This window comes from Papio anubis, chromosome 2 (assembly GCF_008728515.1).
Source record: "Papio anubis isolate 15944 chromosome 2, Panubis1.0, whole genome shotgun sequence".
Lineage (NCBI taxonomy): Eukaryota > Metazoa > Chordata > Mammalia > Primates > Cercopithecidae > Papio > Papio anubis.
The window spans coordinates 12,870,428-12,942,516 of NC_044977.1; the positions used below are offsets into that span (position 1 = coordinate 12,870,428).

The following is a 72,089-nucleotide window of genomic DNA, read 5'->3' on the forward strand; positions in this document are numbered from 1 at the left end:
TGTCCCTCTTCTTATTGAAAGAGGGACCTTAAATCCCATAGGTTTTGTTATATTTCATTCTCATTTTAATTTGATTGAAGATAATATTTAGTGTCCTTATTAATTTCCTCAACGACTCAGTGGTCATTCAGGAGAATATTGTTTAATTTCCAAGTATTCATATAGTTTCCAAAATTTATCTTCTTATTGTTTTCTAGTTTTATTTCATTGAGTCAGAGATGTTCATATTATTTCAATTTTTTGAATAATTTAAGACTTGTTTTGTGACCTAATATACAGTGTTTCCTTGAGAATAATTAATGTACTGAGGAAAAAAATGTGTATTCTGCAGTCATCGAACAAAATAAATGTTTTATAAATACTTATTAGGGACATTTGGTATACAGTGCATGTGAAGTCCAATGTTCATTTGTCGAACTTCTGTTTGCAAGATCTGCCTGATGCTGAAAGCAGGGTGTTGAAGTCTCCAGCTATTATTATATCAGGACTTATCTCCTTTATTTTCAGTCTGTGTGTGTCTGTGTAGGTGAAGTTTGTTTCTTGTAGGCAACAGATTATTAGGTCTATTTTTTTTATTCTTTTAGTCACTCTATGTATTTTGGTTGGAGTGTTTTGTCCATTACAGTCAATATTATTATTGATAAGTAAGGACTTACACCCGCCATTTTGTTATTTGTTTTCTGGTTGTTTGTGGTCTTCTCTTCCGATTTTATTTTCTTTTTGTTTTCCTTTTAGTGAAAGTAATTTTCTCTGGTGATGTGATTTAATAATTTGCTTCTTATTTTTTTGTGTATGCATTGTATATCTTTTGATTTGCATTTACCATAAGGCATGCAAATAATATCTTACAACCCATTATTTTAAGCTGATAACAGTTTGATACATTTTAATAAACAAATGTTTGGAAAAACTAGTAAAACCTCTATACCTTAACTTCCTTTTTCTCTTTTTAACTTTTTGTTGTTTATACCTTTTGTACTATCTATGTCTTGAAAAATTGTAGCTGTTATTTTTGATTGGTTCATCATTTAGACTTTCTAATTAAGAAAGAGTAGTTTACACACCACAGTTACAGTATTATAGTATTCTACAGTTTTCTGTGTATTTGCTATTACCAATGAGTTTTGTATCTTCAAATGATTTTTTATTGTATATTAATATTTTTTTTTCTGATTGAACTACTCCCTTCAGTATTTCTTGTAGGACAGGACTAGGGTTGATAGAATTTCTATGCTTTTGTTTATTTGGGAAAGTCTGTTTCCTGTTCATATTGGAAGAATATATTCACTAGACATACTATTCTGTGCTAAAAGTTTTTCCTTCAGCACTTTAAATTTGTCATGTCACTCTCTCCTGGCCTGTAAAGTTTCTACTGAAATGTTTGATGTCAGATGTATTAGAGATTCATACTACATTATTTGTTTCATCTCTCTTGATGCTCTTCAGGTCCTTTCTTTAGCCTTGACCTTTAAGAGTTTGATTATCAAGTGCCTTGAACTAGGCTTCTCTGGGTAAAAGTTGTTTGCTGTTCATATTAGTCTGTTATCGCACTGCTATAAAGTTATAGCCTGAAATTGCTTAATTTATAAAGGAAAGAGTTTTAATTGATTCACAGTTCCACATGGCTGGGAAGACCTCAAGAAACTTACAATCATGGCAGAAATTGAAGAAGAAACAAAGCAGCAGGAGAGAGCACATGCAGGAGAAACTGTCACTTTTAAACTATCAGATCTTGTGAGAACTTACTTGCTTTCATAAGAAGAGGATGAGAGAAACCTCCCACATGATCCAGCCACATCCCACCAGGTCCCCCCTGACTCGTGGGATTTACAATTTGAGAAGAGATTTGGGTGGGGACACAGAGCCAAACCATATTATTCCACCCCCGGCCCCTCCCAAATCTCATTTCTTTTTTACATATCAAAACAAATCGTGACTTCCAACAGTCCCCCAAGGTCTTAACTCATTCCAGCATTTACTTAAAAGTTCAAGTCCAAAGTATCATCTGAGACAAGGCAAGTCCCTTCCACCTATGAGCCTGTAAAATCAAAAACAAGTCAGTTGTTTCTAAGATACAATGGGGTACAGGCATTGGGTAAATATTTTCATTTCAAATGGGAGAAATTGGCCAACGCAAATTTCATGCAAGTATGAAATGCAGTAGGGCACTCATTAAATCTTAAGACTGCAAAATAATCTCATTTGACTCCATGTCTTACAATCAGGGCACACTAATGCAAGGGATAGGCTCCCAGGCCTTGGGCGGCTCCACTCCTGTGGTTCTGCAGAGTACCGCCCTAACTGCTGTTTTAGCGAACTGGTGTTCAGTGCCTGCAGCTTTTCCAGGTGCACAGGGCAAGCTGTCAGTCAACCTATCATTCTGGGGTCTGGGGGATGGTGGCCCTTTTCTTATAGCTCCACTAGGCAGTGCCCCAGTGGAGACTCTGTGTGCTCATCTCACCCCCACATTTCCTCTCTGCATTGCCCTAGTAGGGACTCTCCACAATGGCTCCACCCCTGTGGCAGACTTATTTCTGGACATCCAGCAATTCCATACATCCTCTGAAATCTAGACAAAGGTTCCCAAAACTCAACTCTTGTCTCCTGAATACCTGCAAGCCCTTCACCATGTTTAAGCTACCAAGTCTTGGAGCTTGCACCCTCTGAAGCAACAGCCCAAGCAGCAACTTGGTCCCCTTTAACAACAGTTAAAGCTGGAGCACCTGGGATACAAGACACAAGTCCCAAATTTGCACAGAGCAGCGGAGCCCTAGAGAAGCCCATGAAATCATTTTTCCCTCTAGGCCTCCAGGCCTGTGACGGGAGGAGTTTCCTTGAAAATCTCTAAAATGCCCAGAGATATTTTTCCCATTGTCTTGGGGATTAATATTTGGCTCCTCATTACTTATGCAAATCACTGAAGCCAACTTGAATTTCTCCTTAGAAAATGGGTTTTTTGGCCGGGCGCGGTGGCTCACGCCTGTAATCCCAGCACTTTGGGAGGCCGAGGCGGGCGGATCACAAGGTCAGGAGATCGAGACCACGGGGTTTCACCGTCTCTACTAAAAATACAAAAAAATTAGCCGGGCGCGGTTGTGGGCGCCTGTAGTCCCAGCTACTCGGGAGGCTGAGGCAGGAGAATGGCGTGAACCCGGGAGGCGGAGCTTGCAGTGAGCCGAGATCGCGCCACTGCACTCCAGCCTGGGCGACAGAGCGAGACTCCGTCTCAAAAAAAAAAAAAAAAAAAAAAAGAAAATGGGTTTTTCTCTTCTACCACATGGTCAGCCTGCAAATTTTCCAGACTTTTATGCTGTGCTTCCCCCTTAAACATAAATTCTAATTTCAAGCCATCTCTTTGTGAATGCATATAACTGTACACTTTCAGGAAAAGCAAGGTCACCTCTTTCCTGAATGCTTTCTGATTAGAAATGTCTTCTGCCAGATACCTTAAATAATTTCTCTCAAGTTCCAACTTCCACAGATCTGCATGGCAGGGGCAAATTGCTGCTAGTCTCTTTGCTAAAACATAGCAAGATTGACCTCTGCTCCAGTTCCCAATAAGTTCCTCATCTCCATCTGAGACCACCTCAGCCTGGATTTCATTGTCCATATCACTATCAGTATTTTGTTCAAAATCATTCAACAAGTCTCTGGAAAGTTTCAAACATTCCCACATCTTCCTGTCTTTTTTGAGCCCTCTAAACTGTTCCAACCTCTGCCCATTACACAGTTCCAATGTCGCTTCCACATTTTCAAGTAATCTTTATAGCCGTACCCAACTCCTGGCACCAATTCTCTTTATTAGTCCATTTTCATACTGCTATAAAGGTATAACCTGAGACTGAGTAATTTATAAAGGAAAGAGGTTCAATTGACTCACAGTTCTGCATGGCTGAGAAGGCTTCACAAAACTTATAATTATGGCAGAAGGTGAAGGAAAAGCAAGTACCTTCTTCACAAGGTGGCAGGAGAGAGAGAGTGTGTGTAGGAGAAACTGCCACTTTTAAACCGTCAGATCTCATAAGAACTCCCTCACTATCACAAGAACAGCTTGGGGGAAACTGTACCCATGATTTAGCCATCTTCAAACAGGTCCCTCCCTGGATAGGTGGGGATTACAATTTGAGATGAGATTTGGGTGGGGCCACAGAGCCAAACCATATCAGTGTTCTATAACCTTCTTGAACTAAGATACTGATTTATTTCTTTTGGGTTGGGATGTTCTCTGATCGCATGCCTTTGAATTATTTCTTCCTCTACCTCTTCTTTAAGGCCAGAAACTCTTAAAGGTGCCCTTTTTAGACTATTTTCTACATTCTGTAGGTGTGCTTCTTCTTTTTTTTTTTTATCTTTTATCTTTTGTCTCCTTTGACTGTGTATTTTCAAATAGTCTGTCTTCTAGTTCACTAATTCTTTCTTCTTCTCACTAATCTATTCTGCTACTCAAAGACTCTGATGCGGGTTTTCCATGTGCCAGTTGCATTTTTCAGCTCCAGAATTTCTGCTTGAATCTCTTAAGTTATTTTAATTCCTTTGTTATATTTATCTGATATAGTTTTGGATTCCTTCTCTGTATTTTTCTTGAATTTCTTTGAGTTTCCTCAACATAGCTATTTTAAATTGTCTGATGGAAAGGTCACATACCTTTGTTTCTCCACGATGGTCCCTCTGTCCCTAATTTCGTTCATGTGGCAAGGTCATGTTTTTTGGATGATCTTGATATTTTGGATGTTTGTTTCTGGGCATTGACGAGTTGTGTATTTATTGCACTCTTCAAAGTCTGGGCTTACTTGCACCTGTCCTTTTTGAGAAGGCTTTTCAGATCTTCAAAAGAACTTGGGTGTTGTGATCTAAACTTTTTCTGCATTAGATGGTACCCCAAGGCCAGTAACACTGTGATTCATGCAGACTAGAAGTACTGTCTTGGTGGTCTTAAATAAGATCTGAGAGAATTCTCTAGATTACCAGAAAGAGACTCTCGTTTTCTTTCCTTATTTTCTTCCAGAGCCTCTCTGTTTGTTCTGAGCCATCTGGAGCTGGGTATAGAGTGACACAAGACCCCAGAGGCCACCTGCACTAGGACTGCACTGGGTCAGATCTGAAGCTAGCACAGCACTGAGTCTCATCCAAGATATGCTGTAATCACTCTCTGGCTAATGTTTATGTTTGATCAAAGCCTTGTGGCTCTACAACCAGCAGGTGTCAAAGCCATCTAGGCCTCTATCTTTCCCTTCAGGATGGTGAATTCCACCAGGTGCAAGTGGGTCCAGAGTTGCTGTTCAGAAGCCAGGGGCTAGAGTCAAACACCTTAAACATCTACCTAGTGTTCTATTGTGCTTCAGCTGAGCTGGCTCTCAAACCATGATATGCAGTGCTTCCCACTCCTCCTTTCCCTTTCCTATGGCAGGAGGCCTCACTCCATGGCCACTGGCACCTCAGGCCCATCACTGAGGTAGTACTGCCACATTACTGCTTATGTTGCCTTAATGCTCAAGCACTTTTCAATCAGCTTGTGGTGAATGCTGCAAGGCCTAACACTCACCCTTCAGGGCAGTGGGCTTCTCTCTGACCAAGGGAAGGTCCAGAAATGCCATCCAAGAGCCAAGGCCTGTAGTCGGGTACCCCAAGAGCCTGTGTTCTACCGCACTGTGGCCAAACTGGTATCTAAGATGCAAGACAAACTTCTCTTTACTTTTCTCTTTTGTTTTCTCAATCAGAGGGAGCCTTTCCCCATAGCCACTGTAGCTGGTAATGTGTCAAGTCCCACTTGAGGCCAGCAAGTCTCAGAATCTCACCCATGGCACACAACATACTACCTGGTTATCCAGAGCACAAGGGCTCTTCAGTTAGCAGATGATGAATCATTCCAGGCCTCTGTTCTTCCCTTTAAGGCAACAATTTCTTTCTGGTTCAAGGTGTGTCTAGAAATATCATCTGGAAACTAGGAAATGGAATGGGTCCTCACGACTCTGACTGGTGTCCTATCCTGTTGTGACTGAGCTGGTATCCAAAGATAGAAGACAAAGTCCTCCTTATGCTTCCCTCTACTCTTTTCAAGTAGAAGGAAAGGGGTTATTTTTGGAGCCACAAGTTGTGCAGCCTGGAGTTGGGGGAGGTATGGTTCCAGCATTCCTCTACCCACCATGCCTGGTGTCTCAGTAGGTTGTATGCCCTCCATGTACCCTGACTCTGAGCCCAGTTCAGCCTTAGGACTTACCTAAGAGTTGCAGCTCTTGTGACCTAGACTGTCTATGAAGTTTAAGGCCCCAGAGCACTTTAGTTCATGGTGGTAATGCTTGCGGGAACTCAAGTTTCAACTGCTAGGATGGGAGACTGCTTTCTATCTAGGTCTGCTTTAAATCTTTCCTCTATAGGCAGGTGTCAGTTGAGTTTGTTCCAGTTTCGCTTTCTGCTATTACAGGAAGGCACTGAGTTCAACACAATGCCTCATGAGTTCAGTGTTCTCCCTCTCCTGAGTTCAGATTCTCTCTGCACCCTGCTGCCACTGCCGGGGGATGAGGGACGAGTTGTGTCAGAAGCTCGACACTGTTTTCCCTAACTCTTCAGTGCTTCTTTGAGTAATATATAGTTAAAACCAGGTACTGCGAGTGCTCACTTGATTTTTACTTCTTGTGAACTAAAAATCTTATGAGTCTTTTGCTTTTTGGGGGGTAGATACTTGTTAAATTGATGGCCTTGCCTATGGGATGATTGGTGGAGCCTTCTATTCTGGCATCTTGCTCAGCCTCCTCTTTGTACATGTGATTAAGTAACTGATAAATACTCTTTCTAACACTGAGCTTGATTAAGGAAAGAACCATGTTTAACTGATAGAACATTTTCTCAAATGTTCAAATGAGCTTGTAAAAAATAAAACGCATTCATCTCTTGTTATAATCTGTGCAAACAGTCATTAGTTTTACAGGACAGTGGTGAAATAAAGCAGAGACGGAGAAAGACAGTTGTATACATCAGATTATTAAAAATCAACACAAAATGATTTTCCTTTTAGAAATATGCTACTTAGTAGTCTTTCATTTGTAATCTAGATTTGTTTGCTTCTGGAAGGAGGACACTATAAAAGGCAAACCTCATGAATATCACAATAAACAGAAGGTATGGAAAGTAAAGATTGGCCAACTGAGAATGTTAATAATGCAGCGATGTGCTCAGAAATGGAAATTGGCGTAAGTCTGGGCAGATATAAATACTATTTCTAAAAGTGGCACAACTATAAAACTCCCAAATGAAGGGGTTTATTACTCTTAAAAATGGGAAGAGAGTCTGCCTCCTCTTTTGTTATTTCTCCTATATTTGATTATCCCTTTGGAAGTGGGTGAGTAGAGTTGATATAGTAAGGGCAGGAGTATGGACGTTATATTTGAAGTAGAAAGAAATTTTCTGAGTAGAAATTTACACAACATTTTCATGAGAGCATTATCAATTGGATACACAATAAAAATATATCAGGCATAGTAGTAAGAAGCAATATTTTATTTTGGCCTGTGCTTCATCACACAAGAGAAAAATGATTGAAGAAAAACCTTACATGTCATCATGTATTCCAAAATGAAAACAAAGTGAATCTTGTGTTTCTTGTTTCTTCTTTTATGATTTAAATAATTAATAAGATACATAGCAATATGGGCCACTGCTTGTAATAATGTTATACTCAATGTGAACTGAAAGTATATAAATGATTATTATAAATGTATATATTCATATATACTGTGTCTATGTACCTATATGTCATTTATCTGAATGATATTTGACCATACTTCTTACAGTCAATCAGTTCAAATATTTTGCCTTTATTTAAATAAAATTAATGTATTACCTAATTATGACAAGAAGGTATTTTAAATTGAGATATAATTCATGTATTTTAAACATTCAGTTCAATAAATTTAAAGAAATGTATAGTTCCACATAACACTATCCCAGTCAAGCTATATAAAATTTTTTTTTTTTTTTTCTTTTTTTTTTTTTTTTTGAGTCTCGCTCTGTCGCCCAGGCTGGAGTGCAGTGGCCGGATCTCCGCTCACTGCAAGCTCCGCCTCCCAGGTTTACGCCATTCTCCTGCCTCGGCCTCCCGAGTAGCTGGGACTACAGGCGCCCGCCACCTCGCCCGGCTAGTTTTTTGTATTTTTTAGTAGAGACGGGGTTTCACCGTGCTAGCCAGGATGGTCTCGATCTCCTGACCTCGTGATCCACCCGTCTCGGCCTCCCAAAGTGCTGGGATTACAGGCTTGAGCCACCGCGCCCGGCTATAAAATTTTTTTAGCCTGAAAATTTCTCTACTTCCCTTCTTCAGTAAATTCCCCACCCTAATCTTACATGTGACTGTTTTCATTTCCATTATTATAAATTTATTTGACTGTTTTAAAACTTTCTATTAAGAATATAGTATTCATAATTTTGTGTCTGTTTTCTATTGTTCAGCACAATATTTTGAGATTTATTTGTGATATTGTATGAGCAGGAAGTTGTTCCATTTTATTGCTGAGTATCACTGAATATTATATGAACTTATTATTGGAAAGAATTTGAACAATATTTTCTTGCAGAGTATTTTTTCCTAACTGAACTTAACAGAAAATGAGGAGACCTGAGTTCTCGTCTCTATTTTATCATTCATCAGAATTTGAGTGTGTCTCTTCATCAAGCTAGAATTTCATCTTCATCTTTCTAATTAAAGAGTGGTTTTACATAATCATGGAACCTATTTTAACTCAAATATTCTAGGTCTAGTTTATGGTTGTCTCTCAGTTAAATATTTATTTCATTAAGAACTATCTCTAGATTACTAGCAAATTCATTCATCTTATGTCAATGAGGGGCATCTTCAACACAATTCTCAATTTCTAAGACAACAAAATTGCACTTTTTTGTCTTCCTTAGGTTAGCTTTTCTTTTCTTTTTCAGTTTTTATTTAAAGTTCAGGAGCACATGTGCAGGTTTATAATACAGGTAAACTCATGTCATGGTGAGTTTGTTGTACAGATTGTTTTGTCATCCAGGTGTTATGCCTAGTACCCATTAGTTATTTGTCCTGATCTTTGCACTCCTCCCACGCTCACTGTCCAGGAGGCCCTGCTGTCTGTCGTTCCCTTCTTTGTGTCCATATAGTCTCATTATTTAGTTGCCACTTGTAAGTGACAACATGTGGTATTTGATTTTCTACTGCTGAATTAGTTTGCTGAGGATAATGGTTTCCAGCTCCATCCATGTCCCTGCAAAGGACATGATCTCATGACATTTTATGGCTGTATAGTATTCCATGGTGTACGTTTTCTTTATCCGGTTTATCACCGATGGGCATTCCATGTCTTTGCTTTTGTGAATAGTGCTGCAATGAACATATGAGTGCATGGGTCTTTATGGTAGAATGATTTGCATTTCTTTGGGTATATACTCAGTAGTGAGATTGCTGGGTTGAATGGTAGTTCTGGTTTTAGGCATTTGAAGAATCACCACACCGTTTTCCACAATGGTTGAACTACCCATTCCCCAAGAGTGTATAAATGTTCCTTTTTCTCCACAACCTCACCAGTATCTGTTATTTTTTGACTTTTTAGTAATAGCTTTTACCCTGTGAACTATTTGTAGAGTTTTAAATAGAGATAAAAATTGATCAAATATTTTGAGTTAGAAGAAAGTTTTGGACTGAATGTGCACGTTAGAAATCTTTGGTTGACATATGAGGAAGAAAGCTTTGTATGTTGATGAATTGCCTGAGCAGAGTGTTAGAAATCAAAAGAGGTATCAATTCTGACTTCAGAATCTCTCAAAATAACCATTTCCACATGTAAATGTATTATAGATATTTATAGATATATCTCAGTACCTCCTCTTAAATATTAACACCCTGTGACTGAATTATCATAATCGGGCTAGTGGGGATTACTTCCTAGGTTTTATTTGAAAAAAAGAAAAGCTCTATTTCTGTTGAGGTTGAATGAAGGTAGGACGATAAAAATCTGGAACTATGTCCCAGGTTACATTACCTGGAAAACAGACTTTGAGCAGAAATTTGTGTTTAGAAAGTTTACTGGGAAGTACTCAAAATCTTCAATTAAAAGGGGGAAAAAGAATGAGAATCAGGCAGAGGGAGGGTTGGGTTCAGATAAGTCACAAAGCCCTCAGTCGATCCTCCGGAGCTCTGGAACTTGATGGCGCCACAGAAATCACCCCTGGAAGGGTAGGGAGGCAGGGATTTTCTTGGATACTGTTTGCCCCCAAGGAAAGAATTTGTCCTTGGGAAGGTGGATCTTCTCAGGTGGGCACAACTCCTAGAAAGAGACACAGCTGGCCCGGCGCGGTGGCTCAAGCCTGTAATCCCAGCACTTTGGGAGGCCGAGACGGGTGGATCACCAGGTCAGGAGATCGAGACCATCCTGGCTAACCTGGTGAAACCCCGTCTCTACTAAAAAATACAAAAAACTAGCCGGGCGAGGTGGCGGCGCCTGTAGTCCCAGCTACTCAGGAGGCTGAGGCAGGAGAATGGCGGGAACCCGGGAGGCGGAGCTTGCAGTGAGCTGAGATCCGGCCACTGCACTCCAGCCTGGGCGATTACTGGGGATATACCCAAAGGATTATAAATTATGCTGCAAGAAAGAGACACAGCTACCAAGAGGAAAAATAATATTTCAAGCCTAAAAGGAGAATCTAATGCAACAGATTATGAAGCTTGTCTAGCTAAGTATCACAGAAAAATATACATCAGAGAGATTAAAAAGTGAGTGCTAGACATGGTTTTGGGGGCTCTGAATCCTGCTATTTCTGAGTTATTACCTCATGAGTTTTTCATATTATAAGTTATAAAGATCTCCCATTTACTTCTTTCATTGTGATTTTTCAATGAGTTTTGCTGTCAGCAATTAATACATTGATTTAAAATTATTATTCACTCTGTTGAAGGATACAGAAGAAAACCAAGCTGATGAAGAAAAATATCAGGAAGCTTGTCTTCTGAAATCTTCTGAGAAAGATACGAGAAATTATAAGCATAATGGCTACAGCAAGATTGTAAAACTGAGGACTGTCTTTCACAGGTGAGCATTGTTAGAGTCTTACTCTTAATGAGGGAATTAGGATGGACAATAAACTTTCTAAGAATAGGATGAATTTAGGATGAGGCTTTCATTTGACCTTAATGGCAAAATTTTCCCGTGTGTTGACTAAAAAATGCTGCTTCTTCAGGTCTGGAAAAAAACACTCAAATGATTTAGACATCCAAGCATTACTTTAAAAAAAAAATCTTTCTTTGAAAATAGTACATCTCAGAAAGAAGGATGGGAACTCAATATTTGGAACTCTGTCTCCACTCTGTGCATGCTTTGTCAGCAAAATGAGTTTAGATCTTAACTTAGTTATTTTTAATTGCTAATAAATATCCAAAACAAGGGAGCTACATTGGCAAATATGATATTTCCTCTACTATGCCTTTGAAAAAAACACAATGAAAGTAAAAATATGGCCTCATTGCCAGAAATAATGTAAAGAAGTAAATTTCCCTTACAAATGCTCCTCAGTGATGCTTGGCAAAACCATTATGTAACGTCAAATTCTTACTTCAGAGGTAATATTTCAGTTCAATTATTTTTGCATCCAATTGATATTACCTATTTCAGAAACCCATTAAAACCAAAAAAAAGGGAAACATTTGGGACCTGGATAAAGAAGTCGATTATTGTCAGGAAGTATCATTTGCATTATTCTTTACAGCACTGTTTACACTTAGGCTGATCAGTAGTGACCCTCACTTTGGCGTGATGCAAATGTCGGCAGTATTGAAGAGAAGAAGAAAACAGCTAAATATATTAAAGAGAACAATATGGATTGTGCTACTTTAGCATGCTCAGATCTGAGGGGTTGTCAAGCTTGCAACTAGGTAGTGTGCCTAATTTTGAATTTAGTTAATCAATTTAGGCTTTTGTCCTAAGCATGACATTGGGTAGAGTTGGGGAGCTGCATGTTTTAAAGGTAAAGTTCAAGTTTGCTTTCCCAGTCAGGTAACTCAGCTAGGTAAATATCAGGTGAAAAACAAAAACAGAGAAAAGAAAAGAAAAGAAAGAAAAGAGAAAAGAACAGAAAAGAGGTACATTAACAAAATAACAGTTACATAGCAGATACTGTGGGCAAGAAATTGAGCTAAGGGCTTTAGAAATAAAGAGCAATAATTCAACTCATTTCATGCTTATAACAGTTCTATGAGATGAATGTCATTATTATCACCAAACGAAAATGAGATATTTCTGGCACAGAGCAGGCTATGTACCAGGAAGAGCCAGGGTTCAAACCTAATGCAATCTGTATTGAACCCCACACAGAGTTTAGGATTCTAACCACTACATTTTTGAAAGGTAAGTTTAGTTCTCTTAAATAAAAACGTAAATATTATGTTCCCATTTCTATCTCACTTCCCAACCCAAAGTAGGCATTAATCTAGTTATATTATAGTTATATTTTTATAGTTAGATATAGAAAGACTATAGTTGTATTCCAACTTATCAACTAATTCATAAAATTACACATAGAATATCTTCTCTGTAGTGGCTTTTCTCATTTTAGAGCTCAGAAATTTAGAAAATATTTTTTCACATCTGTTGAATATATAAGATACAATTATTTCTATAAATATATATTTTGGTTGAATATAGAGTTCTTAATAGAGAGGGTAAAATGACTCTTATAAATTCATTGGAAAAGAAAAGTAATTCAATATCCAGAAAAAATGGACTATTTAGAATATGAAATAATTTGTTTATAATAAGTATAATTTAAACTCTGAAAAAAGTATTTTCCATCAGATAGACATAAGTTTTGCCATAGAGCAAGAGTCTTAGCCAGATGATGTATTTGAAGAGCATATGATGTTCCTATTGCATTCATATAGTCATTTTGCCCTTTTCTTAAGATGTTCTAATTATTTGAGAAATTCCAGTTTCTTATTTTGTCATTGAGTTCCTTTTTCCTCAAAGTTTTTGGTGAGAAGCAGTCTGAAATTACAGCTAATGCAAGGACCCACGCTGGGCATAACCACCTTCCTGCTGCTAAGAGTGGATCACAGGGTCACCAGTAGAGACCTTGGTTTGTCTCACTCTGCAAAGGTTTTCTTCTACCAAGTTTAATGTCTCAAACCATCTGCTAATAGCAATGTGGTACATATGTAGAGTCCTTTATATTTATTATACTTTCAAGATATGTTTCTTTGTTTGCATCCAACTTTGAAACATAGTCACTAATTCCAAGTCAAAGCACTGTTATTTTACTAATTACATCTTTACATGTTATATTTCATTTTAAGTAATTCCTTAATTTTAATGTATAACTTTATGAAACTTTGCATTTAGATCAATATATCATTTTGAAGTCAAAAATGTTTCCCCATTTGTAAAATAACTATTGGCCTTGTTCTCTTCTCAGTCTCTCTTTTTATGTCTTTTTGTCATAAAGACTTATTGTTTTTATTCTGATCAATTACTATTTTTTTCAATTAATGCTTCTTATAAAGCTCAGTGACAATATACATGTCACATGTGCTCTCCTTCTCTTAAATACATAAAATCACAGTGCCAGAAAAGCATTATCCAAGTTAGTCAACAGATTTGGTAAAAACCGGCAATAAACAATTCTAGAACTGTTTTTAAACTCACCTCCACCCACCCTCAACCAGAAAAATCCAAATTTCTCTTATATGTTAATAGTGTATAGAGAACAGATTGATCCTGCCCCCAGCCCCACCTCCACCTCTGCCTCCCACCAATATCCATGCTAGGAAAGCGTGGGAACTCCACATCTAGAAGTTCAAGCCCAGAGATAATCATCTCATCACTTGGCTAGTGGGAGCTCTTTCTGTCTCTCTCAATCACTTTCTCAGTGGCTCTACAAGCTTATTTTTGAAGAAGTAGCTTAAGCCTTTGACGTAAATTTCCCAGTATGAAGAGCATTGCCTGAAACTTATACAAGTAGAGAAAAAGTAAATTCAAAGTGTCTAAAATACTTTTTAGTGTAATGTTCTACAGGAATGTGACTCAATAAGGCATTCAGCAGTGACTAATTTTGCAGATCTTGAGGACTCCTGTTGCATTTTGGTTTAACTTGTCAATATCTGAAATATTAGAAAATAGCTTGCCTGAAGCAACTAGCAAACTCTGGACTGAAAGAGCAATTGCAGATAAAATTTAACTTTTAACACTATTCCAGAGTTTAACTGTCATTTACATGATTGCTTAGAGTGACATTCCTGAACAGTGAGCTCTCAGGATAATTAAAATTTAATTTTCTTTAGGGATAGAATACAGGAGATTATGTTCAGCTTATTAGAGCTGACCCTTTATTCCTAGACAATTTTCCAGTTTAATTTGGCTTAGGGAGTACATAATGTATGTGGCCCTGGTTATTATGTAGTCCTGTACTTTTGTTCTAACAGATGCTGCTTTAAATGCCCAAATTAAAAGTTCTAAATTCCTTCACTATTACAGAAAGTAGCATCCTGCATGGGAAATAAAGGGAAAGAAAAAAATCAAGTGAGAATAGACTGTATTTTTAGACAAAAATAAAAATGTTCAGAAAAAAATAGCAATTATAAAATCATAAAATATTTGTAATTTTACCTTTAGATCTTATATTGGATTTTGTTTCTATTTTTATTTCTGGAACACAGAGCAATGCCTTAATTAACAAAAGTCTTTTAAAGTTTTAGAAAAATCATATTGCTATTGTAAAAACATGTTGTCTGAAACTATAATATTCAGTATCGTATAACTGGCCACGTATGACTACCTAAATTTTAAAGATTAATGAATTAAAATTAAATAAAACTTAGAATTCAGTTTTTAGTTGCATTGGTTACATTTTAAGTGCTTAATAGCCGTGGTTATCATATTGAACAGCACAGAAGAGAACATTTCCATCATCTATTGATTGGACAGCGCTGGCCTCGAATAATACTTCTGGTAAACCTCGTCGTTTCTCTTACATATGTTGGTGCTTTCTCCTTAAGTGTAGTTGCTTACTACTAGGTCTGCTGCTGCTTACTACTGGTTCTACTGTTTGCGGGCCTGAAAGTGACACCTTACCTTGTATATTTAGTTGATCCAGTGAGAATGTTGCAAAATGAACAGCAAGCCTGATGTCAAGACATCTGAAATTTCCTGATCACCACTGAAGAAAATGCCTAAAATCAGGGTAAGACTGAGGAGCAGAGGGTTTTTCTGGTGGGTTGAGGGTCTATTATGAAGACTGGAGCACTTGGAAGAAAATGAGTAAAAAGGCATATTCTATGCAGTCAAAGGATAAAGTTCTACCGAGGCACATCCTTGGCAAAATTCGAGAGTCCTTTGCAAAGCTGTGGTGATTGAATTGTGTAAGGTGGAGAGGGAGCTCCCTAGATCCCCTGCCTCATCTGTGCTTCCAAATCTTCTGGATGTTCCAACATTTGAAATAAAGAGGCTTTGACTGTCTAATGATTTGGGGATGTAGAGACTAAGAAAGTTAGAATATAATAGTGCAGGGAAAAATCGATTTGGGCCTTTCTTCTCCTTAGGAGAACAAAAACTAGAGATAATAGGTACAATTATGAGACTATTTTACAATATTCAGGGAACTCCCAGTCCTTTTGTAGTGCTATATTTTCACAGAATGGAAAAAATCTTGTGGAATATATTTTCTATTGTCTTTTCAGCAAATTTTAGAGATTTTTTTTCAAGTTTAAAATGAATTAAATTAAAAAAATTTTTTTTTCAAAAAAGAAAAATACATTAAGATGAATAAAGTTTAAAAATCATAATACTGAACATTCATATTCATATTTTTTCTCTATTTTTCTTCTTTTGAATAGGACTCTCAAATTAAAAATGTGACAATGTAAAACTGTAGCATCAGTGTCTAAGTCACCTCCTGAAAGGCGATAGGCCTGGAGATAGCAATAATAGGTATTTACCATTCCTTAACACTGCCACGTTTTAGCAGAGTGTTTCATATATGGTCAGAGGATGAGAAATAGGGAAAGCGTCCAGTTTTTGATATGGGGAAAAAAGAGGGAACTAAAAAAGCTCTGAAAACTTCTAGGGAGCCTGTTTATCAGAAGAAAAGCACCAGGAGCCAGGAACATTAATTTCTGATATGAAGTCTTTTACTGACTAGCTGTGTGAGTTAGGATAAATTTCTCTGCATGTTGGGAGTTGTTTTCTCAAATGCAAAATGAACAGTTTAGAACAGTAGTTTCCTAAGGTTCTCTGACTGTTGCATTCCTAAAAGTAAAATGAACAAGGGGAAAATCCTAGCTAGTAAAACACATAAGACTTTCACTGTAGAATGCCACAGCATTTCAACTTAGCCAAACAGTATTTTATGTTGTGTTGATACAGGCATGAAACTTTGGAAAAGTTCCATCAATGTAGACTGATTAAATATATTAAAGCTATGAGTATGTAATAAACCTTGTTTGTCCAGAAAAAAAGGGAACAATTTATATCATGTGGCACAGAAGTCTGTCTCTGGCAAGATAATAAAATTCTCTGTTTCTGCTATCTAACAAAAAAAGGGGACTGAGAATTTAAGTAAATAAAGTTGAAATTAAGCAAATGCCTGTCCAGAGGCAGAAGGAGATTAAGGGCTCTTTTTCATCAATATTTAATTTACTAAGACACTCTTTAGTTAAGTAACTTTCTTATACCACTTGACAGCTTGGTTCACCCTACAGTGAGCCAAGGCGATTCCTAAAATAACCACACTTATGCTACAGCATCTCATCAAGGTTTTGCCAACATGTTTTGTGTGACGTGGGAAAAGATATAGCCCTCTGTGCAAATCGTGAACCTAAATAAAGACGAAAACGTTCTTGACTTCAAAGTTCAAGCTGTGTGCATGACTCAGCCTGGTAGTGTCACAGCTTGTCAGCACTGCAACTTTTTCATTACATGTATTTCTTTGGGCTCTGTTTTAGGAAGATATTCAATTTAAGCCAAAGAAAGTTAGAGTCCCTTCTAATCATAAAACCGAACATTGAAAATAGCCTTCAGACCCAGAATTGCAAACATCGAGACACAACACAATTATCTGTCTTCCTTACTCTGACTGTTAGACTCAGATGCCTCCAAAGAAAATGGAAATGATATGGTCCTGGAGGGAAAACAAAGCAAAGTAAATCATTTCGCTTTCCAAGTTTTCAGGACTATCCTAATTTGTATACACTTTGCATTTCTCTTGTACAGGCTGTTGTTAACCTACCTTGATATCTTACATACTTGATGAGCTGACTGAACCTGACGCCTCTTCTCCTTGATCCTGAGACTATTTCTTATCCTCAGGAGCATCTCATTTATTTTACCAAGGAAAAGTTAAATTTAGCAAAAGGACCCTTTCACAGTTGAGAGTTCTTGCTGATCTGAGAGCCTGTCAAGGTGATTCTATGCCAACTTGGACCTGTGTGCAGTGGAAGCTTCCAGTCTTGCCAAATGTTGTGCTTATTTTGTGACAAGGATGAAAGTCACAGTTGGATTTAAAAGGAGGCCATCTAACTTATTTTATTCTTGTCTCAAGTCTCTGAATCTGTGTCTCCATGACTGAAAGCTTTGTAAATAAACAGGTGTCCACTTGTCCCAATGTGAATTAAAGTTTCATGGAGCCAGAGGGAGAGCTGATTTATTTAAAAAACGAAAAGTTATTGTAATACTTTTTTTTGGGTATGTGGAAGTAATAGTTACTCTATAATTTGTTCTGTACATATATTAACACCCATACTCGTAATGTTTTCATGGGATTTAGAGTAGGTGTGTTACATAAAAGAAGATAGATTTGACACATGAACTAGACAAGCTCAGGTCAATGTAAACAAATATCTATGGACTGGAAAGTTTTTTAGTAAGTACCAAAGAGAGGCCATATGATATGTTTCTGCTTTTATGTATAAGATATAAACACAAAATATGTATGTAAGTAAACAAAACAATATTCCCCCATTTATTATTAATGTATCTGATATAGTAATGCACAAACACACATGCACGTTTATGCAAAATCATATTTTCTTCTAACGAATTTCCCCAAGCACCTAAGAATTCTGTGTTTGAACATTAAGCATATTAGGTACCTGCATTTACAACCACTTCAGCAAACTAAATTCCCACAGTGCCTAATTTACAACAGTACAATAACTTAGGCATTTAGAGATGCATTCAGTGGGATTACCTTGTTTTTACCACTAAATTTAGGTTTGGGCCATGATGTGGTATTAACTGTAAAGTCAATTTTAAGAGTTTTGAAATATATTAACATATAATATGCATAGCTACCTAATACTCACACAATATAGAAAATATCCTATCTTGAATTATCTTAGTAATTATATTCCTTAACACATTTTAAAACCTTTATTATTTATGAATATGCTCATTTTCTAGGTTCATCTCATGTAGCATATGCATCAACTTTTTATGTAGGTATTTAAGGAAATAAGCATAAGTAGGTATCTTTGTCATACATATTATTTGTTTTACAAGCACTTATATTTCCTGGTTGGAGATTTCAGAAATTTTACTACAGGATGATCAATTATTTAATTTAAATATATAAATTATTTAATTACAAATACAACCACAGCAGGTTGTCAAAATACTTCACAAACAGAAACCAAAAAAAAAAAAAAAACCATTGTGTCTGTTTTTAAAACTATCTCAATAATTAGTCTCATGAAGCTTTCATTATTTGAGCAACTTAATTATTTAAATCTATGAATGAATGAATCTAATGACACAGTATTGAAATTTCACTCTAAATGTACAAAGCCACTTTACTCATGGATGTCTTAGCAGCTGGGTGGCCTAAGACGGCCTCATTCACATGTGCAACATTTGGAAGCTGTTGGTATGAGGTCAGAGGAATTGCTAGGACCCAGGTGACTCATTCCACAGTTGACTCTCTCAGGCATTCCACATGGTAGTCATAGGATTCCAATAGCAGTAAGGGCATAAACACTTTCAAGCAACTTACTGTACCACATTTGCTATAAACCACTGACTAAAGCAAGGCACATCACCAAGACTGGACTCAGAGTGTGAGGGGTGTATAATGGGCAAAGATTCAGGGGGCAGAATAATTTGTGGTCTTTTCCATAGTATTCCACAAGAGTCCTAAAGGTTTACATCCTACTGAAGGAGCTACCTTTCTAAGCCATTTATCGTTTGTTTTATACTTTTATCTTATTGTGCTGAGAATACTTAACAGAGATCCACCCTCTCGACAGTTTTTGTAAGTGTACAATGTATCTCTGTTGATTATAGGGAGTAGGGAAACAGGAAAATGGAGAGTCATTAATTCATGGGCCTAAAGTTTTAATTAAGCAAGATGAATATACTCAAGAGATAAGTCTCGGAAAAAAAAAAAAGGCACTAGGTGAGGTGATAAATATGTCAATCAACTTGTTGGAAATGTTTTTGCAGTATATACATAAATCAAAATGTCACATCATATACTTTGAATATACACAATTATTTATTTGCAATTATACCTCAATAAAGCTTGAAAAAAAGGTAAATATTTCATGTCTTAAAGATAATGAAAATGAGCTTAAGTAGCAGCTTTATAGATATAACCAAAGTTTAAATATCAGGAAGCATAATTAGCAAATAGAAATGCCAGGGATGAAGTATTATAGGAGAGCTAGTATAATGGGCTTGCCTCTTATACTTGTGAGGGATATTGGGGTGATGGGGCTCCTTAAAAATATTTATTGCATTATGTATGTATGTGTGTGTATGTATGTATATGTGTGTGTGTGTATATATATATAAATATATGCTTTCTGCTATAGCTGCAAAAAAACAGTGTCCCTTTCTTACTCATACTAACCGGATATGGTGTTTTCTAAATGTGGTCCCTGAGCCAGATGCAATGGTACAATTTGAGATGTCTGTGACAAATCCAGCTTTACAAGTCCTATTCTCGAGATTTTTGACTCAGAAACACTAGGATGGTGCTGTGTAATGCATCTCAAACATCTCAAACGCTTCTATGCAGAAGAAAGGGTATGTGGTGGTTCAAAATCAACTTTTATTCCTTAAAGGGTTAGCACCAACAATATTTTGTATTTGTTAATGTATTTCTTCTCACACTTTCCAGGCATTTCTTCTCCTTCTGTATGCCTAAATGTATAGTGAATCCCTTCCTACAAGCAACAGAAATATTATTTATACTTTGAAATTACTTTTCAATCTTAGAGTCTCTCATTTTTGAAAATAAAAAAAAAACTTTGAATACCAACACTGAGAAGAATTATGAAAATGAAATCAATGGATTATCATAGGGTCTGACTATTAAACGGATTTGCTATTTCTGGTTTGTACCTTTCAGAGCTGTGTTTCACAAGGGGGGAATGATGTTTTCCTTCCAAACTCACTTTTTTGAATGGGATTTTTAAGTTTGTATCCAACTATTGTCACTATAGACATACAAAAATGTAGGTAGGTTTTGTAAACGTAACACGACGGAGCACATTGCTGTATTAAAAATAGAAGTCAGACCTTGTGACTTCCTGTGGAGGCTTCTTGTGACAACACAACATTTCAAGGCACTGAACCAGGTAAGGAAACGATCTGAGGAGTCTTCTTTCCTAAGGCTCTCCATATGTTGGGGTGGGCTTGGATCCAGTCCTACCAAGAAGTTGGGGAACTAACTAATGGCTCCTGGTGTTTCTTCCTGCTGACAATTCTATATGCCATTATAAATCTTTCAAGATACGCAGTCCTCTAAAGAGGTTTTGAACAATTAAAAATTAAATTTGTAATAGAAGCAGACAGTGAGCACTCTCAATCATAATTTTCAAAATAAAAAGCTTTCCTGTCACCTTATTCACTTATCTAAATACGCAACTATCAGCACTGAAGTTTCTCAACTAGAAACTTAGGGGTGCATGAGCTATAATCAGAGTGGCGAAAAGGCAGGAACAGATTGTCTTTAACATCAGGCAAGAGTGTTATCTTGGACTGTCTGCTCAGCCTGAGGTGCTTTGACACTTCTTTCTAGCACACCTAAAAATACTTTTTTTCCCCTCCTGCTGCTGCAATCACAAGCTTTAAGTCAATCAAAAGAGCACATAATTTCTTTTCTGAATATATCAATGAATAGCATCTTTGAAGTCTTAACCACACTGTCCTTATTGAAAAAGAGTAAACAGCACAAAGAGTAAAACATTTTCCTCAAATCATACACACAAATACTTAAAAATAAAGGAGGCATATATTTTTTACAAACTCTGTGTAAAAATTAAAACCTCAGCGTTTTCTGTAAAATATCAAGAAAAGCAAAGAAAATATATTGAATTCTTAGGAGAATTAATCATGAACACCAAAAAAAACCTAAGGAAGACTGTGTATTGTGAAAACATTATTTACCAGAAATAAATATTCAACTAAATCAATGTTTTAAACATCAAAAGGCACAAACATTTCAAGCCTTTTATGTATTTGTTTATTCAGTCAATACACTTACTGTATGCTGGACACTGTGCAAATGCTGAGAACCCAGGACAATTCTCCAGAACTTACTAGCTAATGGCAGAGACACATATATTAATGTCATTAAAATTACGAAAGAAAAAATACAAAGAGTGATGATAGCAAGTTGCATGGCTATATAGTTTGAGGGTCAAGAGAAGCATAATAGAGAAATAGACATTTGAGTTCAGATCACTTTGTGCTCTATGAAACTGAGTCACAATTCTTTTGTCTGAGTTACTATCCCTTCTGTGTTTTCATAGCAAACCATGTGTGCACATTAGCCATAATGATATGTTGGTTTTGCTGATTTGACTTCTACACTTGAGCAGGGAGCTCATGGAGAGAATGGACTATGCACTATGCATTCTGAGTCTTCTAAACACCAGCACATGAAATACAGAAAGCTGTCAATAAATGGCTACCAAATGAATAAATGACGCAAATGAGTACTTGCATAATATCTTTGAATATGTGTATTTTTGAATTTCTATAAATGTGCATTTATAGATATTATTTAATCAACTAGCACCAAAGTTCTTCTTAGGAAGGAAATACTATTTAGGAAATCGTGCTTCTTTGATGTGGAAAATGAGACCCTGAAGCTATACTGTGAAAACAAACAGCAAAAGGAAACTAATAGCTAAGCTTCTATGCTTTAAAAAAAAAAAAATGAAGATAAATTTGGGAGTGTGAAAGTGGAGAAAGGTGAAGTATGGAGATGGAAGTGTGAAGAAGGTAAATCATAGGCAGGGAGACAGAAGACTAGGCAGAAAAATGGCCAGGCATAATTTTACAGGGACAGAATGACCAAAATGCTGCTAAATCACAAAAATATCTAATAAGGAATTTTAAATATTTATATTTCTGTAAGGTAAAATCTCCTCTATTCCCAAGGTCCAGTAAATTCTATAATCTTGTCTTTGGAAAACACAAGTAAAATGATCTGAGTTTGATTTATGACTTAGTGCAAGGGAGAGAAAAGAAAATGACCCTGAGGGATGGGGTAGAGCAAAGATGAAGGATTTATCAAGAGGATTTCCAGGTCTGGATATTATGAAGTTACTGGTACTGGACCAGCTACCTTATGGCAGGCAACCATAAAGCTGGGCAAAATATATGAAACAAGTTCTTTCTTTATTCATTCACAGTATAATTATTGAGCAATTTCTCTGTCCTAGACACGGTGTAAGTGCTATCAACAAGCGGCACAAGTTTCTGATCTTTAACAGAATAAAAACTCACAAAGTAAGCCTCATATCTGCCCTGGCCAAATCAACATTTACAGTGCATGAAGCTACAGTCAATGAAGGGCAAATACATCCTGCTCAGTTTTGATTAGAGTTTGGAACAGCTGCTATCACTGGAATGTCAGGTGCCGTGCATTAGAGAGAAAGAAATTGTGCAGAAGGAAGCATGAGGGTCCCTCACGCATCCTTGTTTGAGGATTGTGCTGCATATACACGTGATTGAATTTTCAGAAAACAGTTGCTTCTGTGTTGAGAGTGAAGTTGAGCTTATGGAGGTAAGGAGAACCGGCAGATTTTGGGGAGCTAGCTTGACCAGAGTGGAGGGAGATTGCTAACACCTTAGTAAGACCTTAGGCATTCCACAGAGACACAAAAAGAGCCAACTTATGAGTGAGGACCACACCATATAGTAAAGGCTTCTCTATACTAACCTTAATAAAGCTTAAAACCAAGACTTAAAGAGATCAATACTTTGGAGTTTGAGACCTGCCAAGTTTGAAGTGGTTGAGGAATACTGAGATTTGTACACATTGACTTTCACAAAGCATACAAAAAAGCCTGTACAATTTCAAGGTGATCATCCAGTAATTCGACTATTAGAAAAACACACACACACTTCAGAGAGAAGGTAACAGAATCTGGCATCTCTATAATGTATTGTCTACAATAGCCAGTACACAAGCAGAAATGTGATCCATGTTCAGGAAAAATAGCATTCAAGGAAAACTAACCCTGAGATGGCTCAGATGTTCAATTTAGAAGACCAAATCTTTTTAAAAGCTAGTTTAAATATATTTTAAAAATTAAAGAAAATATAGTCAACAAATTAATGAGTGACTAGATAGGGATCTCAGCAGACAATCAGAAAGTAATAAAAGTAATCAAATCAAAATTCTAAACTCAATGAAATAGAAAAATTTCACTGGAGGTATTTAACAGTATATAGAGATTGTAGAAGAGAAAATCAGAAGACTTGGAGACAAATTAATAGGAATAATCCAGTCTGAAGAATAGTGAAGAAATGGGGAAAAATGAACAAAGTCTAAAGGTCAATGTCATATAATTTATCATACATCTGACTGGGATTCTGAAGTAAGAAAATGAGGGAGAAGGAAATAGCAAATGAAATCACATTTGACAACTTGCAAGCTATACTGTAAAACACCACCTTTCACTTTAAATAATCCCAGAAAGCCTCAAGCATTTGAAACATAAAGAAAAGTGCACACGGTCCCATCATAATCAACCTGCTAAAAAGTGAGTATGGAAAAACCACCATGAAGGCAGCCAAATAAAACAGAGACTTTACACATGGAGGAAAGAATGATGCAAGTTATTACTGACATCTCTTTTAGAAAGAGTAAAGGACAGAAAAAATAGAATGACCACTTAAAATTACTTTAGAAAAGAGAAAACTGTCCACTCAGATTTTTATACTGTGAATCAGATCCTACAGGTTATTTTATATTTAAACTTCTAACTTTATTAAGAGTATTACTCACCTTAATATTTAAAAATAATTTTAAAGACATTATTTAAAAAATAATTTTAGAGCAGTTTTAGGTTTACAACAAAATTGAAACGAAGGTACAGAAGTTTCCCATATACCACATGCCCTCACACATACTTACTCTCTTCCATTGTCAACGTATCACACCAGAGTGGTACATTTATTACAATTTCTGAGCCAACATTGACACAGCATTTTCACCTAAAGTCCATAGTTGGCATTAGGGTTCACTCTTGAACTCTTAGTGTTATACATTCTGTGAATTGGGACAAATGTATAACAACATATATGCACCATAGTATTGCCATGCAGCACATTTTAACTGTCCTAAAAATCCTCTGAGCTCTACCTAGTCAACCCTTCCTGTTCCCTAACCACTGAAAGTCGCTCATCTTTTTCTTGTCCACAGTTTTGCTTTTTCCAAAATGTGATGTAGTTGGAACCACCCTATCGTATGTAGCCTTTTCAGACTGGATTCTTTCACCTAGCAATATGAATTTCACTTTCCTCTGTGTCACTTTACAGCTTGCTACCTCATTTCTTTTTGATGCTGAATAATATCCCGTTGTCTGGATGCACCACAGTTCATTTGTTTTTCACCTTCTTAAGGATATCTTGGTTTCCTCCAAATGTTAAAAATTATAAACAAAGCTGCTGTAAACATCCATGTGTAGCCTTTTGTGTGGACATAAATTTTCAATTCCTTTGGGTAAATCCCATGGATCATGGTTGCTGTATTGTATGGCAAAAATGTGTTTTGTCATGTAAGAAGCTGCCAAACTATCTTCCAAAGTTGCTGCATAATTTTGCATTCCCACCAGCAATTAATGAGGGTTTCTGATTTTCCACATCCTTGCCAGCGTCTAGTATTGTCAGTGTTCTGAAAGGTCATCCTAACAGATTTGTAGTGGTATCTCACTGTTGTTTCCATTTGTATTTTCCTGATGACATATGATGTGGAACATTTCTTCATATGCTTGTTTGCCATCTGTATACCCACTTTGGTGAAGTGTCTATTAATGTCTTTGGCCTGTTTTTTAATTGAATTGTTTGTTTTCTTCTGATTAAGCTTTAAGAGTTCTCTGTATATTCTTAATAATAATCCTTTATCATATATGTCTTTTACAAACATTTTCTCAAAGTCTGTGGCTTGTCTTCTCATCTTCACATTCTCTTCTACAGAGCAAAAATGTTTGTTTTAATGAAGTCCAGTTGTATGGTGTATTTGGTGTATCTTAAAAGTCATTGCCATACCCAAGGTCATCTAGGTTTACTCTTATGTTATCTTCCAAAAGTTTTATAGTTTTATATTATGCATTTGGGTCTATAATTCATTTTTAGTTAATTTTTGTGAAAGTTATAAGATTTGTGTCTAGGTGTATTTTGGTTTTTTGCATGTAGATGTCCAGCTATTACAGCATCACATGCTGAAAAGACTATTTTTCTTCATTGTATTGTTTTTGCTCCTTTGTCAACTATCAGATTACTATAGTTATGTGGGCCTGTATCTGGGCTCATTATACTACTTTAGCCATGTATTTGTTTATTCTTTCATCACATTGTCTTGATTACTGTAGCTTTACAGTAAGCTTTGAAGTCAGGGAGTGTTAGTTCTCAACTTTTTTCTCTTCTTAAACATTGTTATTCTGGTTTTTTTTTTATTTTGGCCTCTCCATAAAAACTTCAGAATCAGTTTGTCTATATTCACAAAATAACTTGCTCAGATTTTCACTGGAATTGCACTGAGTCTACAGATAAAGTTGGGAAAAACTAACATCTTGATAATACAGAGTCTGCCTATTCATGAACGTGGACTATCTCTATTTATTTCATTATTTTATTTCTTTCATCTGATATTTTATAGTTCTCATATAGATTTTATCATAATTCTTTTTAAAATATGAATGTTACTACTGAAAATACTGCATCATTTGGTTATTAAACATTCAACTAACCATTATCCTATTATTTTGCTTGTTTTTATGCTTTTGCAATTATAGATTGTTTATAAATCAAATTCATTTCCTCAGAATACATATATAAAGATTAATTCTGAGGCCAAGGGTGAGAGTATTTCAGATTTTTATAACTAGTTCTACTTATCTCAAAGGTAGTTATACTAATGTACACTTTATTACTGTAGTGCCCAAGAAATCATTTTAATATACTTTGCTAATATCAGAGGTGCTCATTTAAGAAATAATCTGTATCAATTATAGAAGTGAACAATTACATCTTTGCTTAAATTAGTAGATATTAATTATTCAAAATAATTTACATTTTTCATATGTTTATTGCCATTGTATTTCTTGTTTTGCTAATATTCTATTGACATGAATCAGATAGTCTTGATTGTGGACAAGTCAAAGAAGAAAGGAGTTCATATAGTTAGGACTCTTTATACAATACTTTATTTCACAAGCATTAGTATTCATTAATATTTGTAAATTTAAAATGTCAAGTATGGTTATGCTATGTCAGTGATCAATAGTTATTATTTACTATTATCTTTTTCAAGGTTAATGAGAACCTTATGGGTTATTCAAGACTATAATAAACACAAAACTGGTCTTTGTACAAACTTTGTACAAATCTACCTCTAAAACATTCCTCATGAGGCCAGGTGCGGTGACTCATGCCTGTAATCGCAGCATTTTGTGATCATCTTGTTAGATAAACTTTGGGAAGCTGAGGGGAGTCAATCACCTGAGGTTAGGAGTTCAAGACAAGCCTGGTCAACATGATGAAACCCCATATCTACTAAAAATACAAAAAAGAAAATAGCCAGGTGTGGTGGCGGGCTGTAATCCCAGAAACTTGGGAGGCTGAGACAGGATAATCTCCCGAACCCATGAGGCAGAGGTTGTAGTAAGCTGAGATCATACCGCTGCACTCCAGCTTGGGCAACAGAGCTGGACTACATCTCACACAAACAAACAAACAAAAAATTCCCTGTGGATTTTCTTTTCTTTTCTTTTCTTTTCTTTCTTTTTTTTGTGTGTGTGTGTGTGTGTGTGTGTGTGTGTGGAGAAGTTTCCATTTCTTATCACAAGGTAGAAAATACAAAAACAAAAAACAAAAAACTCTTGGCAGGATGAAATTAAGTATCTTAGAATTAAGTATCTCAGAATCTTGTGCTTAACAGACTAGCCTGAATACAGAAAACAAACTGTTTCTAAGTCAATTATCTGAAGAACAACTAAATTAATTTCACACTTCAGCTTATAGGGTTTTATTTGGTCACTGGTAATACTATATCACTTTTCTCTCTGTCTCTCAAAGTTCAGATATGTCAGTTATAAAATATCTATTGATTCATAAGAGCAAGCAAAACTGTTTCAGCAGATCTGGTGGCTAAGGAGAAAACAATTACCTCCTTTGTTTTGCAACTCTGGTGAACATTACATGAGATACAACTGATATCAAATGTAAAAGGATTGTAAGAAAAGTGCTTCAAAGTATTTTTGAATGTAAGGTCAATTATGTGGAATACCTTTCTGCCTTGTTGGCATCACAATAACACAGGTCTCCCTTGTCTGTCACTACCCTCTAAATCCAAGGACTTGATTTAATTGTATTATTATTATCAAAGACTTACTCATGTTGGATCTGGACCAAGATTACTTAGAAACAAAGCAGTCCTAGACCCTTGGTAACATATCAATGGGCAATCCCAAAATGCTTCTCTATTATCAATTGATAAGGCTGATTCAATTTTTAAACATGAATTAATACAGAAAAATGGAAGGTAAAAGGGTAAAGCAGCATGCAAATAATCCTAACTTTACAGTGATCTTTCATGAATGGACGAGGGCTTGTTTGCTAAGGTAAATGTCACACAAATGTTGAGAAATAAAAAAGCAAGCAAGTCTTGTTAGACAAGCTTCTCCACCAAACCACTTTGGGATGTATTCTAGGAGCTACACTATTTTTTTGTTTGTTTGTTTGTTTGAGGATAATGACATAAAATGATACCAATCCAGGTGAGGTTGCTGCATGCAAATATACTAAACACACTGGAGGTACATTTCTATGGTACATTCTATGGCCAGAAAGAGACAAGCATTTTATTAATGACATAGAGGTAAGGCCTTCTATGTCCCATTGTTTTATATCTGTGGGGGAAAAACGTTATGATTTTTTTTTTCCACGTGCTATGGCAGTTAGTGACTGAGATGGCAGCACCTTGTCCAAGGACATTCAACAACATACAGCACATTTTCCTATAATAAACTATGGAAGATGTAAGACACGCTCATTAATCAATCCTAATCTCAGTGGAACAGGGTATCATGAGACACTTTTTTTCTTGCCCTGTTCTTTAATAACACGTTCTCATAAAGAGAATATTGAATTATACAGCTTGAAAGTGGTATGCCATTAAATGAGATGCAGTGCTCGGGGCTCCTAATTGCATAATCATGAATTTATACATCACTGTTTTCTAGAAGAATTTAAAAAATCAGCACATGTTTTCTCATTTACTCCCATACTTCAGCTAGGATTAAGGATCAGGATGGAAGTCTGTTTATGTGACCTCTGCAAAGACCATCCAGGAGAAACCACGTAGGATGCTCTACTTTAAAAAGACAAGTAGGGAATGTATCCAAGACTTGCTGTCAATGAAATGAAATGGTTGGAAGTTATTTTTGCCCTCCCCTCAATTAGGTGAGCAAACAGTTTATTGAGCATATTGATTAAACTGTTTTCCATCTTCTCTGGGTTTCCTCAAGTAGCAAAGTGCCTGCAGAATCTATAGGCTGAAACTTCACATTTTGAAGTTGATAGTTGAAGAAAGAGTTAGGTTTTTTTTGTTTTTTTTTTCAATAAGGTGAAGCAATTCAATTTTGGATTCACACTGCCAGAATCTGTTTAATGCTTCTCTGTATTTATGCAATTAGTGTATGCTTTAAAAAATGTTGCTACGTATAGATTCTTAATCATTTCAAATTAGGACTTAACCACTGTTTAAGCAAATAAAGGTAGGGAAAACATTTTATTAAATACTTTCGTATTACACTACAAAATCTCTCATATTTTACAGACAAAATGTGAGACAAAGTAATAATTAAATCCTCTTTTTAGGTCATAGATCACGCACACATGCACATACACACAAAACACATTTTCTATGTGGAGAATATATATGTTTTAGAGAATAACAGGAATGCTCTACCAAATCTGACCTAAAATAAAAATCTGTCTTTAGTTTTTCTCCTGAAAATGTATGTGAACTGAGAAATTTCCCTTGACTATAATGATTGATAATTTATTGTGTGCAAATAAAGAAGAATGTATCAACTTCCATGAAGCATATTTCCATGGGAAAAAAAAACTATATGAAAATATGCAAATGTAAAAGGAAAGGTAAAAAGTATTTAAGGAAGATTTTCAAAATGAAAGCTTATGCAGAAAGAAAATGTAGTTTACTTTTTCTTCATTTTAGTGAGTTAACAGCAATTAATATTCCTATTCAATTCAATTCAACAAATATGTATTGAGTAACTGTTTATTGGGTGGATGCTGGAAATAGAGGAACAAATAAAACACAGGGCTTCTCTCCAGTTATTCATTGTTTAGTTCAAAAAGAAATTTGAATACTGTGGTAATATACCTGTGACATCAAGTTATCAATTTTTAGTCTTTTGTACTTTATCTTAATCTTGCACTTAAGTGAAACTGCTTGCTAGTCCCACTGTGAATAATAAATTCCAGAAGTTTATTTATATTTAAAAATAAAAATTATGTGTAACCTCTTCATTGTATGGGCTGAATGATGTTTGGATGTTGGAATTTTGTTTCCCACACAGTGTGTCAGAAAACAATGAAGCTGCAATTTCAACTCTATCTCTTCTGGTGTTCATGATTGGATAAGGCTACTAATTATAAGAGCCAAACATGTCAAGAGGAGGCAAAAATGAAGAAGCATGGTGTTCTGCTGGCTCCCTCATTTGCTACAGACAGCTGCATTTAGTCATGATGGACTAATTAGCTCTAGTTATTTTTGTTATTATTTCAAGGGCTTTGCTAGAAGGATAGAAGGAATAGTATGGCAGACAAAAATAATATCTCCTGTATGATCTATAGATTTAGAGGTATCATAGTAAGTAATGAGGAATCTACTCTTCTCTGTGATGGCATGATGAAAATAACATCTTCAAAATAACCAAAAATGAAAAGAAATCTGTAACATGGATAAATAAAATTCTATATCTATCCCACTGACTTGCATTAAAAGTAGAATCAATAAAACGTATGGTAAACAAATGCCCTTATAATTTTAAATAGTAAAACATTAAACTTTTAGTACTTTGCCAGTATGAGAATTCTTTACTTAATAAGCACTACAAATTTATTTCCCAAAGAGTTTTGTCCTATGCATTTTTCAGGAATACGCAAACTATCATGTTTTCTCACCATCTCTTAAGGGTGGAATTCCTAAGAAATTAACTGCAGAAAGATACATGTAACTTATTAGGTTTTAGGCTAGAATGATCCCTTCCACATAGCAATACACGTAGAGTCAAAACCATGTGTAGAAGAAGAAAAAGTAAATGTGTATGGCTCTATTCAGAGGCAACTGGCTAGGCCACTGTTTTCACCATAAGTCCCATGTTTGGCTTTAATAATAACAATTACAAGTAGCCGTAGAATGTACTTACTGTGCTATCATTAATTCATGCGGTCAAAATGCTGCTGAGTTGGCAGATAAGTGCAGCCCAAAGCCTAACTTTCATAACTCTGGTAACGATCAGTGGGGCACGCAAGTATCTTCAAGTCACATAATTGTGGTGATCTCAGTATGCTCAGTGCTGGTGGACCGTTGCCCATACCACTAAATCAGCATTCACAGCACTATGCACATATGGCACAGTTGGAGTTCAGTGGGGGCCTAGGACTTTGTTCACTTGGGGGCCAAGTCACTCTTAACCTCCATAAAAGACATCCCTTTAAAGAACAGGGGAAAGGTCACTGCAGCTCATGCCAAGTGTAAAAATGAGAACTACAGACAGGAAACACTGTTCAGATGTTGTAGGGCTGTAGGCCTGTTTTATGTCTGCTCTGAGCCCTCTGTAGCTACAGGAGACCAGAGATGTACTCGCCATCCCCATTTATGCTAGGCCCGCAGCCCAATGGATCCAGACATTAAAAGCAGGAAAAATCCAGGGGCTAATCAGGAATTGCCCGTCTCAAAGGTAAGACATGAAATACTGCAGTAGGACATTGTGTGATTGGAATTGTGACTGTGATGTGTTGTTGTGGGTTGCAGATTGAGTGTTCAACATTATGAATGTGTGACACCGAAGCAGGCTGAAGCATGACTGCATAACTACTTACTCCCAAGTCACTCATAAAATTGAGATGTGCCTCTCCTGAGAATAGCAGGGAGCAAAAATTATAAATAAAATAAATGTTCAGTGTGTCTGAATTAATGAGCATATATTAAGATCACACATAACTAGGAGAAATAAGAAAACAGAACAACTGAGATTTTCCTGAGTAATAGGGAAAAATAGGGGAAGTTATTTTTATTATCTAATTGGTAAAAAGGCCCCAATTTTTCTGTCAAAGTTTGTAAAAGAAAAATACACACAGGTTCCAAGCACGGGGGAGTGTTGTGTGGTAAATGTGGAAAATCACTCAGTGGGGAAATATACTTCACACACAAGAAGATGCTTATAGACAAAAGTTGAAATAAAAACCATATTAAATGGTGTGACTTTAAGGTACTTTTCTTTATTAAACTAAAAGTTGTAACTAGTTTTGTAAGTAAACTTATATCATAGTTTATTTAGTTTGAATAACCAGATAGCCAGTCTATGTCAGTAATATGTATTTATCTCCAAGCAAACTCTATTTCTAGTAATTGACCTACCTTCCTTCCTTCTTTCCTTCTCCTTCCCTTCCTTCCTTTCTTTTCCTTCCTTCTCTTTCCTTTCCTTCCTTCTCTTCCTATTCTTTCTTCCCCTCCTCTTCCCTGTCCTTCCCTTGTCCCTCACTGCCTCCCTCCTTTCCTTTCCTTCCCTTCCCTTTCCTTTCCTTTCCTTTCCTTTCTTCCTTCCTTCCTATTTTTTATTTTCTTCTATCCTTAGAAGAGGGAAAAAGAAAATTGGCAAATGGATTTAAGAGACTTTTAAAATTAAAGACTATATATTTTTTTCTGTCATTCAAAGATATGAATTCAGAATTTGGGAGTGAGGGGAAGCTCAGAACTTGGGAGTGGGGAGGATTAGGTGCTAAATTTGTAAATGGCATCTATTTTTTAAACTGTGGACATTACCCTTCATGTTGACATACATGAAAACAGCCATGCATTCAATGGATGCCAAGACAGAGATGACGGTTTATGATACATTTGCCATTTTAGCAAGCAGTGTGCTTCAAAATGCTTTAGTCACAACATGAAGTTGTGAGGGACAGATATATATTTATTAAAAAATAATTTCCAGTTCACAAACTTACAAACATGTGTGTATTTTTTTGTGAGGAAAAGGTAGTTATGAAGTCTTATAACAAGAGACTATTACATCAGGTGAAAAATAAAAGATATTCAACCTAGAGTGAATTATGATAAGCATTCATTTTTGCAAAATTTGTTGTGATAGCACAGTGGGCTCCTCGTGCTCATCTCTCTAGAAATCTTCCACCCTCAGTATGCCCATGCTGGTGTGTCTGAAGATTTATTTGATTTCTTTATTTAGATGTATGTAATTTACTCATTGTGCATGTTTTTGATTATTTGATCCATTAAGAAATGCATTTCAAATTATTATCACATAAAATATACATCTTTTTATTTGCCTTTATATTTTGCTCACAGAGGAGAAAAATTGTGCATTGTACCATATAGCTGTAAAACACACGTATATTTACATATATGTAGCTATGTGTATACCTCAGTTACGTATGTGTATATAGATCCACACAATTTAGCGGTCTACTTTTATTTTAACCTTTTATTATTGTATTAAAATAAACTTAAAAATTATTTTCCCCTAACACTTTTTCTCACGAATAAAGAAATTAAGGTAGAGATAAGTTAAGTGTTTGGTGCTATATCACATTGTTTATTAGCAGCAGAAACATCAAAATTCCAGTTCACTGCCTCCTTCATGAGGGCTTTTTTCACACGTTACTTAAATTTTCCTTCAAATTCAGACATATTTGAAACCATTTCATGTATTGAGACCCTGAAATTCTCCTTTTATTTCTTTTTAAAAATGTTTTTATTATGCTTTAAGTTCTAGGGTACATGTGCACGACGTGCAGGTTTGATACATAGGTATACGTGTGCCATGTTGGTTTGCTGCACCCATTAACTCGTCATTTACATTAGTATTTCTCCTAATGCTATCCCTGCCCCCCGCCACCCCCTGACAGGCCCCGGTGTGTAATGTTCCCCGCCCTGTGTTCATGTGTTCTCATTGTTCAACTCCCACCTATGAGTGACAATATGTCGTGTGTGGTTTTCTGTCCTTAGAATAATGTTTGCTTAGAATAATGCATTCCAGCTTCATCCATGTTCCTGCAAAGGGCATGAACTCATCCTTTTTTATGGCTGTATAGTATGTTATTTCTTTCAGTTTGTGATTGAATCATAAAGTTCTTTGCTAACTAATGTCACTTGAACAATTATTTTGAAAACATCAAGATAGATTCTACTTATCTCATGTATATAAGTTGGTTCTACTATGTTTCTTTGGTTCTTTTACGGGCTATCAAGATATATTCTTGAGTACAATGAAAGCATAATGAACTTATATAGGTAATCGTTATTTCTATTATTAGTTATATTTTGGCAATTATAAAAATGAATAGCTTGATACATTTTGGTATCTTTGACGTCACTCTGGAAAGTTATATTGACATAATTAATGATCACTTTTGTGTTATGTGATAAACAGATGTACCTGTCTCTACTTAGTAAAGTCAATTAAGTGTCCTCTGTCAGTCACAATGATCAGGTCCCAAATGACAGAGATGCTACCTTGCAGAATTGATTCTATAAGGCTTCCAGCATCAACAATACAGCAAGATATTTAGAATTTTCATCAGTGACCTAAGTAATGTCTTAGAAGCAAGCTTATTGCATTTTTTGTTGACAGAAACTGGAGAGGATATTTCAGAGAAGGAGTGTTTGTTTTCCTCTAGAAAATGAGTCCAGAATTCAAAATGAGCTTAAAGTAAAAAATATATATATTTTATTTATTTGTTTTTAAATAATTTCAACTTTTACTTTAGATTCAGCAGTTACACATGCAGTTTTGTTACCTGAGTATATTGTGTGATGCTGAGGTTTGAGGTGCAATTGATACCGTTACCCAGGTACTGAGCATAGCACCCAATAGCTAGTTCCATTGTATATTTATGACCATCGTTATGTCCATAAGTACCCATTGTTTATCTCCCACTTACAAGTGAGAACATGCAGTATCTGGTATTCTGTGTCTGCATTAGTTCACTTAGGATAATGGCCTCCAGCTCCATCACGTTGCTACAAAGGACGTGACTTTTTTCATTTTTCTGGCTGCATAGCATTCCATAGTGTATATGTACAATATTTTCTTTCTCCAGTTCATCACTGACGGGCAACTAGGTTGATTCCATCTCTGTTATTGTGAATAGTGCTGCAATGAACATTTAGCAAATCTTTTTTTTGGGGGGGGGGGCGGTGAAACAATTCATCTTCTTTTGGATAGCCAGTAATGGGATTGCTGGCTCAAATTGTAGTTCTGTTTTAAGTTATTTGAGAAATTTCCAAACCGTTTTCCACAGTGGCTGAACTAATTTACATTCTCACCAACAGTGTATAAACATTCCTTTTTCTCCACAGCCTTGCCAACATCTGTTGCATTTTTAAGTTTTTAATAATAACTTCTCTGACTGGTATGAGACAATATCTCATCGCGGTTTTGATTTGCAAGAAACATATTTTAAATGTCGGATAATATGCATAAGAAAACTTAAAAAATAAGGATTAAAATACATTAGAGCTTTAAAGTTTGGAAGAGGCATCCATCTTTCTATATATGCTTCCAGCTTCTTTTTATCTCTATGTTAAGTTCTTACATGACTAATATTTTAAAAAATGTAAATATTAGCCTGAAACCATTTTTATCGGAAAAAAGCCAACTCTCATGAAAAGCAAAGCAGAAATAGCAGACTAATTGAGTGCAATACGTTTAGTTTCTTTTGTGAGAGTGGTTTCATGTCATTAGAAACATTCTGATTATCTTGAAGAAAAAGATGTATTTATTTTCATGGCTAGGTTAAAAAAGGATCAGAATTGCATCAATAATTTGATAAGTAGCTGTACAAAATGAAAGAAGAGCAGGGTAAAATAAAGCAATCTCAATTACTATTTAGTCAAGGAAAAAGAAACCAGTATATTAAAGGAATATCTGCACCCACGTATTTATTGTAGCACTACTCTCAGTTGCAAAGATATGGAATCCAACTAAATGTTCGTATTTGGATGAATGAATAAAGAAAATGTGCATACATGCACAATGGAATACTATTTAGCCATACAAATAATAAAATCATGTCATTTGCAGCAACATGGATGGAGCTGGAAGTCATTATGTTAAATTTCTATATGTAAATGATACATACATTTTAAACTGTGGACATTACCCTTCATGTTGACATACATGAAAACAGCCAGGCATTCAATGGATGCCAAGGCAGAGATGAAGGTTTATGATACATTTGCCATTTTAGCAAGCAGTGTGCTTCCAAATGCTTTTGTCACAACATGAAGTTGTGAGGGACAGATACGTATCTATTAATAATTATTTTCCTTTCCCCTCCTTCAGCTAGACACAGAAAGACAAATAACACATATGGGAGCTATAAAAAAGGTGGATCTTACAAAGATTGAGTAGAATGGTAGATACTAGAGATTGGGCAGGGTGTATAGCTGAGAAGGAGGGGGATGGAGAGAAGTTGATAAATAAGTACAAATATACAGTTAGATTAGAAAGGATAAATTCTAATATTTAATAGTAGAGTAGGATGACTGTATCTAACAAGGTATTGCGTATTTCAAAATAGCAAAAAGTAAGGACTTGAAATGTTCCCATTACACAGAAATGATAAATACCTGAGGTAATGGATCCCTAAATACCCTGACTTAATTATTATACATTCTATAAATGTAACAAAATATCATGTATAATCCACAAATATGTATAAATATTATGTATCAATAGAAAGAGTCAGTTATCATTTAAATGACTTTGGGTTATCAGAGTCATTTCACTGTTACTGTCACTTTGACCTTTGTTTCATAATAATTTGTCCAAATGGCATGCAGTGGTTTTGTCCTTTAAACAATCTTTATTGGTGGCATTTTTCCCTCCTTTTACACTTTCCATTGTTGACTAAAATAATTTACCATATTCTATGTTCTGGTGCCTTGGGACTCTCCAGTCACTTCCTATGATGCCTACTATCTGTTATAATCTTTACATCTACAAATTCTATAATAAAAGATTACTCTGTTGACGCATTTAGCACATATTTATTGAATATGTATTCTGTACCAGATACCTCATATGAAACAGCAGCATATAGAAGAAATGATAGCTTGGTATCAGAATAATAATTTTTAAATCCTGCCTCTGTCTCTCTTGCAGCATTGGGTATTTTCAGTTACATCATCTGTGTTTTATTACACTTATGTGTAAAATGCAGTACTATCATTTTCCCTGAGCTTTTGAGGAGGTCAAGTGAGATGAAATCTATGAAAGTGCTTTATGCATTGCATGGCACATGCAATATAGCCAATAAATATTAGATTTCACTCAATTTGAGGTTAAGTTCTAGAGTTACTGAAATCTATATGACATGCTGCCTGTCTTCAAGATGCTTGCAGTTTAGTAGAGAAGCTCTAAATTCAATTCAATAAATGGTGTTTACCGTGGGTCAATATGCATTATGGAGCATAGAAGAGGAAGCGATAAATTGTGCAGAGGAAATACCTTTGAAGTCATATTCATATCACTTATACCACTGGTTCACATGCCATTGTGTCAGCATCCTCCTCTCCACCACAAACAAACAAACGAACAATATTCTAGATAGCCCTTTGATCCTCCTCCAAAATTCAACAGACTGAATGAGTTCATTTTAGAGTGCTCAGTGTTCTAATAATAAGAAAACTTCTGAATAATACACTATAGGCACCCAAACTGATACTTTATAAACCATATAAAAATATGATAAAATTATACAACTAGGTTCCCCAGTAAACAGTATTTAAATAGTGAAAACAATATACATACTGCTGATGTTTGCATATAATAAACAACACAACATGGAAGGCTTATCTCTGATAGAGACAAAATATTAATATTTTCATCTTGCAAAGGAAAATAATGAAAGTATGTAGATAAGTACCAAGGTGGAAGAGATGAGGGAGGAGAGCTGGAAAAAGGACAGGTGCAAGAAAACCTCATCTTACAGTAAGGAAAGTCAAGAGATTGTGACTGTTTTTTACGTACCAAAAAATAAGATATAAGAATATTCTTTATGGTTACAAAGAGCATACTGACAATTGAGCTAAAAGTATATTAGGAAGGCTTGAGGGAGGGATAAATGGGTTAGCAATTTTTCATAAATGAAAGGAAGACTCTGATGGGTCATGTCTTATTAAGTTGATAGATCTAGAATGGCAATAAAACAACAGTTTTAAGATATGTAAGTAAAGACAATGTGAGCAAATTGTTTAATTTTGGGTATAAAGACAAAATGATTTGTATTGATTGTTGCATAAAATACATCTAATTACTGTATTATGCATATTATTATACATTTAACATGTATATTTATGATATATTAACTATCATTTAAAATAATATTAAGGTTTTCTAAATCTATGTCATGACTAAGTGAAAAAAATTTTATAAAAATGTTTAAAAAGTAGTTTTTAGCATTAAGCACAATAAAAATTTATATATTTGAATGTACTCATTGAAATTAACATTTTGAGTAAATAAATGTTAAGGAATATCTAATTATATGGTATGTTATTATATGTCATTATATGGTATGATATTTCAATTAGAAAAAATCAGTTTTTTCATTTCAAAAAATATTTCTAAGATTAGCCAACTTTTTTTCTTAATTAGACTAATTCTAAATTAATTCTTAATTTAGTATATGGCTATACTAAATATCACTTAAGTTTGGCTTGTGTGTGACTGTGGAGGTCATTAATAGTGTCTCCCGGTTATTGATGATTTGCCTTTTTGGCATATGATAACACTCGTGCTTCTTTACCCTTTTGAAGTTTATGAGTAGCTGGATGGCTTGCTCTGGTCACCAGTCTGAGAACAAATTAACTATTTGCCATCTCTCTTCAATTGACTGATGTTTTCCTTGTGAGATAAACCTTGGAAAGAAACATCTCCTGATTAATGGCATAGAACACAGCCCCCAGGAAACCTATAAGGACATATAATGTGAGCAAGAAATATTCGATGGTTGTTTGAAGTCACTGAGCTATAGGGACTGTTTTCTTTACTGCAGCATAACACCGCCTATTATGAATAACATAATTCCAAAGTTTTCAGTGTTTTAGGGTCATCTTTGTTATATTATTGCCATGTAAAGATCATTGACATGATAGCTGTAGACAATTATGTATAAACACCACAATCTAATACGGAAAAAATCTTAACAACAATCCATAATTCAGTCTGTGTCATATTTTCTGCCTGTTTTTCATATATCATGTAACTCATAAAAATATATACACCTATATACCCATAAAAATTAAAATTATAAAATAAAAATAGTTAATGGAAAAAATTAAAGAAAATATATTTGTAAGACTTTGATTTTTTGAATTTTGACCAATATGTATTTTGCTATAATCTTATTTAAGTTTGAGGAGCTCAGTGTACATTATTTAAGTGAATTAAGATCATTACTTGAGGGAAAGTTGATCAAATCAACTATGGATATAATGTCTATAGAATTCAGAAATTAGACAGATCAAGAATTGTTTTTGGCGAAGCTATTTTATTTAGCCCTTTCATTTTATAGATGAAGATAAAGGAACAACACGATTTTTTAAAAAATCACTTAGAAAGTGTGTGACAGAATTGACGTTAGAAGTCAGATCCCTTGACTTTTAGTTCAATTTCTTTCCATTACTGTTTCTAACATATGTTAGACATTTTACAGTCAAAGATTTTATGGTTCAGTATAATGTAAATTCACAGATTATTTTTCTTATTTAGGGATTTGATTAAGTCACTTTTAGTATATTAGTTATTTTTTTTTTTCTGATTGTTTAAAAAGGCAAGGGACGTAGTTTGCTTTAAAAACTGTCATCAAATAAAAACGTGAACTCAGATACATTTTGTTAAAAGCACTGTAACGGGGAACAACACACACTGAGGCCTTTGAGGAGAGAGGGTGGGAGTGGGGAGAAGATCGGGGAAACAAACTAATGGGTACTGGGCTTAATACCTGGGTGAAAAAATAATCTGTACTACAAACCACCATGACAGAAGTTTACCTATGTAACAAACCTGCACTTGCACCCCGAACTTAAAATAAAAGTTAAAAAAAAACAAAAAAAAAAACCAAAAAAAACCCACCAGAAGTGTTTCCAGTTTTGTAAACCATCTAGTATAGGCAGAACTAAATTTCCTTGTACAGAGGAAAATGTCTTGCACAAAAAAGGCTTCCTGGAAGTCAAATAGTTTTACACAACAAGTTTCATGAGCTAAGTTTACATTAATCAGAAACATCTGAATTAAATTTTCCTTGAAATATACATAAAATGAAGAGGAACCGTGGTTTGCAGATTGTGTTTCGGGTTCTATTCAAACATTTTTCCAGCCTCAAATAGTACCAGTTTTTTCATTCCTACTTGGGAGTTTATAAAAATGCTTAGTACACCACAGAATAAAACTGAATTCATCAGAAATCCAGTATAAATATGAGATAGATAATAACATAACTTTACCTAACTCTTCCTATTCATATAAAGTATTAGAGCTGAGATTTTTAAAAGGTTGTTATGAAGACTAACTCTTAACTATTTGAGGAACAAGAAACAATCATCATGAGCGTAAATATCAGCAGTTATTTTCATAGTCTGATACGCTAACTTTCATTATATGGAACTCAGAGCTGGATGCCCTGCATTATTGCTCAGATTTTAAATATATAGCATTATAACTTTTTTTGTGTGATGTAGCTCTGATATCTAGGGTGGTTCCCTTCTGTTACTTAGTAACAGATAATAAGCCCTAATTCCAGTGTTATATTAAAAAATCATTTGAAAACAATATTGTCAATATTTGAATTTGCAACTGTTTCCCAGCAGTGAAATTTGACCTTTTCCTACAAAATGGCATGACGTTTTAAAGAAATAATGAAAACAGACTTATGGTCTGAGGAAAAATACATTTCAATTAAAAAGAAGACCTATCATCCATGATTTTTTTTCAGTATATGAGAAGTGTTTCTTTGCATATTTCTCTTATTCTGTCGTTTCTTTAATACACCAACATGTATATTTTGTGTGCAATTTACAGTAGTCTGAAATGAAGCCTTTGCTGAAAAAACTATCAGTATAAAATAATTTAACATAATCTGATAAGTATATGCCCCAGTTCTTTCCTAGTAACTATAGTGGCAGTTGAATTACACTGCCAAGGGATTTAGACATGTAAATCTGCCTACTGAAAACTTTACTAAGTTTTATAAGGGCAGAAATTTGCCTTTGTATAACTAAACATAATAGTTATGGGTTCTGTGGTCTCATTTTGTATTCTCTAGTGATAGGGCTTATAATTTATATATACTATATATATATAAATTCTGACATATATATATATCAGAAAATTAATGCTGGCACTTGAAAGATTCAAATAAAAAAGAAATTAGAACAGTGAACAAATGCCTGATTATTGCTATAAAAAAACAAGATCCATAGCTTTCATGAATAAATGAACGGAGGTCCCTTAGCGCAGCATTAAAAACTGAACTAGAGGTGAATTTCACTGGCTTTCCTGGAAAAATCTCGTATGCAAAACCAGACCGGCCGGGCGCGGTGGCTCAAGCCTGTAATCCCAGCACTTTGGGAGGCCGAGGTGGGCGGATCACGAGGTCAGGAGATCGAGACCATCCTGGCTAACACGGTGAAACCCCGTCTCTACTAAAAAATACAAAAAACTAGCCGGGCGAGGTGGCGGGCGCCTGTAGTCCCAGCTCCTCGGGAGGCTGAGGCAGGAGAATGGCGGGAACCCGAGAGGCGGAGCTTGCAGTGAGCCGAGATCCGGCCACTGCACTCCAGCCTGGGTGACAGAGCAAGACTCCGTCTCAAAAAAAAAAAAAAAAAAAAACCAGACCAGGTCAGACAATTTCCCCAGCTGATTATCAGAGGCACTAAGAATACAGTTCTGGAGTTTAAGCACACTGGATATGTCATGCTGGGTTTTGTGTGGGATTTGAAGATTCATATGCATGTTTGTGAGTTTCTTATTATAAGAAATTAAAATTGATTTGATCCTTGTATTGCTCTTCGTTTGTTCCAATTAAACCTGCCAGTTTTCATAATTTCCCTACATAAAAAATATTGCTTTGCTTTCAGAATATGTAAGGTGCGGCTGTAAGTGACATTTATAATTATTATTATTTTTGAATGTATTTTAGGTGCTTTATTTTATTTTTTCCATAAGTTATTGGGGTACAGGTGGTATTTGGTTACATTAGAAAGCTATTTAGTGGTGATTTTTGAAATTTTAGTGCACCCGTTACCAGAGCAGTATATACTGCACCGTATTTGTAGTCTTTTATCTCCCGCCCCCCTCCCACTCTTTCCCCCAACTCCCCAGAGTCTATTGTATCATTCTTATCCTTTTGCGTCCTCATAGCTTAGCTCTCACATATCAATGAGAACATACGATGTTTGGTTTTCCATTCCTGGGTCACATCACTTAGAATAATAGTCTCCAATCTCATCTAGGCCACTGCAAATGCTGCTAATTCATTCTTTCTATGTCTGTGTAGTATTCCATCATATATATATCCATCATATATATATATTTTTCATCATCTATATATTCCATCATATATATGTATATATATTATACATATGTGTATGTGTGTATATATGTGTATGTGTGTATATATATGTGTGTGTGTATATATATACAGTTTCTTTATCCACTCGCTGATTGATGGGCATTTGTGTTTGTCCCATGATTTTGCAATTGTGAACCATGCTGCTATAAATGTTCATGTGCAAGTGTCTTTTTCGAATAATGACTTCTTTTCCTCTGGGTAGGTACCTAATAGTGGGATTGCTGGATCAAATGGTAGTTCTACTTTTAGTTTTTTAATGAGTCTCCACACGGTTTTCCATCGTGGCTGTACTAGTTTACATTCCCACTAGCAATGTAGAAGTGTTCGCTGTTCACTGCATCCTCACTGACATGTACTGTTTTTTGATTTTTTGATTATGACCAATCTTGCAGGAATAAGGTAGTATCGCACTGTGGCTTTGGCTTGCATTTCCCTGACGTTGAGCATCTTTTCAGATGATTTTTGGCCATTTGTATATCTTCTTTTGAGAATTGTCTATTCTTGTCCTTAGCTCATTTTCTGATGGGATTATTATTATTATTATTTTGCTGATTTGTTCAAGTTCTTTGTAGATTATGGATATTTATCCTTTGTCAGATGTATAGATTGTGAAGATATTCTCCCATTCTATGGGTTGTCTGTTTACTCTGCTTACTGTTCCTTTTACTGTGCAAAAGCTCTTTAGTTTAATTAGGTCTCAGATATTTATCTTTGTTTTTATTGCATTTGCTTTTGGGCTCTTGGTCATGAAACCCTTTCCTAAGCCAATGTTTAGAAGGGTTTATCCAATGTTATCGTCTAGAATTCTTATAGTTTCAGGTCTTAGGTTTAATGCCTTAATCCATCTTGAGTTGATTTTTGTATAAGGTGAGAGAGGAGGATCCAGTTTCATTCTCCTAGATGTGGCTAGCCAATTATCCCAGCACCATCTGTTGTAAAGGATGTACTTTCTCCACCGTATGTTTCTGTTTGCTTTGTCGAAGAGATTATTTAGCTGTAAATTTTGAGTTCACTTCTGGGTTCTCTACTCTGTTCCACTGGTCTATGTGCCTATTTTTATACAAGTACCACGCTGTTTTGGTGACTATGGTCTTATAGTATAGTTTGAAATCAGGTAGTGTGATGCCTCCAGATTTGTTGTTTTTGCTTAGTCTTCTTTTGGCTATGCAGGCTCTTTTTTGGTTCCACATAGATTTTAGAATTGCTTTTTCTAATTCTGTGAAGAATGATGGTAGTTTTCTGATGGGGATTGCATTGAATTTGTAGATTGCTTTTGGTGCTATGGTCATTTTCACGATATCGATTCTACCCATCCATGAGCATGGGATGTTTCCATTTGTTTGTGTCGTCTATGATTTCTCTCAGCAGTGTTTTGTTTTCCTTGTAGAGATCTTTTGACTCCCTTATTAGGTATATTTCTAAGTATTTTATTTTTTTGTGCAGCTATTGTAAAAGGGGTTGAGTTCTTGATTTGATTCTCTACTCGGTTGCTGTTAGTGTATAGAAGAGCTACTGATTTGTGTACATAAATATTGTATCTGGAAACTTTGCTGAATTCTTTTATCAGTTCTAGGATCTTTCTAGAGGAGTCTTAGGGTTTTCAAGGTGAATGATCATATTATCAGCAAACAGTGACAGTTTGACTTCCTCTTTACCAATTTGGATGCCCTTCATTTCATTCTCTTGTCTGAATGCTCTGGCTAGGATTTCCAGTTCTATGTTCAAGAGGAGTGGTGAGAGTGGGTATCCTTGTCTTGTTCCAGTTCTCAGAGGAAATGCTTTCAACTTTTCCTCATTCAGTATTATGTTGGCTGTAGGTTTGTCATAGATGGTTTTTATTACATTAAGGTATGTCTCTTGTATGCCAATATTGCTTAGAGTTTTAATCATAAAGTGATGCTGGATTTTGTCAAATGCCTTTTCTGCATCTATCGAGATGACCGTGTGTGTGTGTGTTTTTAATTCTGTTTATGTGGTGTATCACATTCATTGACTTGTGTATGTCAAACAATCCCTTCATCCCTGGTATAAAACCCACCTGATTATGGTGGATTATCTTTTTGATATGTTGCTGGATTTGGTTAGCTAGTATTTTGTTAAGGATTTTAGCATCTGTGTTCCTCAAGGTTATTGGTCTGTAGTTTTCTTTTTTTTTTTTTTTTGGTTATGTCCTTCCTCATTTTGGTATTAGGGTGATGCTGGCTTCATAGAATGAATGAGGGAGGGCTCCTTCTTTCTCTATCTTGTGGAATAGTGTCAAAAGGATTGGTACCAATTCTTCTTCTAATGTCTGATAGAATTCTGCTGTGAATCCATCTGGTCCTGGACTTTGTTTTTGTTGGCAATTTTTTAATTAGCATTTCAATCTCACTGCTTGTTATTAGTCTGTTCGGGGTATCTAATTCTTCCTGATTTAAACTAGGAGGGTTGTATATTTCCAGGAATTTATCCATCTCTTCTAGGTTTTCTAGTTTTGCATAAAGGTGTTTATAGTAGTGTTGAATGATGTTTTGTATTTCAGTGATGTCAGTTGTAATATCTCCTGTTTCATTTCTTAGTGAGGTTATATGGATTTTCTCTCTTCTTTTCTTGGTTAACCTTGCTAATGATCTATCAATTTTATTTATCTTTTCAAAGAAAAAGCTTTTTGTTTCATGTAGCTTTTGTGATTTTTTTGTTTCAATTTCATTTCGTTCTGCTTTGGTCTTGGCTATTTCCTTTCTTCTGCTGGGTTTGGGTTTAGTTTGTTCTTGTTTCTCTAGTTCCTTGAGGTGTGACCTTAGATTGTCTGTTTGTGCTCCTTTAGACTTTTTGATGTAAGCGTTTAGGGCTATGAACTTTTTTCTTAACACCGCCTTTGCTGTATCCCAGCAGTTTTGATAGGCTGTGTCATTATTGTCATTCAGTTTGAAGAATTTTTAAATTTCCATCTCAATTTCATTTTTGATCCAATGCTCATTCAGGAGCAGGTTATTTAATTACCATGTATTTGCATGGTTTTGAAGGTTCCTTTTGGAGTTGACTTCCAGTTTTATTCCTCTGTGGTTTGAGAGAGTGCTTGATATGATTTCAGTTTTCTTAAATTTATTGAAGCTCATTTTATGGCCTATCATATGGTCTATCTTGGAGAAAGTTCCTTGCACTCTTGATTATAATGTGTATTCTGTGATTGTTGGATGAAATGTTCTGTATATATTTGTTAAGTCCATTTGTTTCAAGGTATAGTTTAAATCCATTGTATCTTTGTTGACTTTCTTTCTTGATGACCTGTCTAATGCTGTAAGTGGAGTATTGAAGTCCCCCACTATTACTGTATTGCTGTCTATCTCATTCCTTAAGTCTATTAGTAATTGTTTTATAAATTTGGGCGCTCCAGTGTTAGGTGCATATATGTTTAGGATTGTGATATTTTCCTGTTGGACAAAGTCTTTTACCATTATATCCAGTCCCTCTTTGTCTCTTTTAACCACTGTTGCTTTAAAGTTTATTTTGTCTCATATAAGAATAGCTACCCCTGTTTGCTTTTGGTATCCATTTGCATGAAATGCCTTTTTCCACGCCTTTAAGTTTATGAGTCCTTATGTGTTAGGTGAGTCTCCTGAGGGCAGCAGAGAGTTGACTGGTGAGTTCTTATCTGTTCTACGGTTCTGTAACTTTTAAGTGGAGCTTTTGTGCTATTTACATTCAATGTTAGTATTGAAATGTCAAGTACCATTGCTTTCATCCTGCTCTTTGTTGCCCGTGTACTTTTGTTTTTTGTTTTTGCTTTTTTAACTTCCATTTTTGTTTTATAGATCCTGTGTGATTTATGCTTTGAAGAGTTTCTGTTTGGATGTGTTTCCAGGATTTGTTTCAAGATTTAGAGTTCCTTTTAGCAGTTCTTGTAGTGGTGGCTTGCCAATGGCGAATTCTCTCAGCATTTGTTTGTCTGAAAATGACTGTATCTTTCCTTCATATATGATGCTTAGCTTCACTGATACAAAGTTTGTGGCTGATAATTTTTTTGTTTGAGGAGGCTGATAGGTACCCAAGCCCTTCTATACTATAGGATTTCTGCTGAGAAATCTGCTGTTAATCTGATAAGTTTTCCTTTATAAGTTACCTGGTGCTTCTGCCCCACAGCTCTTAAGATTCTTTCCTTCATCTTGACTTTGGATAACATGATGACGATGTTCCTAGGTGAAGATCTTTTTGCCATGTATTTCCCAAGTATCCTTTGTGCTTCTTGTATTTGGATGTCTAGGTCTTTAGCAAGGCCAGGGAAGTTTTCCTTGATTATTCCCCCAAATATGTTTTCCAGGCTTTTAGAATTCTCTTCTTCCTCAGGAACACCAATTATTCTTAGGTTTGGTTGTTTAACATAATCCCAGATGTCTTGGAGGCTTTATTCATATTTTCTTATTCTTTTGTATTTGTCTTTGTTGGATTGGGTTAACTTGAAGACCTTGTTTTCGAACTCTGAATTTCTTTGTTCTACTTGTTCAATTCCATTGCTGAGACTTTCCAGAGCATTTCACATTTCTAAAAGTGTGTTCAAAGTTTTCTGAAGTTTTGATCATTTTTTCATTAAGCTATCTATATCCACAAATACTTCTCACTTTACTTATTGCATCATGTTTTAGATTTCCTTACACTGGGCTTCACCTTTCTCTGGTTCCTCCCTGATTAGCTTAACAATTAACCTCCTGAATTCTTTTTCAGGTAAATCAAGGTAAATCAAGGATTTCTTCTTAGTTTGGATCAACTGCTGGTGAACCAGTGTGATTTTGGGGTTGCTGAAGAACCTTGTTTTGTCATATTACCAGGGTTGGTTTTCTGGTTCTTTCTCATTTGGGCTCTGTCAGAGAGAAGGTCTAGGGCTGAAGGCGGGGTTCAGATTCTTTTGCTCCATGGGGTGTTCCCTTGATGTAGTCCTCTCCCCGTTTTCCTATGGATGTGGCATCCTGCGAGCCAAACTGCAGTGATTGTTGTCTCTCGTCTGGATGTAGCCACGCAGTGAGTCTTCGGGCTGGTACTGGGGTTGTCTGCACAGAGTCCTCTAATGTGAACTGTCCATGGGTTTCTCAGCCATGGATACCAGCGCCTGTTCCAGTGGAGGTGGCAGAGGGTGCAATGGGCTCCGTGAGGGTCCTAAGCTTTGGTGGTTTAATTGACATTATTAAAGAAGGTATTTTAGCAGGAAGAATAAATGACTCCGTTAACTTAACTTACGATAGATATCTGAGTCTTTCCCTATCTTCCTTAAAACTTAGAATATGTTCTTGAGAAATTGACTCAGTCAAGTTTGTCAAATAGTGTTTGCCAATCTTACTCTGTTTCTGTTTTCTGTGCTACAGACTACCAGATAAGTAAGTTCCTATGGGAAACTAAAAATAAATGTTCTTGCATTGGCCTTGGTAAAAAGGAAACTTTTATTCCAGAAGATTCAGTGATTCCTGATTCTTCCAGAAAACAATGCCTGTAATTCTATCTACATTTTATCCATGTAGATGAAGTGTTTTAACCTTATTAAAGTAGAAATGAACAGAGCTCTAAATGTGGGAAGGATAACACATTATATTCCTGCTCAAACGGATCCAGGAGCAGAATCAGAAGAAAACTGAAGTAAGATTTACCTGATAAATAAGATATTCTAAATTTATCAGTATTTAGCACTTCTGACACAGAATGAGAAAGTAAAAAACAAATATTCCCATAGAAATAAAAAAATTGGAAAAAAACATGAAATTATTTACAAACTTGAATTTCATTTAAAGAAACTTAAACATTTGAATATTTTTAATACAAGCATTTTCCTGTTGTATAAATAGTTTTAATTGTAGTTACAGCAGGGTAATAGATTGAAATGGAATTTTAAGGCATGTGGAAAGAATCTTGTTGTAGCCTCCATACATATTCTTCTCTGTCTTTTACCATCACTAGAGCTTGTTTCTGTAATTTAAGTTTTGATTTTTGACAGAACACAAATCTCTCTAGATAGGTTATTTTGAGACTTTATCAATCACATCCTTTTAATTTAATCACATCTGGTTCTAAAGATTTTCTTATTCTCTTGACACCTTTCCAACACCTCTTTCTCATTTCTTCTTTCCACTGCAAAAGTCACCATATTTTCTCACTGCCTTTAGTGAATTCTACCAAAATACTCGTTTTGAAATGGACATGTTTTCTAATAAGATTGATATATTAAGGAACTCTTTGAGCAAAATACAGATTTTGTGTTTTTTTATGCATGATTTTGGTCATAGTAAATACTAAAAGCATGCAAAAAAATTGCATCTAGCTAAATCTAGCCACATAGTATGCAAAGCACACACATACATCTCAAAAATCTGCAGGTGTCTCCATCTGCCATGTGTGTCATGAGCATACTCATCTACACATGATGTTACAACTTTCTATCCAATTTCAGATAACCTTCCTTCCACCACCTCACAATAACTCTTAAGTTGCTAAAACACTTCTAAAGCCCACTTCCACAAGCAAACTTCAGGTCTTTTTCAAGATTGAATGCTGTATTTATTGCAGTATATGCTATATATTGTGCATTTAACTATTTACACATTATATATGTATTTATGTATATATTTTTTACATTTTATGTATTTCTGGAGTATTTAATAGTTTTAAAAGTGTAGTATAGCTTTTATTACATTCATGTGGTTTTGCATTTCTTTCAATTTTTTTGTTTTAATGTATCATTGACAAATTTTAACTCTTGTGTCCTTAACTCCATTTCTGTATAAGTGATATGAAATTACTGCATTTTGTATTGTGTAGTTAATTTTGGGAATGAAGAATCAGATCATAACAGAACGGATTTAATTTTGTCTTTAGTTTTCTTAATCAGATACAAGGTGCCTGCCATTGTATTGAAATTGATAATGGACACACAAATTAATACTTTTAATTGTAGTTGTAGATTAAAATGGGATTGTAGAGCACCTTGATATTGTCTCTGAACCTTGATGTAATGTCACGTCTATATTCTTGGTTTTCATACTTTTCAACATTATTTGAAACTACTGAGTGCTTCCTCAAGCTTTTTAACCAACATATTACTGAATATATTTTATGTATACAGCATTTTAAAAAATTTACATGGGATAGAAAAATTAAGCATATAGTTTGCCTGATAGAAAAGGATAAATCAAAGACTTAACCAGTTCTACTGCTGACAGAATCAGTGGCATAAAGGGATATGAATACAGCAAGCTTCCCATCTGCATGTGGATATGAAGAAGTACAGAAGATGAAGTATTTAGAGATAGTAACAACACTGACTTACATAGGTTTTGTGTTTTCACTTACTGTTTTCTATGAGACAAGTTCCTTGAGAACAGATTTTTCTCATCATCATCCTTATATGCCTTTGAGTACATATCAAATTACAAGGACTCTGCATAGCATTTAACTCTTTTTAACTTATTGTGCCCTTGCCCAGCACGGTGATGGCCACAAGTGTTTACTTAATGATGAAGTAATCCGTGACTTTAGCATATATAGCAGGTATTGAAAGACAAAGAAGGAAGAAAAGAATTTCAGTGGGTCACATTAAACTGACAAAGGTTTAGAGAAGAGGTATTCTGGTATGTTCAGGCAGTAGCTGGAAGAGTGGAGGACAGGAGGCAATCATGAGTAGAAGTTTTCTCAGTAGCAAGTTAATGAATCTATACTTGGAGCTCTCTTTTCTTTCGCCTTTGACACCATTTTTTAAACTCTTCACCAACTTGTTTAGCTTTTCCGTTTACTCTTCCAACTGATGGTTTTAGTCATCTTTTTGCATCCTTAAATATAGAAAATGCCTTTTCCCCATACAGATTTGTCCCATTCCCATTTAAATTCCAAAGACCAGCTTAAATGCTGCATTTTCAGTGAAATTTTACTGACCACGCCAGCTGGAACTAATCTTTCTCCAAATACAAGGTTCCTGCAGCTTGACAAAATATTAAATTTATTTACCATTAAAACACTTACAGAAATGCTTTTTGCTTGGTGTAATAGTCTCTGTTTTCACACTGCTCTACAGAACTGCCAGAGACTGGCTAATTTATAAAGAAAAAGGTTTAAAGACTCATAGTTCTGCATGACTGGGGAGGCCTCAGGAAACTTACAATCGTAGCAGTAGAGGAAGCTGGCATGCCTTACCTAGTAGCAGGCAAGAGAGAGCGTGTGTGAAGCAAGAACTCACAAACTTTAAAAAAAAAAATCAGATCTCATGAGAACTCACTATCTCAAGAATGACATGGGGGAAACCACACCCATTAGCCAATCCTCTCCCACCAGGTTCCTCCCTTGAAAAATGAGGATTATAGGGGTTATAATTTGAGATGATATTTGGGTGGAGATGCAGAGTCAAACCATATCATTTTGCTGCTTGCTAAAGAAAATATTTTTCCTCAAGCACAAGATGGAACTTTATATACTGGTTACAAATTAACTTAATAAATATAAAATCACAAACCTTTTAACATACGTGCTTATGGCTATACATATTTACTATGTCTAACTATTAGAAGAGTTTTCACCTTCCTTATAAAAAATAAAACTTAACCCTATTTGATTTTATGGATTTCAAAGAAAATTTTATTTGATTTTTCATTGAAAGTGAAAGTCAGTACACAGTGCGTGATTTTGTTCTTGCTGCATTTTTTTCCAGAAATATATATACAGCATTCATAGAGTTTAACTACTTGATTGACCATGTTTACATCCAAATGTGTCTGAGTTTGCTAGAGTTTAAACAGTCATTAGGCTAAAGTGGGGGCTGAGTGTTCATACTGACAGATAATTTATTATAGGAAAATTTAAAAATCACATATTTGAATTTCTAATTGATGGCCCAGAACATTCAGGCACAGTGGCTTACGCCTGTAATCCCAGCAATCTGGGAGGCCAAGGCAGGCAGATCACGAGGTAAGGAGATCGAGACCATCCTGGCTAACACGGTGAAACCTCATCTCTACTAAAAAATACAAAAAATTAGCCAGGCATGCTGGCGGGAGCCTGTAATCCCAGCTACTCGGGAGACTGAGGCAGGAGAATCTCTTGAACCCAGGAGGCAGAGCAAAAAAAAAGAAATAATAACAGGAAGATCAGAACTGGAAGGAGAAGGGACATGGCTAGATAAGGAAGAGGTGAGTTTAAAGTGTCCATAACATCCTACTAAGTAAATTTTAAAGATTATTAGAAATAAAAGACAGGAGCTCAAGATTCAGGTCCCAAAGACCTTGTCATTTGGATGGTTGAAATAATGTACCTAGGAGGGATCATGTCGTTGGTATTCAGAGACATAGCCAGAAGAAGCAGGGAAGAATTGAGCTCCTAGAAGTCAGACAATGAACTAATTATATAATAACAAAATTGCACACTTCCGGAGTGAAAAGTTCCACCATTTTGATATGTCTTAACATATTAGAAGGAAGATTAGGAAAAACTCTGGCTAAGTCATAACACTTGAGCATCCAAGAGATATGACATTCAAGGCAGTTCCTAAGAGGATAGCAAGCCTGGAGTACAGTAAAATTGGTTTGCTTATCCTCATGATATTTGAAGAAGACAAACTTAGGTCAAAAACAGATTAAATATAAAAAAGAGCACAACTAAAAATAAAACCTGATAATTGAATGGAGGAAGATAAACACTTTTTAATTTGATCTGCACGGGTAAAGATGAGAGATACGTTTGTGTATATGAGAGTGTACACACACAAACATATACATATATACACATAAGTGTGTATCTATATATACACATAAGTGTGTCATACACATAGGTGTGTATCTATATATATGTATGTGTTTGTGTGTATACAGTGTGTATGTATATAAATATATATATATATATATAGCATCTATATGGGTCTTCAGTTGGTTAGAACAACAGTAGGCAGAAGAAGCTTTATCTCTCATTGGTTGCTTCTCTAACTCATTGTTTAGCAAAAATGCCTTATATCTCCCAAAGCAATTATTTTGATTTACTTCTCACTGAATATACTTCTAGTAACATTAAGTAAATATGATAGTTACAATAAAGTAGCTTTTGTACAATTGCTTGGCCCCTAAATAGTTGAAGATTATAAAGATAATTACTATGCTAAACATTCTACTCTTTATAGGTCAGTTTAATAAGTACTTAGCCTATTTTTAAACCTGATGCATTTGCCATTTTCTAGTGGTAATATAAGTTTTAGGCATATCAGAAATACGTATGAGCGTGTTCTGTATGTTAAAAAACGCACTCCCCTAGAAAAAAAATTATGATAAACTAATTCTAGCTTAAATTGTATGGAATAAAGTAAATTTTAGTTCTGAGTAAATGTTTCAAAATGTTCACAATGTCAGAAGATTTAGGTGTTGAGGATTATTATTATTGTTTTACTAAATAAACCACCTATAAATCAAAAGCTTTGTTTTCCAATCTTGTTAAGTGAAACATTTTCCCACTTATTACATTTGCTTACATTACTTGTACTTCTTAGGATTTATGTAGAAATAATTCTAATGAATCTAGAAGCCTTCAATTATAGAATGACTGACATACTTGTATTTATGAGACAAATCATTACATTATGTGCATGATTGTTAATTTTGCTATGACCTACTTAGATTATATAATTGCAACTCTGATAGTAAGTTTTGAAGTTTAACACAACATCCAATGTAAAATAATTAAAACACTCATTATCAAAACATTGATGGTTATAATTTTGAGCCACTGGCAAAACTACAAAACCTCAACAATCATATTATTTCTGGCAGTGTCTCATTAACTGTAAACATGGCTGAAATCAATAGATTTAATAGAAAAATAGTGTGAAGAAACACATTCTGTTATCCTATATAATTAATAGTAGAAAACTATCAGACATATTTTATTACATTTATGCTTACCACTACCAATTGAATTTGTAGTGTTGCTATTCTGATAACTGAATTCAACCTTAACATTACAATATTGACTGAACATTGTACAATTTGAACAAAGGTACGGTAGCATACAAATTTTCTTATCTATAATTGTGCATGTTTATATTTAATTTTTGCCAAGTTGTCCTTGAAACAAAAGCAGAGCCGAGAGAAAGAGAGAAAGGGAGAAGAAGAAAAGAAAACCTGCTTCCTTATTTATAAGCATGCTCAATTGAATACCTATTAACCCTATAGTAATAATACAACCTGTTTCTCATTATTGAGAATTTCATTCATTGCTCCCATAGGTTTGGACAGTATACTAAGTTTGGTAGTAGAAAGCATTCTCCATTTTCCTTACCAGCGATCTTCAAATGATTAACTAATAGTCTCACGATGATTTCCAGATGTTTTTTCTCAATACAAGGAGTGCCAACTTATCTTTCACACAGGATGATGTGGGAAACGATATTCTCTTGTAGCTGTAAAATACAGATCACGGTGGAAAATATTTCCCACCCAGAATTTGAATTTCTTAACAGGAGAAAAATTGCTCTTAATGTCAGCCTGTTGATTAATTCAATAGATAAATTCAAGTTCAGGTTTGGTACATAGGTAAACTTGTGTCACGGTGGTTTATTGTACAGATTATTTTATTACCCAGGTATTAAGCCTAGTACCCATTAGTTACTTTTCCTGATTATCTACCTCCTTCTACCCTTCACACTCTGAAAGGCCCCATTGTGTGTTATTCCCCTCTATGTGTCCATGTGTTCTCATCACTTAGCTCCCACTTATAAGTGAGAACATGTGATATTTGGTTTTTCTGTTCCTGTGTTAGTTTACTAAGGATAATGATCCCCAGCTCCATCCATGTCCCTGCAAAGGACATGATCTTATCCTCTTTTATGGCTCCATAATATTCCATTGTTTGTATTTTCTTTATCCAGTCTATCCTTGATGGGTATTTAGGTTGATTCTATGCCTTTGTAATTGTGAATAGTGCTGCAGTGAACATATGTGTGCATGTGTTTTTATAATAGAATACTTTATATTCTTTTGGGTATATACCCAGGATTGGGATTATTGAGTCAAATGTTTTTTCTGTCTTTACTTCTTTGAGGAATCACCACACCATCTTCCACAACGACTGAACTAATTTACACTCCCCCCAACAGTGTATAAGTGTTCCTTTTTCTCCACAACCTCACCAGCACCTGCTATTTTTTAACATTTTATAATAGACATTCTGATTGGTGTAAGATGATATCTCACTGTGGTTTTGACTTGAACTTCTCTAATGATTAATGATGTTGTGCCTTTTTATATGCTTGTTGGCAATGTGTATGTCTTATTTAGAGAAGTGTCTGTTCATGTCCTATGCCTATTTTCAAATGGTGTTGTTTCCTTTTTGCTTGTGAATTTAAGTTTGTTATACATTCTGGATAGTAGGCCTTTGTCAGATACATAGTTTACAAATATTTTTTTCCATTCTGTAGGTTGTTTGCTTAGTCTGTTGATATCTATTTTTCTGTGCAGAAGTGCTTTAGTTTAATTAAGTCCCTTTTGCCTATTTTGTTTTTGTTGCTATTGCCTTAGGAGACTTCGACATGAAATATTTGCTAAGGCCTATGTCCAGAATTTAGGAGACTTTGTCATGAAATCCTTGCTAAGGCCTATGTCCAGAATGGCTAAGTTTTCTTCTAGGATTTTTTATAATTTTATATCTTACATTTAAGTCTTTAATGTATTTTGAGTTATTTTTTGGTGAAAGAAAGGGGTCCAGTTGCATTCTAATGTATATAATTAACCAGTTACTCCAGCACTATTTATTGGATATTGAGTCCTTTTCCTCATTGCTTGTTATTACTGGCTTTGTCAAAAATCAGATGATTGTAGGAGTGCAGATTTATTTCTGCATTCTCTTACTTATTAGTCTATGTGTCTGCTTTTGTTCCAGTATGCTGTTTTAGTGGTTGTACCAGTATGCTGTTTTGGTTACTGTAGCTTTGTAATATGGTCTGAAGTCTGGTAGCATGGTATCTTAGGTTTTGTTCTTTTTGCTTAGGATTTCCTTGGCTATTCCGTCTTTTTTTTGGCTCCATGTGAATTTTAGAATACTTTTTTCTAATCCTGTGAAAAATGATGTTGACAGTTTGATAGGGATAACAATGAATTCCTAAATTGCTTTGGGCAGTATAGCCAGTTTAATAATATCGATTGTTCCTATTCATGAGTACGCAATATTTTTCCATTTGTCTGTGTCATCTCTGATTTCTTTCAGCAGTGTTTTGAAATTCTCATTGTAGAGATCTTTTACCTTCCCGGATAGCTGTGTTCTTAGGTATTTCTTTTTTTTTTTTTTTTTGTGGCTATTGTGAATGGGGTTGAATTATTGATTTGACTCTCAGCTTGGATGTTATTGGTATATAGAAATGGTTCTTCAAAAGAATTAACAAGATTGAGAGACCACTAGCTAGATTAACAAATATAAAAAGAGAGAAGATCTAAATAAACACAATTAGAAATGGCAAATGGGTTATTACTACCAATCCCACAGAAATACAAAAACTCTCAGAAACTGTTATTAACTCTTCTGTGAACACGAACTAGCAAACCTAGAAGAAATGAAAAAATTCCTGAAACATACAACCTCCTAAGATTGAACCAGGAATAAATTGAAATATTGAACAGAAAAATAGTCAGTTCTGAAACTGAATAAGCAGTTAAAAAAACCTACCAACCAGAAAAATCCCTGGAGCAGATGGATTCACAGGCAAATTCAACCAGATATAGAAGAACTAATACCAATCCTACTGAAACGATTCCAAAAATCAAGGAGAAGGGACTCCTTCCTAACTCATTCTGTGAGGCCAGCATCATTCTGATATCCAGACCTGACAGGGGAACAATAAAATATATGTATTTTATTACACAAGCAGGTAAGCAGACATTTTTCATTTCTCTGCTTAAGTATATATGTGTGTGTGTGTGTGTGTGTGTGTGTGTGTGTGTGTGTGTGTGTATGAAAAATAAAATTTGGCTGGGTGTGGCTCACATCTGTAATCCCAGCACTTTGGGAGGCTGAAGGGGGTGGAACACCTGAGGTCAGGAGTTCGAGACCAGTCTGGCCAACGTGGTGAAACCTTGTCTCTACTAAAAATACAAAAATTAGCCAGGCATGGTGGTGGACACCTGTAATCCCAGCTTCTCAGGAGACTGAGGTAGGAGAATCGCTTGAACCCAGGAGGCGGAGATCGCAGTGAGCCGAGATTGGAACATTGCACTCCAGCCTGGGCGACAGAGCGAGACTCCTCCGAAGAAAAAAGAAAAAACCTCAACAAACTATGCATTCCTCAAAATAGCAAGAGCCATTTATGACAAGCCCATTGGCAACATCATACTGAATGGGCAAAAGCAGAAAGCATTTCCCATGAGAACCAGTATAAGACAAGGATGCCCTCTCACCATTCCTATTTAATACAGTACTTGAAGTCTCAAGCAAAGAAATCAGGCAAAAGAAAAAAAATAATAGACATCCAAGTATGAAAACAAGAAGTCAAAGTATTTCCATTTGCCAACTATCTGATTCTATACCTAGAAAACCCTATAGTCTCTCCTCAAAGTCTCCTAGAACTGATAAATAACTTCAGAAAAGTTTCAGGATACAAAATCAATATAAAAAATTGGTAGCATTTCTAAGTTCTTGACATACTATTAATAAAAGAAAAATTGGGGGTGCTCAACAAAAACATCAGAGGAATAACAAATAAATATTTGAAAATAATTTGATTTTCTCAAAATAAAGAGTAGACTTTGTAATTAAAAGGCAATGAGAGTTAGGAGAAAAAAAAATAAAGGAGGAGGTAGAAGATACACACTCCAACTTTGAGAATTTAATCTAATCTCTACAATCCCTTCCAGCTATAAATTATAGTCACTCGTTGTTTAGGTTTATTTATTTATTTATTTGTCGGAATTAAGAAGAAATCGTTTCAAAGGGACTCCAAAAATTATATGGTTTAATTTAGTCAGGTTTAATTAGTAATGATAGTCAAACCTAATAGTTCAATTCATTGGTTATTTGAATAACTGTCAAGTCAAATGTTCTCTTGTTTCTGTATCTTGTAGCTCTTGCTTTCAAACCCGATTGATGTGTTGTGATTATTGTATCAAAGACCTGATGAAAAAAAGAGACACAAGCAGGTAAGCAGACATTTTTCATTTCTCTCCTTAAGAAATTTAGCAGAGGAAATAAGAAAAAGATGAATGAAATCAAAGGTATCTGTTCTCTTTTATAAATGTCTGAGCTTACTAAAGACCTTGTTGGGACATTTGATAGGAGGAACAACAACAATGTTCTGTGTGTGCTAGGAAAGGGATGTGAAAGGTCAGAGTTAGAGGTCTGCTTAGGGAATCCCAGAAGGGACTCTTCCACTAAAGAGCCATAGGGAAGTAGAAATACCGAAAGAAGACTGCAAGACCCAGAGAAGCCAGATCCTAAGTCCAGGGTATCTCAACCTCATCCAAGATTGTCGTAACTCGAATAACATCACACAAGATCAGATTCAGAGAATCATAAGATTCAGATTATAAGATTCAGACCCAGCTCCAGAGAATCATAAGATTTCAGATATCAGATATTTCAGCACCATATCCTAAGGCTAGAGTTATTTCTCCATTGCTTGTCCTCGAGAAAAATCTTGGGACATGAGCACAGCATTATAGTTACTCTGATTATATTTAAAATTCAATAGTTTTGCTTCCAACACAGCAAAATCCTTATTCAGAATCAGATTTAGGCTAATTGTGGAAAATAATAAATCTTTCCACCTCTGAGTTTATGGTGGCAAGGACTTACCTGTTACATAAGTTTTGTTTGTTTGTTTGTTTTGAGATGGAATCTCACTCTGGCACCCAAGTTGGGATGCAGTGGCACTATCTCGGCTCAATACAACCTCTGCCTCCTGGGCTCCAGCGACTCCTCTGCCTCAGCCTCCAGAGTAGCTGGGATTACAGGTGCCTGCCACCACACCTGGCTAAATTTTATATTTTTAGTAGAGACAGGGTTTCACCATGTTGGCCAGGCTGGTCCTGACCTCAGGTGACGCATCCCCCTTGGCCTCCCAAAGTGCTGGGGTTACAGGGATAAGCCACCGTGCCTGGCCCTGCACAGGTAATTTTACATAGATGCTTTAAATACATATTGATGGTTTGTTTTTGGTATATATTATTTTTGTGTCTATAATGTGGCAGCCAAGATTAATGATAATATATACACTAATATATACATATGTGTTAATAATTGTGTTTAATTCTGGAGATAGCCTAAAATAATCTTTGTAGAGCTCACAGTTAAATGAATCGGTTCTAACTCAAGGACTATTTTCTATCTGTTGATGGTGACTCTTAAGCTCTGTGTTGTGGTGAATTCTGGGCCTGGGCCTAGTAATTTTACCAGTACTTAAATTCATGATAAATTATTGATTAGTGACTTCTGTATGGATGGGAAAAGGAACATTAACAGAATATGTTTTACTATAATTTCTTTTCAGGCTTGCAGGTTCATGTTTCAGGTAGGAGGACAAATTGTATTCATTATCAGTGTCCATCAAAATTCACGATATGGTATCAAGCTTAGTAAACAGGTTGAAATATCAAATTCAGCATTTGAGAACATGTAACTTGGAGCTTGGTTTATGCATGCCTCAATTTCTTTATTTATAAGTGGGTGATGATAATGTACTAACTGGATAGCATAAGGATTAGAGGTGATAATAAATTGCTTGCCCAAGGCTTGATACATAGAAATCGCTCAATAAATTATTATAATTCTATGAATAATTTGAAGATATATTGCTTTGACCTCCTTTCAGTCCTTTTTCTAAATCAGATTCAATATTTTACAAATGCCTTTTCAATATAGACAGATCCTTTATTTATAAAGCCCAAACTGTAACATATTCAGCCATTCAAAACAATAATTATCATAAGCACAGAATAGTAAACTAAATTAACTGTATGATTAATTTATTTCTTTTCTGTATTAATTATGTAATTATTTCTTCTCCTGTGTGTATATGTAGCTCAATAGTAGTGCCTATGGTATAAATATTTGATTTCTAAAACATACAGAAACCTTCTAGTCTTATACTTCACCTTCACTTCCCGTTTTACAGAAGTTCACTCTTCAGCTCACATAATTTGTTTTTTTGTTGACCTTGTCAATTTATTTTAAATACTGTTTTAACTAGCATTTGTGTGTGTGTGTGTGTGTGTGTGTGTCTAAACCTACTTAAATTGCTTATAGGTTAATCCCTGCTTTAGAACTTCAGTTCTTGACATGTCATTTCTGAATTAGTTACTGTCATTTTGCCTGACCTTTTCAATCTTAGCAGTGTCCTTCCTATAAATACAGCAACAAGAATTAAACACAGTAGTGAGAATGCAGTCTTCCCACAAAGTGCTGACAGAATAACTGTAGTCATTTCTCACTTTGAAATAAGAATACCAAGGCCTTTTTTCTCTATCCTTCACTTGTTTGTTTCCATTTTCTATATGCCTGGAACTAAAAAAGGCCTGTTTAAAATAAGATCATTTAAAAAGCAATGAAAATATTATGAATAGGGATAAGGAACCCTAATATTCAAGAATAGAAATTAATTTAAGTTAGTATAAACTTAATTTTAAAACTCTGTGTTCTATTGCGCTCACATCATGATGCTACATCACGGTCCCACTCCTCATTAATCTCATATACTAGATCTTGTTTATTCCACTTCAACCAGTAAAAACTTTCACTTTTTAATTAGACCCCTGTTCACATCTGCTATTGGTAAAATCAGCAACCATCATAAAAACCTATCCATCATCTTTGCCTCTTGACTTCCTTATTCCAATCATCTCACTTTACTACATCCAGTTCACCCACTTCTACAATCATGCTTGTTTATTACCAGAAACTCTACCATCTCTAAAATCATTAATGACAACATTCCTTTCTCTGCTGAAAACTCCCTTATGTTTGTTTGTTCCAGTACTTGAATCAAATGGTTCTTTAAACTTACTAAGACTTTATTCATTGGTCTTTTCAAATTCTTTCAATCAATGTGTCACTTTCTTTCAACACTTCCCTCTGTATGCAGTTTAGATTCTGTAGTTCGCCAGTATAATTATTCCCATACAGTACTTTAAACTGACTCCTTTCCTTCTGTTTCTCCAACCTGTGAAACAGCCTTTTGAGAATGCAACTGATTTCTTAAGAAAAATCATATATCCAAATAAATTAGCATCATCATGAATTCATGATTCATACCTTCAAAATAAAAATCTTTCAAGAATATCATTTCCATACTAAAATTACCTTCCCACTTTCTGCCATAATTAATTTATGTGTTTCCGTTTTTTTTAAAGTCCCACATTTCATACTTCATTGATAAAATAGAACATATATTCAGACAATTAATTCATAAACTTACCTCCCCCTACAAAGGCCCTGTCTTTCTTCCTACCCTTCAAAACAGAATACATTTCCTTTATGGCACAGCTTAATCCCACCATATGCCTTCTTGACATCTTAGAACTCTATTACAAGACAATTCTCCATGGATTTGTTATGTTTCTGCGTATTGCAAACAGGGATACTGATACCATTTATTCTTTCCAAGATTATTTGTGTAGCGAACATCCTTGAAAGATAGAATGGTGTCTGCTTTTACAGCAGAGGACAGATATTTTTGGCATCCAATATAATAAAGTTATCTTCCACTGTGACAAAGACTGGGCAGATTTACTTACTGCCTATTATAAAAGATTCAGGTTCCCTAAGCTAAATTTTCCTCACATGTGAGTTAAACTCGTTGCATTCAGCATCAATCTGGGCCAATTTCCTTTACCCTCTAGAATTTGGTAGGAAAGAGGAATTGACGTGAGTCTAAAGTTCAAATTTGCTGTTCATGTGTTCTAAAGTCTTGTTTATCTGATCTAATAGTTTGATGTCTTTCCAGCATCCATGAAACTCTGTCAGGCTAACATGTTGGCTTGCAAGGAAGTTAAAAATTATAGCCCTTCAATATTCTTGATAAGTTCTTGCTACACTTTTCACTATCTTTTTATGACTCTTTACCTTCTTTTCCATGAGATCATTTTCTTAGATGTTCAATATGATCTAGATTCAACTTTAAAATAGCTAAAATAATTTTTAATCATACCCATACTGACTGGTGTGAGATAGTATGTCATTGTGGTTTTGATTTGCATGTCTCTGATGATTATGAATACTGAGAATATTTTCATGTTTGTTGGATGCTGGTTAGCCTTCTTTTGAGAAGTATCTGTTCATGTCTTTTGCCTACTTTTTAATTTTTTTTTGTCTTTCCCTGTTGATTTGTTTAAATTCCTCAAAGATTCTAGATCTTAGTCCTTTATCCGATACATAATTTGCAAATATTTTCTCTCATTCTGTGGGTTGTCTACTTACTCTGTTGATAGTTGCTTTCTCTTTGCAGAAACTCTTTAGTTAATTAATTCTCATTTTTCTATTTTTTATTTTGTTGCATTTACTTTTGTAGTCTTCACCATAAATTGTTTTTCTGGTCCAATGTTTGGAAGAATATTTTCTAGGATTTTCTTCTAGAATTTTTATAGTTTGAGGCCTTACATATAAGTCTTTAATCCATTTTTGTCAAATTTTTGTGTATGGTGAGATATTAGGCATCCAGTTTCATTCCTCTCTGTATGGTTATCAGGGTTTTCCAGCACCATTTATTGAATAGGATGTCCTTTTCTAATTGCTTATTTTTGTTAAGTTTGTGAAAGATCAGTTGGTTGTAGGTATGTGGCTTTATTTCAGGAGTCTCTATTCTGCTCCATTGGTCTATGTACTTATTTTTGTAACTGTACCATGCTGTTTTATTTACTAAAGGCTTATAGTATAGTTTGAAGTTAGGTAATATGATAACTCTGGCTTTGTTCTTTATGCTTAGGATTGCCTTGGCTAATGGGGCTCTTTTTTGGTTCCGTATACATTTTAGAATAGTTTTTTTTTTTTTTTTTTCTAATTCTGTAAAAAATGACATGGGCAATTTGATAGAATTAGTGTTGCATCTGTAGATTAGGCAGTGTGGACATTTTAATAATATTGATTCTTCCTACACATGAGCATGAATTGCTTTTCCATTAGTTGTGTCATCCATGATCTCTTTCGGTGGTATTTTGTAGTTATACTTGTAGAGATCTTTGACCTCATTGGTTAGATATATTGCTAGGTATTTTATTTTTCTATGGCTATAGTAAACGGGATTGCATACTTGATTTGACTTTCAGCTTGGCTGTTATTAGTGTTACAGAAATGTGATTGATTTTTGTACGTTGGTTTTATTTCCTGAGACTTTCCCAAAGTCATTAATCAGGCCTATGAGTCCTTTGGTGAAATATTTAGAGTTTTCTAGATGTAGAATCACATTGTTGTCTGGGCACAGTAGCTCAGGCCTGTAATCCCAGCACTTTGGGAAGCCGAGGAGGGCAGATCACCTGAGGAGTTCAGGACAAGCCTGGCCAAAACGGTGAATCCCCCTCTCTACTAAAAGTACAAAAATTAGCCAGGTGTGGTGGCTGGCACCTGTAATCCCAGTTACTCAGGTGGCTAAGACAGGAGAATCGCTTGAACCTGGGAGGCAGAGGTCGCAGTGAGCCGAGATTGCGCCATTGCACTACAACCTGGGCGGCAAGAGCGAGACTCCATCTCAAAATGAAAATAATGATAATAAATTAAAATAAAAAACAAAGAAAACAAAAAAAGAATCATATCGTTAACAAAGAGAGATAATTTGACTTCATTTTTTCCTATTTGGTTGCCTTTTATTAATTTCTCTTGCCCAATTTCTCTGGCTAGCACATCCCGTACCATGTTTAATTGAAGTGTTGAAAGTGGACATTCTTTTATGCTGTTGGTGGAAATGGAAATTAGTTCAGCCACTATGGAAAGCAGTTTAGAGATTTCTCAGGTTTAAAAATGGAAATATCCTTTGACCCAACAATTTCATGTGTTATTCTACCAAAAAGACACATGCACTTGTATGTTCATGACAGTACTCACAATAGCAAAAACATGGAATCAACCCAGGTGCCCATGAACAGTGGATTGAATAAAGAAAATGTGATACATATACACCATGGAATACTACACAGTCATAAAAAAACCCTGAAACCATGTCTTTTTTAGCAACGTAGATGCAACTGGAGACTGTTATCCTAAGTGAACTAACACAGAAACAGAAAAGCCACTGTTACACGTTCTTGCTTATAAGTGGTAGGTAATTTTGAGTTCACACAGAGATCAAGACAGGACCCATATTCCCTGAGGGGACCAAAAAAAGGGAAGCAACGAGGAGAGCAAGGCCTGAAAAATCTTCCTGTTGGGAACTCTGCTCACTGTCTGGGTGAGCATCATGCAATACACCCATGTTACAACCTACATATATACCCGCTGGACCAAAAATAAACATAGAAATTTAAAAATATAAAAATTACAAAATTAAAATGAAACTTCTACAAAAATTAAAAAATTAGCCAAAATAAGACGAAAATCTTTGTTGACAACAAATTGTCTTCCAGATCTTTTCCTACCTTTCAATTCCTTGTTAAAGATAGACTCTCTCTTTGCACTTATCATGCATTTTTTAAATTCACAACACTAGTTTTGAATTATGCTCTTCTCAGGAAACATCCTGTAAACATGATAAGACACATCAATACTGTCTAAATATTGTGAAAGGCAAAGCCTTATAATTATACCTCTCCTTGTAGCAATGAACATAGTTTTTAGAAATCCTTCTTTGAAATATTCTATTTCTTGGCTCTCTTGATACCATGCTTTCTTATTTCCCTTGTCTGACTCTTGGTGGTTATTGTAGACTTCAGTACTAAGTTCTCTACTCAATAGGACCTCCATACATCACCTTTTCTTAGGCTGTAGACCTAAGTCTCTTTCTTGTCTCACCCTAAAATATGTACATAGATTATCTTTCTTGGTCACATAATGTGATGGTTAATTTTAGGGGTCAAATTGACAGGATTAAGGAATACCTACATAGCTGAAAAAGCATTATTTCTGGGTAGGTCTGTGAGGCTATTTCCACAGGAGATTGGTTTGTGAATCAGAGGACTTTATAGGGAAGCCCCACCCTTAATGTGGAATGGATCCAATCAACTGGAGACCCAGATAGAACAAAAAGGCAGAAAAAAAATGTAAATTTACTCTCTCTCTCTTCTCTCTTCCCTCTCTTTCTCTCTCTCTCTCTCTCTCTCTCTCTCTCCTGGAGCTGGGACATCCTTCTACTCTTTTGCTTGGACTTTAGAAATGCAGGTTCTCTGGCCTTTGGACTCGAGGACATGTACCAGATTTCACAACCCCACCAGGTTCTCAGGCCCTTGCCCTCAAGCTGAGAGTTACATCATCAGCTTCCTTGGTTCTGAGGTCTTGAGACCTGGAATAAGCCACAATACTGGCTTCCCTGGTTCTCCAGCTTGTAGACAGTGTATGGTAGGAAATTTCAGCTTTCTTATTTTTTTGAGTCAATTCCCATAATAAATCACCTCCCATATATCTATATAGATTTATATCCTATTGATTCTGTCTTTCTGGAGAACCCTGACTAATACACATGGCTTTAATTGATACAGTAAGTCCTCAACATCATCAAAACTACATATAGCAGGTCCTTTAATAACATAATTTTCTCCAACATCATCATTTCCTTAGACCCTTGATCAGAGAAAAAAATTGATTTTATTATACATTGTTTTCCTTAAGGTCACAGTTGCCAAGAACTAATCAATGACATTAAGTGAAGACTTACTATATTTCTATGTTAAGAAATATCAATGTCTCCCTTGAATTCCAGGAGAATATTTTATACCTCTTCTCACATGCATCACGAAATTGACATGACCTGGCCCACCACTGCTTTGTAACCACCCACCATCATTTTTTCACATTTCAGTAAATGACGTCAATTCAAGTTAACTCACATGTTTGGGAGTTTTCTTTAAGCCTCTATTTGCCTTCTCTTATGCAATGCATTACCAAGCTCATCAGTTTTGCCTAAAACATATATCACCATCTGTCCATTATCTTCCCATCACCATCTTAGTCTATACCGTCATATTTTTGTCTATTATACTCAATACTAATTTGTTGCTTCTTAATTGGTCTGTCACTTGTGATCCAGCTATAATGTTTTCATTCCTTCAAATGTCACAATAATCTGGAAATATAAAAATATAAGTCACATAATCTGTCTTAAAAATGAAGGAAAAGTGTAATAAACACCTATTGTGCTTTGGGCAGGGTTGCAAATTATAATCATGATCTACAGGACTCTAATACGATGTGACAATTGCATATCTTTACACCATTTCTTTCCATGCCCTTTTTGTCTTCAGTTAGTGATGACAGCTTATTTAAGTTATTTGAAATGTACAAACTCTTCTCTGCTATAAAAGTATTTTGATCTTTCTTCTTCTCTCTGCCTGAAATGCCCTTAACCTCATTCTTTACTTGGATAAATTCTTGTCATTAAGATCTCAGTTAAATTTCAGTAATAGCATATTTAATTTCTTTCATAGTTCTTAGCACAGTTTGCAATTATATTATATGTCTGTCTGTTTGCTACATTGGTCATCTATTAAATTCTAACTTCAAAGCATGACTATTCATTCTTGGTCACAATTAAACACCTTAAATCTAGGAGAATGCTTGGAACATAGTAGGTACTTAATATATTTAATATGTTTTGAAAGGAAATGAATACATCTACTGAAAGCTCAAGTTGCAAATAGATTTTTAATATTTATAAGTTTACTATATTGTATTAAAACTAAAATTTTTCCAATTTATTTATAATAAGTTTTTGATTAACTTCCTAGGAACTTTTTCATCTATGCCAGCATTGAATGTTACTGAATAGTACCCTCAAAGGTAATTTAGATTTGCTGAGATTACTCAATTTGCTTAACTAAAGTGGTAGAATGATACTAGAATTGATTTTACTGTGTAGACATGGCTCAAGTTGATTGCTAAGCAAGTTATATAACACAGTGAATTCCATCTATTCAGAGTTCAATCTAATCAAGCCACTTTCAACTTTTATTACCCAGTACATGAAGATGAAATAATATTGTAAACATGGTTGACCAGAGAATCAGATGGAATCCTAGATGAGATAAATCATAGAAGATACAGAGTAAATAGGGTCAGTTAGGATATAGTTGTATTGTGAGGCTCCATAGTCTTTCTTTCTAGACAAACACTGAAAGTAAACATTTATGTATGAAATTTAGTAATTAACATATCATAAATATAAATTTCAAAATGTTTCTGTACTAATTTCTATTCAGGCATTCAAGTTCATATTGAAATAAAATATATATGTGAAATAAAGACTATATCTTCATTAGAGGATAATTATTTTCTAAATAGAAGAATATTGATTCCTTTTTTTAATTTAAGGAAAAACAGTAGCTATTTTCACCACTTAAATGCATCTGTTTTGGATTATATATTTCAGTTTTAAATTTTCTATGAATTGTATGAAATATCCCAATCATCATTTATTATAAATATAAGCAATCAAAATGCAATTTCTCAAACATTTTAGAATATTTCTGTACAACTAAGAATCAGATATGAGATGGCCAATTAAAACTAAGGAGATTTATTTATTGGAGCTGTCATTCATCAACAAGAATGATATTTGGAATAAGAACACTCTTTTGGATCGTGTTTTTGTATTATTTGAAGATTCCTTGTTCTAAGCATAAGTTGGATTTGAGAACATATTTTTTGGCAGCCATTAAGGATGCTATCAGAGAAACATATAATCTAGTCATTACAAAAGTTTTGGAAAATAAATTAATAGGGATTAAAAGTGTAGGTAGATGGATGAGATTGGAGACTATTATTCTAAGTGAAGTAACTCAGGAATGGAAAACCAAACATTGTATGTTCTCCCTGATATGTGGGAGGTAAGATATGAGGTTGCAAAGGCATAAGAATGATGGAATGGACTTTAGGGACTTGGGAGGAAGAGTGGGAGGGGAGCAAAAGATAGAAGACTACAAATAGGGTGCAATGTATACTGCTTTGGTGATGGGTGCACTAACATCTCACAAATCACCACTAAAGAACTTTTACACTGTTGGTGGGACTGTAAACTAGTTCAACCATTGTGGAAGACAGTGTGGCAATTGCTCAAGGATCTAGAACTAGAAATACCATTTGACCCAGCCATCCCATTGCTGGGTATATACCCAAAGGATTATAAATCATTCCACTAAAGACACATGCACATGTATGTTTATTGCGGCACTATTCACAATAGCAAAGACTTGGAACCAATCCGAATGGCCATCAATGATAGACTGGATTAAGAAAATGTGGCACATATACACCATGGAACACTATGCAGCCATAAAAAGGGATGAATTCGTGTCCTTTTTAGGGGCATGGATGCAGCTGGAAACCATCATTCTCAGCAAACTATCGCAAGAACAGAAAACCAAACACTGCATGTTCTCACTCATAGATGGGAACTGAACAATGAGAACACTTGGACATAGGAAGGGGAATATCACACACTGGGGCCTGTTGTGGGGAGGGGGGATGGGGGAGGGATAGCGTTAGGAGATATACCTAATGTAAATGACGGGTTAATGGGTGCAGTACACCAACATGGCACATGTATACGTTTGTAACAAACCTGCACGTTGTGCACATGTACCCTAGAACATAAAGTATAATAAAAAAAATTAATGACAAAAAGAGAACTTACTCATGCAACCAAATACCACCTGTACCCCAATAACTTATGGAAAAATAAAAATGAAAATAAAATGTAGGTAGAAATTGGCTATTGAGTTTTTACTATGTAAAATTTTGGTTTTTACAGATTAAATATAATTAAAATGCAATTTTACTTTAAAAAATTAGACCACTACCATCCATTAACTCCCAATTCTGCCCTCTGCCACACACACACACTCTTTTTTTGAGACAGGGTCTTGCTCTGTCACCCATACTGCAGTGCAGGAGCATGATCATGGCTTACTGCAGCCTCAACCTCCTGGGCTTTAGCGATCCTCCTACCTCAGTCTGATGAGTAGGTAGGACTACAGGTGTATGCCACCATGCCCAGATAGTTTTAAAAATGTTTTTCTAGAGACAGGGTCTTGCTGTATTGCCCAGGCTGGTCTTGAACTGCTGGACTTAGGTAATTCTCCCACTTCGGCCTCCCAAAGTGCTCAGATTACAGGTATGAGCCATGATGCCTGGCTAACCAAATCACTTTTCTTGCTCAATCTAAAATTGTTGTTATTTATAACATGTCCTGACACCATGGCCTATATCAGGACTTGTTCTCAGTTTCCATGTCTATAATCAGACAAAATTCTGGGATCAAATCCATGAATTGGACATGAGTTGAATAATGTTGAATGAGATGTTGTAGGGAATATAGCAATTGAAGATCCTGTGGTGTGGGTACACATCACACACATAGACATACACATGTGTACACATACACACACAATAGCATACATATATTAATTCATCATTGGTTTAGACAGGTTCCTGATGTGTGGCTTCTCTTCTTCCCTTTTATGAATATAAATTTTTATTTAACTTACTCTGCCCCCATTCTATCAGTGTTTATTAAGATGTGTTGGGCAGTGGGCAGAGAGTTTTTATCCCATAAGGAAGCACATCTGAACCTCATTGAGAACACTCAGCCAAGACCGCGTATGCTGATTTGGACACAGCATCTGGATGGGGCTTTGGGTTATCTCCCATGGGGTAGGGTGAGGATGTATTATTTGTATGGGAAGAAAGATGCAGCACAAGTTCAGACTATGGCAGAAAATATTAGTTATTTCATCGTTGCACAGAAAGGTTACATATCCTTCTTTTTATTTATTTAGATATGTTTATTGATTCTTGCTATGGAATGTGAATGAAGTTAATATGCACCTTTTCCAGCCTGAGATATAAAGCCTCCCCAAGCACTTTTTTCCCTTATAGATAATCAGAACACCCAACACCCAGCAACATCTCGAAGCTACATGTTAAGGACAGTAGAATATCTATCAGTCTTGAGTTCCTGGATAAGTGTACAGGGTCACCTCACCTGACTGAATTGAAAATCCATCCAGCACTTTTACAGAAGCAAGCAATAAAGTCCTACTGTGCCTGAGCCTTCATATATCTTAAACATATTTAAAATACCAGCTGGCATTATCCTCACTGTCTGGTTACTAACAATGAGACAGAAAATTCAAGTAACTAATTAAATGAGTAGAATATATTAAACATTTTTAAATTCCTAAGAGTTGTCTTACTATAATCAATAAATAAGCTCATATTAAGCACTAAGATCGAGGAAACATTACCAAATATTACATACATTATTCTTTTACCTTGAAGATACATATTTACAGATATAAATTCATATAATCATTCACAACCAGAATTATCTAGTAGAATAAAGAAAAACAAGAAATTCACATAATTGTCAATAATGCAATGAATTGTTTGTCTACATCAGTGGTTTTCAACCTTGTCTTTTCATTAGAACCATGTGGAGAACTTTTTCGACACACCGATTCCTAATAACAAGTTGTTATAATGCTTTAAAAGCTTCTAAAGAGAATCTGCTGTGCAGCCAGATTTGAGAACTATTGGACTCCACATCAAAAATTCAGCAAGTTACAAGTTGTATGTCTTATTTTCATTGCCAGCATAGATTAATTATATGAATATTATGCAGTTTACTCATCACTCTCTTAGAGCTTCTTAAACAGAAGAATGAGTCAGGGTCTGCAAGTTCCTACAAAAATCTATATGCCTGATTTCATCTGTGAAAATTCTGATTCAATGGATTCAGAATAGGGAGATCTATAGCTAAGACTTTCTATCTTTTAATTTGCACCCATCCAGTGATGTGCTCTTTGATTCTACTGCATATTGATCAGTGTTTGGAATGATAAAGAAAAAAGTTTTTAAAAAAGAAAGATCTGCACGTTAAGCATTTGTCAACATGCCTTATACTCTTTTTCAATTTTTTTCTTAATATTCTCATACATCCTGCCTGTTATGTCTGAAATTTCTCGAATCCAGAAACATCAAAAGCAGCAACAGCAGCTGGTCTAAAATGAAAATGTTAATGAAGCAGCACATGAATTGAAAAATCGTTCTAACTACCATTTCTTCAGTTAAACAACTACTCTGACTGACTGTATCAGAACTTTCCTGCTTTAAAGAAAGAAGGAGTTAGATGGATGCCTGAAAGTAATTACAAGAATACGCTCTTTCCCAAAGAGAGAGAGCTTACCTCTGACAGATGAAAAGAAACCAGACTTCATGCAAGTCAGTATTTTTATCATTGTTATACTTATTGTTCTCAGTTTTCTGGGGGGAGGGGGAGGGAATGTATCTGTTCCATATGTAACTTGATTTTTCTAATTGCTAATTCAAAAAATTCAAAAATTTCTGAATTTCCTTAATATAATTCATCTTTCTAAACAATCTGAGGTATTACTCTATTTTATTGTTACTTATATAAAAGGAGAAAAACACATGTTGTTTTCAAGACATACAAAATATTAAAGATGAATATTTAAAATTATTTTTAGAATCCCAACAACTATCTTACTCAATTTCTACCCACAGTAGAAAACCTTTTCATCCAATCATTGTGTAGGTGGAACTGCTATTTGATTTAAACTCATTGTGGATCACTCAGGCCAATACTTTTAAAAAGTTGTGTTTCTCTACTTGCCAAGTTTTCTAGACGTGATTAAACTTCACTGAATTAATAAGCATCTCTCATTTATGGACACCACCAATTATTATAAAACTATTCTAAATTGTCTCTGCTTATTCTGAACCCAGAGCTAAAATGTTGTACCTGAAAATAAAATCCTTTGGAATTTATAACTGAAAATGATCAGATTTTTAAAATGGTGTTAAATTACATAATTGGGCTATAAAGCTTGAATATTATTCTAAGTGATATAATATTGACTCCAATATTCTGAGAAGCGAATTTTAAGTTCCTTTTAATTAATATTATAGTTATACTTAAATCACAAAGCACAGCCAAGTCTTCTGTTGGAGCTAAATGACTCCAAAGTAGGAAATAGGTTATCCTGAAGCTGAGGACGAGGCAAGGTCTTATTGTATGGGCCTATAATTACACATGTGCATATATCTGTAAATTCAGTCTCCAGACTTCCAAGGAAGATCATAAAGAAAGCATATCATTTAAAAAATAATTTATTGTAATTTTATTTATTTTTTATCCTGTATTTTAGAATCAAGGGTACATGTGCAGGTTTGTTAAAAGTATAGTGCATGATACTGAGGTTTGGAGCACGAATGAATCTGTCACCTAAGTGGTGAACATAGTACCCAACAGGAAGTTTTTCAACTTTTGCTCTTTTCCCTTCCTCCCACCTCTCATATTCCTCAGAGTAAATTAAATGTAAGTATACAATTTCTTCTTTCTTTTCACAAAATTTTTTGTTAAGACTACATGAGGTCCTTGAAAATTGGTTTAATATTTGCTTTTAAAAACTAGTTAACAGAAAGAAGAATAAGGCCACAAGAAAGTATTGGGGAATTGGAGGAATTCTCCACAAAAATATAGCAAAGGAGATTTTTAACCAGAGATAGCAAGTTTTCTCTTATGTAACTCTGGTTATAGATTACATAATGTAAGCCATTCTGTGGCTCTATACTTTTCTCCCTGAGCAATACAAA

The 72,089-nt window shown here is 35.2% G+C and overlaps 1 long non-coding RNA gene across 1 annotated transcript; it reads left to right on the forward strand.

Moving 5' to 3' along the window:
* Positions 1-14,718: 14,718 nt before the first annotated feature.
* LOC110742502 lies at positions 14,719-19,390 on the forward strand. The gene is made up of 2 exons (XR_002520233.2): positions 14,719-15,192; positions 17,220-19,390. It is a non-coding gene; the product is annotated as an uncharacterized LOC110742502 (long non-coding RNA).
* Positions 19,391-72,089: the final 52,699 nt, after the last annotated feature.